The sequence below is a fragment of the Pezoporus occidentalis genome, unplaced genomic scaffold (assembly GCF_034315485.1).
Source record: "Pezoporus occidentalis ecotype Australia unplaced genomic scaffold, CSIRO_AGI_Poc_V1 ctg27, whole genome shotgun sequence".
Classification (NCBI taxonomy): Eukaryota; Metazoa; Chordata; class Aves; order Psittaciformes; family Psittacidae; genus Pezoporus; species Pezoporus occidentalis.
Genome location: NW_026914611.1, coordinates 182,521 through 254,371, shown reverse-complemented (window position 1 = coordinate 254,371; position 71,851 = coordinate 182,521). Strand labels below are relative to the sequence as shown.

The 71,851-nt window shown below is 38.7% G+C and overlaps 2 protein-coding genes across 19 annotated transcripts; both read left to right on the top strand.

Annotated features, from left to right (window-relative positions):
* The first annotated feature begins 16,035 nt into the window (after positions 1-16,035).
* On the top strand, positions 16,036-20,738 carry PRXL2C (peroxiredoxin like 2C). The gene is made up of 6 exons (XM_062624566.1): positions 16,036-16,354; positions 16,861-16,929; positions 18,434-18,487; positions 18,920-19,025; positions 19,270-19,401; positions 20,025-20,738. Exons 1-6 carry the CDS (start codon positions 16,172-16,174, stop codon positions 20,150-20,152), a joined length of 672 nt encoding a protein of 223 aa, XP_062480550.1. The 5' UTR covers positions 16,036-16,171; the 3' UTR covers positions 20,153-20,738.
* A 2,289-nt stretch (positions 20,739-23,027) lies between these two features.
* CDC14B (cell division cycle 14B) lies at positions 23,028-71,028 on the top strand. 18 transcript variants are annotated; one of them, XR_009965950.1, is made up of 14 exons: positions 23,028-23,316; positions 31,043-31,136; positions 32,062-32,137; positions 33,907-33,999; positions 44,152-44,228; positions 49,735-49,801; positions 51,185-51,247; positions 52,204-52,291; positions 52,629-52,859; positions 54,619-54,757; positions 54,889-55,042; positions 55,176-55,225; positions 55,758-55,858; positions 67,685-71,028. XR_009965950.1 is itself a non-coding variant. In XM_062624553.1 (14 exons), the coding sequence occupies exons 1-14, from the start codon at positions 23,160-23,162 to the stop codon at positions 67,719-67,721; spliced, it is 1,494 nt and encodes a 497-aa protein (XP_062480537.1). In that variant the 5' UTR covers positions 23,028-23,159; the 3' UTR covers positions 67,722-71,028. The 18 variants fall into 18 exon arrangements, 13 of the variants coding, with proteins under 13 accessions (XP_062480537.1, XP_062480536.1, XP_062480541.1 ...); XR_009965947.1 differs by having other exon boundaries at positions 67,682-71,028; XR_009965949.1 differs by lacking the exon at positions 67,685-71,028 and adding an exon at positions 64,221-64,337.
* The last annotated feature ends 823 nt before the right edge of the window (positions 71,029-71,851 follow it).

The window sequence follows — 71,851 nt, the reverse complement described above, 5'->3', positions numbered from 1 at the left end:
CACTCGGTGATGCTTTAGTAGGTATAGACACCCACTTCCAATCAGTGCAACACAGAGTGTACACATTGTTCAGCCTACAGTACTAAACAGATTAATTGGTGGCTGTTGCCCTTTTTGTAGATTACTGCCAGCAAAATGAATAAAAGCATTCATTCTTTGCTGCAGAGTGATGTCATCAGAGGTGGCAGGAAGGGATGTTGCATGTGTGTGCAGCAGAATGATGGTAAAACCAGCAACATGTGTACCACCATTTAGTAAGCAGAAGCAGGACCACAGCTTTGGGCTGACATAAAGTTGTACTTGAGCAACGGCTTTGAAGAAGAGCTTGTAGGTCACATTTAGTACCACAGGCAGTCAGTAAGTGCTTACTGAGAGTTTATTCAGATGCTTTCATATAAGAAGAATTGGAACCACAAATGGAAGTGCCTGGACCATGTGTTAACATTGACACACACTTGTGGAAAATATATCAAATGTATACAACTTTCATTAAACTTCTAGCCTAAACTACACCCACAGATCACAATTCTATGCAGATCAATTACATCTTGCATCATATACTTTTATAAATTTCATGTTTTCCATTCAAATCTCTATTAGAGTGTTTTTTTCTTAACCTTTACCCCAAGCGAGGAGTCATAGAAACTTTTTCTTCTCATATACCTTCACTGAGATTATTATTTCTACCAAGCAGATGGGGTGAATGAAGTTACGTAAAAATGTTCAGAATTCAGATCCCAGTGAGGGTTGGCAGCTAGAAAAAAACAAGCAAACAACATGCATTATGAACTGAGTAAACTTGTTACCAGTACCACTGAAATAATAAATATACCGTCACATAATGTCAGTGATTCAGAATGAAGTGTTACAAATGTTGATTCTTATAAGCTGTGGTGGCTAAGGTTAGAAAAATACTGTAGATTATTTTCCAGGCACTGCATAAAGATTATTCAATAAATTCTCCTAATTCCAAAAATTTTATCTAAAAATAATACATCTTTGCCATATTCACAAAGCACCTCTTATAACCATCATACATTATATTTATATAGTGAACTATTTGTCAACGATAGCTGGCATAAAAGTTTTCTCCATATTTACAGTCAGTTCAGAAATGTTCTGTTTCTAAATATGAAGGACCATGAAGTAAAGAATTTTAGCGCATTTAGCTCAATTAGCATAATTTCTGCTGACAATAGACATACAGGAACAAATAAAAATCATTTATCCCAGTAACATTCTTGAGCATCTCAGTTTTCTTTGAATAGAGCTCAGAGTTAACCCTGAAACTTCTATAACCATAGGAAGAATTGTATCAGTGAGATTTAACATAAACTAAGCAAATTAGGAAGCAACCAGAACCACATAACTCAGGAAAAAGAAAAAAAAAAGTGGAAAAAAAATAAAAAAGAGCAACAAAAAAAAAAAGAACAAAAAACCTAAAACCAAAATCAATTTATCAGACTGCCTACATACATCTGTGTGTAGTGACATGTTCTGCTGCGTGAGAACTGGGCTTGGTTCTAGCACTGAGCAAGGAAGCACAGCAGAAATACACACAGCAAGAGATGATCTTGTAGTTCTTAAGATGAAGTACTTTAAGTACGTTGATACACTACCATGCAAAACTTCCACCTAGGAACCCTGTATTACGGCCAAGAAAATCCAAGAGGGTCTAAGTCTTTGACCCTGGAGACAAGAGAAGTTCTTGGGGGAGTAGGTGCACACAGAAGAACATGAAAGATTAGGGATGAGGAGGCTTTGCCAAAAGGTGCTTTTGAAATCAGAAGAGGCTGGCCTTCATTCATTTTGCTTTTTTTTATTTCTTACCAACTAATAAGAGCCTCAGTTCAGCGTGTTTATTTAAAATCAGCAAAAGGAATTGAGACTGTTGTATAAGTACCCTTTTAGGCCTGTAATACTATTGAGCACAGACCATCAGCGCATCAACAGCAGCCAGAAACAAAGAGCAGGCCTGATCTGCCTTCTTCCACAGTGATGTAAATAGGGTAGCTCTGTTTTTAAAAGAATGGAATTTATTCAGATTTTTAACAGTGCAACTGAGGGCAGATTTGGCTCAGCTTGTTCAGTGGCCACCAGGGCCCACAATGCATGTGCAGCAATGCACAAATATGCACTGAAGTTTGAAAAACATGTTCGGTCTTTTTATTAAGTATGTACAATGAATATTAAACAACCCTCTAAAGTTAATGTTGCCACTTACCTAGAATTAGCACTGCAATCCCTATTATATGCCGCACTATGTGGAACATTCATGACTACTTAAAGTAATTCAGAGTGGATGTTTAGTCAGGGCAGTGACAGGGATATGGCATATTATAAGTGCAAGATTGTTCTGTAGCTTTGCATGCTCCTCTTCTTTCTTCTTTATTTCAAGGAGACAAGATTTTTTTTTCCAAACTGACTATTTTTTATAGCCTTGGAGGGCAGAAAATGAGATTTCTACATCCAAGTGGTTAAGCTACCCCCAGGCCAATTTTTATTTAGAAAAAAGGAAAAGTCGCCTTTGTCCTAAAAGTACCACTATCCTATGTTGAAAGCTGGGGTGATCAATTGAATCATAAAGGAAATCCATAGGAAGCTTCATTAAAAGTATGGTATATGGAAATTCCCTATAAGCCACAATGTTTTGTAACCTCATACTTGCATTCCAGACATATTTGCACTAGATTTCAAAGAATTATAGCACTGAAATATCAGGAATCCTTAGCTAGGAGGTAGCAAGCAGGTGACATGACAGCAATTATTTATGTAACTAGAAAGACAATATACAAAATGACATACAATCTTCATTAGCATATCTCACTTTCACCTTCCATTTTTTGAAAACCCCAACAGCTAATGCATCCGTCAGCAAAAGTTAGAGGACTCCACTTGCTGATATTCACTACAGCTTGCACTTACTAACTCAAAAGCGGGTTAGTGTCTTTTTAATTGTTTTTATAACAGGGTTGCTTGCGGCTTGAAAGAACCAGCATTCAGACATTATTCATTTTATGCTACAATAAACTACAGTTAACAGGATGTACTCTGTTCTGGTTTTGTGCCTCTACGCTCTCAGAGGGTGTCTTCCCCAAATCATTACTTCAGTAAATCCTAGTCTAACTCATTACTGGACCACTATATCTTCTGAGGAAAGCTTCCTTGAAGGGGCAGTCACAACCTGAATTGCATTTTTGTTGGAGAGGGAACTTGCCCAAACCTGAAGTAAATTGTGGATTCTCTGACAATTATACTGGCACAAAAACACAAGCACCTGAGCTACAATTAGCTAAGCGAGTAGACTACAACTGAGTACCCAGATGAACCTACTTGGTTTCAGAGTAAGTTCTGCTCTGTCTGATGGAGAAACAAGGAACTCTAAAAAGCTGAAGTACTTTCAAAGATGAACTCAAGCTGTTAAACCTGGGGACAGACCTAGGTTTTAGGTACTCTAAAATACCTTGATACCACAGTATTAGATGAGACATATGAAATGCAGCACACTGTATTTCTCCAAAGGAAGTTCTCGTATAGAAATGTGTATACTACTACGCATTTCTATATTGCATTCTCCACTTGGCTGATCATACCTGCTCCTTACTATGTTCTTCACCTTTCCATGCTCAAAGCAGCACAGTGGCAGGGAAACTCACTGCAACATGAACTGTACTTTTCCCATAGGTAGCAAAATTGTTGCTGCTATTTCTTTGCCAACTTCATAAGCTGGGAAGGATGGAGACAGCTGCTCTGAATCTTGCTGAATGCTTGCACAAGGGTTAGACACAATGGAATACTCTCCCCCCACCAAAACAAACAAATAAAAAAATAAAAGCAGTTCATTTAAATCCTTAAAAGGAACATTAGATTGTTAGCTAGCTCTCTTTGATATTCCTTACTCAGTTTATAGCATTCTTTTACCTAATTAAAACAGTGGGAAGTTTTCTTAATTTTTAAGTAGATGCACTTTTTTATTCCCCTGTACAAATCATTTTAAAGCCAGAGAGCTTTTTTTAGATACTCATTTCTTCAAGCTGCAATTCTGGGGACAAATTCTGAGGACAGAAAACATCCTAGGAAAGATTTTTTGTGTTTCCTGCATACAAGTCCTGCCAATCACATTCTGGAAGGTTTATTAGCATTTTAGCAAACAAAAATAAGTGGCTAAAGGGAAAGATAAAGATGAAGGGGGGGGGGGGGGGGGGGGAAAAAAAAAAGAATGAAAGCCGAAAGATTGGAAAAGAGAAAAGAAAATTAAGAATAAAGAAAGGGGAGAGCCAGCCTTTTCTAAAGCCACATCTTTAAAATAAGCCTACACAATGTCAGTCACAGTGAGCCGAGACATCGTAGCATCTGAGCAATGCTGGGCTATACTTTTCTGACACCAAGTGGTTCATATGTAAAGGTGCATTCTGCAGATCTGCTCCTCCAAATTAAAAAGACTGTTAAAAGAGAGTTGTTCTTAAAGGTGCTAATAAACACAATCCTCCACAGCCCACCCTCAGTTGGGTAACAGGTCTTAAGATGCTCTTGCATAAGAATGCCACTATAATGTCAATTAAACATTTTTATTATTTTTTCACACCAGCCCCTTTACCTTTCACATGAATTTTCATTTATTCATATTCAAAATACTGCTCAGTTCAGAAGTCTCATTAAGTATTCTAAAAGATTCCATCCAAGAGAAAGCATATTCACATTCTGTGGAGACTACTAAACACCTACACTATACATTTTGAAAAGAACTCATGAACAACAGAAGAGTCCTAACAGGATCTTAAGCCTGTCATGGAACAGACTTGTCCCCCTCCCCTACTGCTAGAAGCAAGGCAGAAAAGAAAACGTACCAGCAAAGAAGAATAGCAAAACAAATGCACCAGCATGACTGTCATTTTGTCGATACAAATTGTTTCAGAAAGGTAGTGATTATTTGGACTCAGATGTCTTCAGACTTTGTCAACAGTAAAAACTCTGTTCCTATTGACTGTGATCAGCATCCAGGGGAAAAAGATTAAAATCCCATTTTTCTTTTTAATTTCCACATCTAATTAACAATTAAAATGAGTACAACTGTGTTTATTTCTGCTTCTTGCATGGCTGTCATCACCATAATTCCTATACACTTTCAAGTCTTCAAAATATTCAACAAATGAATTCTTGTTCTCTGAATGTCCCTGGTGGACATTTAAGCCAAGTACATCAATATTTTCTTTTATTTTTGATTTCTTTCATTCCTGACCTTTCCATAGATGCAATTCTGTCTGCAGTAACACAGAAAATATTTTCCTAGCAGGTAAGCATTGCAAATTACGTTGTAGATTCGTATTTATTTCACCCATTACATCCATCTACAGCCAGATGAACTCCTCTACAGCCAGGTGACCTCCTCAAGGAACCTTCCCAATCTGTCCAGAGCTTTCTATCTATCTACATGGTTTCTGAGAGCACAGTTTTTGCATCAAGCTGTAAATGAAGAAGAATTGTTTAAAGGGCTCTCAAATAGATACTAGAACGAAAATAAGAGACTGGATGATCCTGGCAACCATAGCAACCTGCTGGTAATGCATTTTTTTATACAAAAAAAAATTAACTGCAGCATTTACACCAGGTAAAGCTATAGTGCCTTTCACAACCTTCAGATTAAATAATTTCAGCAGTCTTTGCTGAGGTGATGCTCACGAGCATGGATTGTTGTGAGTAGTTTCTTGTGATAAAGATCAACAATTTTTGTCTAGCAAGCTGAACATGAAAGAAAGCATCTCCTCAGTCTTCACACTGACTCAGAGCTTTCCAAGACTTACAACTGGTAATTGAAGGCAGATATCTTCAAAGAAAGACAGTTGTGACAAATCTTTAACATATTTAATCTCTGAATGGCCTCACTTTCAATTCCATCTGCTTTAATTTTGCTTCTCCGTTTTCACCTGTTATGTCAGATGAATACTCTGACATCCTTGAAGAGGAGCCATTTTCAAAAGAGACTTTGCTACTAATAAGCAAGAAGTGCAAATGATTTCTATTTGTCTTAAGTATTTCATAGATACACAGTAACAACACACAACCACAGGATAAACAAACCAACAGGCAGCAAAACAGGTATTTAGGTAGACCCTGAACTACCTTGGGACATTCTGGGAGCCTGCACAGTAAGAGTTTGTCTCTTACTGTGAGAAACAGTATGCTATACCAAGAGACTTCCCAGCTCTTACTGGGCATAAGCATCAGGTTTCTTGTAGCCAGGGGCTGCAAGGTTATCCTGCAGGGAGGAATCCATTAGCTGCCCTGTGCAGTAACAGCTGCTTCCAGCTGGCTCTGAAACCAGTGAGCACCGCAATATTACACACCAGAACCTCAACCAACCACATGGTGCCTCTGTTCAGGCATGTCTAAGAAAGAGTGGCAGCTGCTGGGAGAGGAGAAGCAGGGGGGGACATACGTACAGGGACATCCCTGAGGGCACAGATGGAGATGGATTCTTCAGAGATGCTCCATGTCAGAGGAGGTGCCCCTCTGAAGGGACTGCAGCCCACAGTGGGGATGTCCTGAAGGGACTGTGGCTCATGAGTGACATGCACTAGGATAGGAACACTCCTGAGAGTCTACAGCCCATAGATGATCACCACCACAACAGGGACATTCCCAAAGGGACTGTGGCTCATGGACTACACATGCCAAGGCACGAACTCCCTCAAAGAGACTGTGACCCATGCATAAACCACACTGGAGAAGAGGAAAACAAGTAAAAAGAAAAGACTGACAGAAAGAAAACATTATGTGTACAACCCCAACCCCAGTTACCCAGTTTGTGAAGTTTGTGACCATTTTGCTTGTGACACCAACTCAACTGGTCCCACTGGCTCAGTATTAGTTTACAAGGTTCAGTGAAGGAAGAGACTCATGGAGCCATGAGACATATTCATGAGAGAGGTATGTAAAAAGTGGATCCCTCATCAACTCTTCCTCACATTCACAGGTTACAGATTTGTCTCAGCACTGGCATTAGAGTTTCACAAATTCTTGTTTTCTCCAGGTGCTGCTGTATATGCTAATTCTCTGAAAGACAATTAAATCTAAAAGATTGCTAAGTGTAACTTACACAAAATGTATGCTGTGTAGCTTCTTCTTTTTAAGGTAACAACCAACTGCCAAATAGCACCTGTTTCTAGGTAGATAGCAGACATAGAATCATAGACTAATTAGGGTTGCAAAGGACCTTAAGGACCTTAAGAACATTAACACTTGTGGCTCCATAGGTAGTATCCTTACCACTGAGGTGTTATTTAAGACGTCAGCACAGTACCTGGCTGAACTCTTGGAAGCACGGCCTTTATGATGCAATACTAAACCTGTATCTGAAGTATTTACAGCCCTCAGAGATCTCCACTGCACTGTGAACAAGGTTATCCCTGGAGTTCTGACTAAATCACATTTTTGTAATTCCATTCTGTCAAGCTAAATTTCCACTACATTTTTGTTTAGATACTGTACATTCATTGCCTCTTGTCTTAAAGTGCTGTGCAGCATTTGTGTATAATTTTAGAAGCCCGTATGTTGATAAGTGCTTGGAGAGGAAAACACAAAGTCATGCCGCAGCTTCAATGGGAAAAGTGCTTTTATTTCACTCAGACTTGAGAAGATTGGTACAACCACGTTCTCCCTTTCAAGTACTATTATTTTGAAAGGGGACAGGCTAAACATTGAAGCATTTACAGGAAGCATTAGAAAAAGTGGCCAGTGGTAACCTCAAAATTGCCAGCTTCAAATAAAGGTAGCTGTTGAGCCAGGATCTTTTCAAGGGTGGCACATTTAGGGATCTTTTTCAGCTGAGTTTGAATTTTTTGGTACAAGAGTATTATTTTCAATCCTCTGCTTGTTACAGTAGCAGAATTAGTAGCTTCTTAGTGAAATCTTGTAATTTCAGGTTGACACTTGTCATTCAAATAGGGGAGCTAACAAGAGACTTCTGCACTTATGACACACTATCCCATTCACTACATCTTTTACAAGATTTTCGTGGAACTTCTAGTTCATCCTGCAAAAGTGTAGGATGAAATTTTGCAGCACACTACACTTAGAAGTAAACCGCTGTCTAGACCCCATGAATGCTTCAACTGCACAGAAGGAGATGGTGCTCCCAGGAAAATGGAATTTTTACAAGCACAGCAGACAGCTTTTCCCCTTTACATGGAAGAACTCTTTCTGGGACTGTAACTTTGTAGAACATAAGGAAGGTATGACTTCCCTATTTTAGATTATAAATACTTAAATTTGTGTGGAAAGCTGCAGACAGACAGTCCTGTGCAAAGACTTGTCTATCCATCACTGAGCACAGCAGGCCAGCTGTTGACTCCCTGTTGATCATGCTTTATCTTCTGGAACTGGAAACCAGTAAATAACTTATTCTAGAAGATTACCATAAATTTTCTTCTAAGTAATAGTCCTCTCAGTTGAATCGCAAATTAAATACCCTCTTATCTAAGAGACATCAGAGATAACAACAGCAAGACTGCAGAAATTTGTATCACTTGAGGTTCCTATAAGAAGATGAAATAGCACCACACAAAAAGACTTCTCACAGCTTGTCCACAATGGGGTACAGATAATATGAACAACTTCATGTTTTCACATGGCTTTTCCTGAAGAATTATTGCTTATTCAGATTTAGTGTCATTATTTGAAATTTATTCCAGATAAGCAGAGTTCAAATAAGCACAACCACAAGTGGAGTTACTCAGCAATAGCTACAGAAATTAAATTTACACCTACATTAAACAGAATTAACTTTCAAGTGTGAACAACTGCTTATTATACTGTTGGAAATGGAGGTTGAATTACAATGATCTGGTTAGAATACAGCAGCACAGATATACTAGGAAAAATAATTGAAAGTAAGATTTTTAAATGTATCTTGTTAAAGTTTTTATTCACAAGTCATCACCATAAGGACACAGAGGCACAGGCTGCAGAACAAGCATTCCAAAGCAGCTACACACACGCCCTGCCCATGTGAGAAATGTATTATGGGGAAAAAAGAATAATTACACATTCATCTCCCTAGTGGACAATACTTCCTTAAGAATTAATTTTTAAAGTAGAATAAATATGCCCACAGATGAAGCAGATCAAAAGCCATTTTATACATTTATTTAAATAAATGAATATATACATACATACATAGGTATATAATCCCTGCTTAGGCTCATCTGCCTTAGCTATCAGCAGCCTACTAAGCAGTAAGAGGGCGGCAGAATGGAATCCACAAAAATCACGCAAACATTTCTGATTTTTTACTGTCTTACGATCTTCCCATTTAAGAGAAGAAACAGCAGTTACAACCACTTAGAAAGGGACACACAAATTAGATTAGCAAGAAGTGATTCCTGCAGGCATGGCAATTCCAGATGCTGCACAGATCTCACTTGGACTGCCAGCTAGATTTCTTGACTCTTCTGATATTTTCAAACAGCAACTATTGCTTCTTTAAAGAATTTCACTTTGTAGAATTAATGGTAGCAGCAGCATAGAAACAAATACGTTTTACAGATCAACTTTTCTGATACCTAGCTAATTTATTTGTATGACCAAACTGATAATGAAGTCATTAGAGATTTATGTCAGGACCTCAGAAATAATAGCAGAGCCAAAGCTTGAATGTTAAAGTGCCTAATGAGAATTTCTAACCAGTGGCTGCTGATCACTCTTTCTGAAGAGAGCATAAGGGCAAACGAATTCAGTCTGAAAAAATAATCTGACTCATGTGCTATGCAGAAATGGCAGAAGCTGCTTTTAACAAATTGTTGATGCATAAAAATCAGTATCAAGGAAACTGCGTTAAAATTGTTGCAAATATTTTATAAAGAAACAACTAGAAAATGAAAGAAAATTAACAGAGTTTTGAGGAGAATGTAATCAGACTTTTTTTTTTTTTGTATTCTTGAGCTCTTTTGTGCAAAATCTTTGGTTATAGACAGAAGAATATTGCACATGCTAATTTATAACATGAAAGATGATGGTGTAATGGAACAATAGTACATAAATTGGTATTAATTAAAATGACATTTCACCAATCTGCAAAGAAAGATAACACCTTTTTTTACATTTACAGATGTTTCAGTTAGAGAACTTGGTATTTAGGGGATAATGTCAATACATTTTTATTTATGATTGTCTGCAACTAAAGTATATACAACTTATTTGTATTCCCCCTATTTTATTCCATTCTTCACTTTTTTTGCTAGCTTCATGCATAAACAAATGACTGCATTTGAAATTTATGTATAAAGAGAATTGAAAATAGCAATTGAAAAACATGGAGAGAATAAATAGCTTCATTAAGAAGTAAAAATCTTCTGAAACAGACTGACATCTTTATTGAAACAAATAACATAATTATGATGCAAACAGCAGGAAGGAAACAGCAAACAGATTTCTTGTTTCAGGACTGAAAGATACAGAAGGAGTCAGATTCTTTAGCTGTAAGCCAAGGATCAGCTCTTAAAGCACCAAGCACAGGATTCATGCTGACATCCACACAAACTCCAGAGCCAAAAGGCTTTCAGAGCTGGGTCATCTTCCTCAGCTCTGGCATGAATCTCACTAGCTGTGGTGGAAGTTTTCAACACTAACACACCAAACACATTATTTCCACTGGAGAGGATTTTAAAGACCCTATTAGGACAGCCAGCTGGAAAGTTCTAAAGTTCCTGTCAGAGGATTCACATGATGGCCATCAGACACTTCACCTTCAGACTCCTTTTTCTTATTTAAGTAATTTATTCAGTAAGGCCTTACTAAATGAAATCTGCAGTTTATTTCATCTAAGTCTGGCACATACATCATCTCTGTGAGACACACAGTAACAAGAAATAACTAGGACATTCATTTTAGCCGTTTTGAATGGGTGGAGGGTAGACATGAGCCATGGATTTGCTGTCCTCAGGATACGACCAGTCAGTCAAGTTTAAGTGTTTGCAAAAAAATCAAATCTACCTCTGTATGGGAATTGGCCTGGGTTCCTAATTGATCCCTCTAGCAAAAAGGCACAAGACGTATGTCTGATGTTAAACTGATGCTACTTTTAATTATATACCAGGAAAGAAATGAGATCTGTTTCAAGTGTGTGCTAAAATCAGCTCAAGTTATTAGCCTGCAGCAAATACATTATACTATTCACTGGCCTTCAGAAGGGAATTTCTAACTGCAGCTAAATGTCAATGTTGCCATATTTAAAAGACCCATTTGAACTGAATCCACTGCTAAGTACATACCCTGCTCTTTATGAACACAGATAATAGAAATAGCAGCTGGGAACTACAAATTTCTTACAGGATGCTTTTCCAAGCAAAAAAATAGTAGAGTAGTATGGGTGGGAGGAGGGAGAAAGAAAGAAAAAAATTTAGATTGTTCTGCTTAAAGCAAAAAAATAAACAGTATCTAAAGCTTTCAAGAAAGTTTTTGTTTACCTTGTAAGACATCAGTGCAAGAGTCTTAAATAACAATGCTTAATCTGACATGAATGCTTCCTGAGATTACGTCCTCTTTTCTTCACATTCTTCATCTCTTAATCCTCTGATCCAGTCTATACTGTAATTTAAACACTAGAGATAATTAGCTTACTTTTTAAGAGCCTTATTGCTAACAAGATATAAGACATGTCTGTTTGGCCAGTTTGGATTGCAGTATATCTTTTATTTGCTTTTTGACTGTGTCTCATCCATTTAAGTAGTGATTTCTTCAGGTGACAGACTTTCTTCCTCCTGGTCCTTTGAAAGAAGATTCAAACCAGTGACACTCAAAGCAGTTAAACAGCGTCTTCACATATAATTTACTATTTTTGACGCATCATCTCTGTTTTTCATTTGCAGCACACAGAGTAGGTAGCTGCAAAACAAAAATAGATCAAATACAGAGAGCTCTTACTAAATGCATTATAGGCTCTCTCTATGCTTTGAGGCTATATTAACCAAATTGTGGGCATTACACTTAATACTGTTATATTCTGGTGTGTGGTGAAGTCCGTAGATACTGGTCTTTCTGTAGGGTTTGCATTACAAAATTAAAAATGGAAAACAGGACAAAATTGAGAACAGGACAAAAATTTTCTCTCCATATGTCAGTATAATCACTAAACTATTTTTAATTACATTTACATTATTCGTATTGTGAAACAACAGTTAATCAGTATGCAACACATACTGACTGCAACCAGACTTACAAAGCCCTTAGTCTTGTAAGTAATCATAGAATTATAGAATCATAGAATGGTTTGGGTTGGAAAGGACCTTAAAGATCATACAGTTCCAACCCCCCTGCCATGGGCAGGGACATCCTCCACTAGACTAGGTTGATCAAAGCTCCGCCCAACCTGGCCTTGAATACTGTCAGGGATGGGGCAGCCACAGCTTCTCTGGGTAACCTGTGCCAGTATCTCAATACCCTCACAGTGAAGAATCTATCTTATATACAGGGCAGTACACATTTTACTGCTTTTTAATTACAGTAGCTTAAAAATTACTTATTCTTAGCTAGCACTTAACATGATGTTTTCACTCTAGAATTGCACACGCTAACTTATTTTTAGCTAATAATAACCATGTTATCTCTAGCTATATAATACTTAGATAAATGAGGACAACAAATATACTTGTGTTAAGTAAACAATGCATCTTGAAGTAAATTGATAATAATGTGTTGCTTACAAATACCACAGTCTAGAGAGTGTTTATTATGTTGATAGAAGTCACACCTCCTGTTAAGGTATTTTGTTCAGCTGTTGTAAATAAAGGAATTCAGGCTGCATAATTACAGATGGTATTTTGTTTCACTAGTCAATACAGAACAAGTAAATTATTCCACATCAGTCTGCAATTATTGTTCTTCTTCTTGAAAGAGTAGGAATTTGAATTCCTATCCAAATCACAAAGTAACCCAACCCTTGGCTAATTAAATATTAGCTAAGTGTCTCTTTACAACTGTAAACTGCACTGCAGTGAAGAAAGTGACTTGCATCTTGCATGGTCCATTGTGATTAATAATGTCAATGTACTAATTCTCCGTAAAACAGTGAAAAAGATATCACTCTGTTATAAGTTATCAACATTTCTATATTTAAGAGCTATAAAAAAAAAGAGAAGGGAAAAAAGGGGAAGTTTCCCTCATTATGGCCCCCTTCAGGAACCATATGCTCAGTAGACTAAACTCTTATATAGTCAGCGTTTTCCAGAATATCAGTAGATTGCTTCCCATGTAAGTCAGTGGAACTTGTATCTGTATTTTTGCTAAACATACATAAATAAAAGGCTTTACGCTTCAGCTTTCAAAAAGTGACTGCTAATTTTGAATGTTTCCTCTTTCAGAGGATATGTCACTGTTCGACTGCTTTTGCCTCTGTTCTTTCTCCATGAAACTGGGCATGACAGCAATTTATATTTTTATTCTAGCAACACTTAAGAATCAACACCAAAAATGAGAACCATGGTGTTTGAGGGGCGCTAGAGAATGCTCTGGCAAATAGCCTTAGAGGAAAGCTGCTATTCCTCAGTTGTATCCTACTGTAGCTGGGTGTTAAGGACATGCTTCTAGTTTAAGGAGGCCAAACAGCATAAAAGAGCATGGTCTGGTGGCAGTTTTGGCTGGCTTAGTAGAAATGTTTACCAGCTCTCCAGGCAGGCTAGGCTCCTCAGTAATTTCATTTCAAATCAAAGTGAGAACAAGCTCTCTGGACTGTAAGCACAAGGTCAGCCTTGCACAGACTGAGCTGGGGCAGTGTCCTTTGAATTTGTGGCACCACACTGCCCAACTCTTTTCATCAGGAGCCTCATCCGTGTCTGTGCTCCCAGCCAGAGGCTGTGACAGCAATGTCCTGTAGTGGTACGACTGCATCCCCTGCAGGCTCTGATTTCCAGCTGCAGCTGCAAGGCCTCTGGTTCAAGCTGTACTGATGACCAGGTGCTGAGCCGTGCCCTTCGGCCCTGCTCACCACTACCCAGAGGTTTTACTGCAGCTGTAATACAGCAAAGTTATGTACTTCAGCCTCAAGACAAAGAGCAAAACCTGTGAAAAGTGACCAGCCCTTCCTGGTTTTCTATGTCCTGTGGAAGTTAAGGAAAGAGAGGCCATTCCCACCAGTGCAGAGGAGTCACAGAGCAGTGCTGCACAGCCCACGTTGGGTTCACATTTGCTACTTGAATAAATCTGTCTGACAGCATCATATACAGGTAACTGTTAAGTGAACAAAGAAGCCTGATGACAACAATGGGGAATTAATGCTGCCCAAATTCTTATAGAATGACAGAATCATTTAGGTTGGAAAAGACCTTTGAGATCACCGAGTCCAACTGTGTCAAGCAGAATCCAAGTTTTATAATTTTTAGAAATACTTTTCCAATTTAAGCTCATTGCCTTTTAAATCAAAGCTATTGTAAGGGCATACTGGACTGCAAGATCAGTCCTTAAAGTACACAGGCATAGGCACAAGAAGTGCTTTGCTAACATTCAAACACTGATGTAAAGTACCATTATTACAATCACGTTACCCTGGCAAAGCCAGAAGCTGGATCTATATCATAAAATAAACTTTCATTCCTGAAACAACAAGGCTATACTTGTGGCCGAATAGTTACACCTGTGTGTATGTGCTGGTAATCAGTAAAGAGCTATCAGTCAGGGATTACTTTCTCTCACGTTGTATTTAAAAAGCAGAGCTGTTAACAGGGCACAAAGCATCTTACATGCCCTAAATGCCTTTTTGGCAAGAGTTTTAAAACAGAGCTGGGAGGTACCCCAACTGGAGGGCCAACTACATTGTATCATCCTGTGTAAATACCTTATATAGAGCTAATTTGACTTTTCAGACATTGTGACATTGGAGAGAACTTCTTTCACGAAGTATTGTAAGAGAAATGGTGGTAATGCACTCCCTTCTGGGGAAGGTCTGGAGCAGAGCGTCCGGGAGTGATAGCAGCTCTCAGGCTGAACAGCAGTCAATGTGATGTTGCAAAAACCACACCCACAATACCAGCATGTTTAAGTAGATGCGCAAAGCCAGGATGTGACGAAAACCTAACATGTGTCTAGGTTTCGGCAGTGAACTTTAAGAATGACTGAAATTTTCTAGAAAGTCCAGAGGAAATTACAAGATCAGTACTCTAGAAATTCTAGGAAATATGATATAGGAGAAGAAAGAATTGTTAATAAAACCAAACCAAACAAAAAAAACCACACACACACACACAAACAAACACAAAGCAACAAAAAAGAAGGGGAGGGGGTAAGGATTATTTAGCGTAGGAAACAGACGATCTGGACAATTTAGGCATAGTCTGTGTATAGTGTATTAAGGGGATTAACCTGTTCTGTGTGCTAACTCCTAGTAATACAAAAACAATGGGCTTAATCCAATAGTTTCAGTAACATTAACATTACAGACACTGGGACAGTTTGCCATAAGACATTCTAGAACCAACATTGTCAGAGAGCTTCATAAAGGAGAGTAACTTCTGGACATCCCCACAGTCCCATTCTCTATGATGTTTCTTTGCCCACTAAGGAAAGAAAAGTGCTCTCCTCCTCATAAGCTTTCAGCGAATACAACAATCCAGAAGGCTGGCTCATCTTAAGATTTGTTCACTTATTGCTGTGTGCACTGGATGCACTCACATGTGCACTACTCGACATCCCACGCTCGTCACCTGCCAAGGTCTCTTGGGGTTCTGCTTCCCCGTCAATAGGGAAACTGGGTCTGGTTTTTAATGATGCAGCAGCTCAACAGTTCCTCAGGAACAGAATATTCTAGCTCGCTCAATCCATGAAACGCCGTGGCACACTGCAAAGAGAGCCCTGACCTTCAGGCTACAGAACGCTGTCGGTGCTGCAGTTTGCGCACCGTTCCTGGGAGGCTCGGTGTGGTTTTGTTTCGTTTTCCAGGAATAAACCGCACCCTGGCCGCCAGCGGGTTTCGGCGTCGCTTTCCACCCTCTCGGTACGCGAAGGCCTCAACTTCCCGACTCCTCCTTAACCGGCAGGCGAGCCCTGCACTCCGAAGCTCCCGCAGCGGGAAGAAGGCGGCGCCCTGCCCCGCAGCCCCGGCACTTCCTCGGCGCCCCATAGCCCCCCCTCTCCCCGCCAGCCCCTTCCTTCTGTCTGCGCGGAGGGGCCGGGCCTGCAGTGGGCCATGGCGGTGCAACCGGCGCCCCCTGTCACGCAGCAGGTGGGCAGCGCGCGGGGCTGCGGGGAGCGGCCGGAGCACGGGTTGCTGCTGGAGGCCGCCCGCTGCCTGGTGCAGGACGGCGAAGGGAGGAGCATCCCCTTCAAGGCCCTGTACTGGGAGCAAAAAGCCATCGTGCTGTTCGTGCGGGTGAGGAGGGAGCGCCTGCCCGGGGGGTGGCTGGGCGGCTGGGAGCCCCCGCCTGCCTGAGGTGCTGTGCGGGGAGTTTGCACAGGCTAGGCTGGAGCAGAGAGAACAGAAAATACAAAGCAGATAAAGCAGATCGGCTCTGCTTCCAAGAACTCCCATTATCTGGTAAAATGATACAGTGTTTACCTGAAAGGAAATAATCCTTCGACCGCGTTTAGGGAAACAAGGGTCGTGTTCCCTCATTTCCCAGCTGGCAAGCCATCGTTCACGTTCCTGAAATATACAGAGATAAAAATACTAGCAAGGTCCCAAGCTCAGTGTCCTTGTTCAGGCTTTGATTAAACCAGGAACCTAAGCCAAATTCGGTGACTTCAGAGAACTTTTAGTCCTTCCAGTTCCCAGTTCCTGATCAGTTCCACAGTGGTTTGTGGCCACAGTCAGAATCTGATTTTACACTGATATGCAGTTGTGTCTGTTTCTCACATGTCCAACTGGTTATGTTGCAGAATTTTTTATGTTACACCTGTAAGGAGTATGTAGAGGACCTAGCAAAAGTCCCCCAGTCGTTTTTACAGGTAAGTACTCTGCTCTTGATATGTACATCAGGTTGCTGTAGTTGAGCAGATTTGTGATGTCCCGCTGCAGGCTTGTGTGAGGCTTAAACCTTTCAGGAATCAAAAAAAGCTTAAAAGAAAGTTAGCACTTTCATTGTTTGCTACAATACCCATAAGGTGCCTGCCTAGGAGACACAGGAAAGGATTTATTGCACTACATGCTCTCTTGCAGCAGCATTATTTCTCCGTGCCCTATTAGCTCACTGCTGGTTTTCTGTCTTGTATTGTGAGCAGTCGGACAACATCTGACAGGCATTTCTTTTAGTATTAGTATGCCCTGGGCAGCTGTCTTCTCATGACTACTACCTGACTACTGCCCTTTCCATTATGCTGGTACAGCTGACTGATGGTTGTGCTTGGAACAAGATCAGAAAATTGATCTGGATTAAAAATAGTCTCTTTTTCTAGTTACTTGTAAGCTGCATCAGTTGTGTGACCTGTTCTGCAGGCAGCTGCACAAACAGGGGAGACATAGTGACTGAAAGGACCCATGGCATGGGTAGGGGTTGCTATAGGCAGGTATTTGTTGGGTGGTAGGAGATATCAGAGAAAGACACTGATCTGCTAAAAATGGAAGGTCAATCTGACTCTTCTAGACTGCTGATTGAAACTTTTGTCATATTTTATTCCAACAGCAGCATAGCTGATGACAGGGACTCAGCTCCCTGGTGACAGCAAGCCTTAGATGGACTAGGAACCTGGGGATGGAAAGAGGCAATTTCCTTGGCAGCTTCCCTTCTCAGGACAGATTTTTCTAAACTGTTCAATCAGTGTTACTCAGAATGGCATTTTCTTAGTTTGGCTGCTCAAATAAATGTATACAGAGAATCAAAACCATCCATGCTTTTCTTAGTGTATTATGTTTTCAGGAGGGCTTCTTTTGTTAACAAGCAAAATGTTTCTATATGGGAAAGGCAAGTACTACACCCTAATATTAAAATAGCCTTACATTTTATTAACCATTTTACTGGCATCTGAATGAAGTTCTGGCCTCTATTTTAGACTCAAGCCTAATGCTGGACTTGCAAAAGAAGCCGTATGTGCGGATGCAAGTTGTATCTATTAATGGGCATCCATATATGTAAATCACAGAAGTGTGTGTATCAGTATTTGCATGCTGCTTCTTTAGATGCAGGTGCAACTGAGTGGAAATTTTGAATTTCCAAAATCATTGCAGGTTGCAATCAATTGAAAAGCTGGCCCTACTAATGCTACAGAAAACTTAAAAGTTCACACATCGGCAACTTAAAAGTTATCTTCAAAAATATATTTTTAATTAATTAATGTAGCTGCTGACTGTGGGTGACAGGCAAAAGTGCAAGCTCCAAACATGTAAGTGATGTTAGTTTCAAGCAATTTTAACTCAGTGCTCATTAACTGAGGACGCCAGATTCTGTAATGCTTTGTACCCGTGCAGAAACACAAAGTTCCTGTTTACAGTTTCAATGTCAATGTTTTGTTCTAGGAGGCAAATGTGAGGCTTATAGTTATTGGACAGTCATCTTACCATCATATCAAGGTAAACAGTCATTCAGTATATTTTATCCTCTATTGTGTCTTAATGGTTTGCATTTAAAGAATTTTGCTCTGAGTGAAAAGATTTGCAGCCACAGGAAAAAGAGAAGACAGTGTTCTTTTTCACGAAGCAATTCTAAAGGTAGTACATGAAGAAAGCAAAGAGCAAAAATTTTCTGTTTAAAAAAAGCTGGGGCTTGCAAAGGAAACATTTTCTTGATTTCACTGGAAGTTTTATTTTAGTAAAAGCTTCAGGGATAAAACTTTTTTTGCCTTTAACATGAGAAATTTACAGGTTTCCAGATCAGGGGTGGGGAGGGGAAGGGAGCTGGGAGAATGGCAGGGTGTCAGTATTTTTCCACTGTCTGTAGATCCTAACTAGTTACTATCTTAACCTTAAAAAAATTACTTTTTCTTGTATGCATGTATTTTGCAGCCCTTTTGCAATTTAACTGGGTATACACATGAAATGTATGTAGATCCACAAAGGGAAATTTATAAAACTCTTGGCATGAAAAGAGGTGAAGGTAATAACCTATCAGGTAAGAATAATTTTCTCCCCTTGTTTGGACTTACACAGAACAAGGCCAGAATGCTCTGATAAAATGATATAATCACAATGTAAATAGGAAGGGAGTTGCCCTCCATCTCGCCTCTTGTAGGCTGTATTTTTTCAAAGTGCTGTTGATCAGAAAACTCTGAACTATTTGTAGCAGCTTCAGTTTTTGTTGTCCTCCTTACATACTTCTGAATTTTAGATAAAAAATATTTTGCCTTTTTGTTCAGTGCGGAGCCCTCATGTTAAATCAAATACACTCCTGGGAAGCATTAGGAGTATGTGGAGAGCAATGACTGGCCCGGCTTTTGATTTTCAAGGAGACCCCGCTCAGCAGGGAGGAGCTTTGATTTTAGGCCCAGGTATGCTGCTTTGTTTTGTGTGAAAGTTACAGTATTCTCCTCCAGCTGTTCACTTTAATTCCAGCATCTCAGCTGCTGTCCCTGTGGATCCCAAGATCCCAAGGAGATCTGGACTGTGTGATTTGTTGGCTGAAGGAACCTGTGGAAGTGTTATGGTGTAGTCCCACCTCCCACAGAGATGGCACAAAGCTGATCACAGCCCTGCAGGAATTGATAGGAGTGCTGGTGGAACAACTGTCTTGAAGTTTTGAGGGTTTTTTTGACATTGTGGTGTTCACCTACATTATGCTTTCACATTTGATTCTAGCCATTTAATGTGTGTTTAACTAGAGGAATAATGCCTGAATGAGGTGGGGGGCTGCAACATGACAAAGTCATCACATCGTTAGGAAACATCGTGCTACAGAAGATTTAATTCAGTTAGATGCCTCAATGTTCCTTGCTTCTATAACCTCGTTAAGAAAACCCCTAACCTTTGTCATTACAGTATACTGTGCCATGTACAGAGCTAGCACACATTTGTATAAGAACTAGTAGGGAATCAGAATGCTTCTTTGAGTCACTTACACCTTTGAATAAATGTTTTATTCAACTATTTACATGTTATTCTCATTCCATTCCAGGCAATGAAGTTCATTTTGTGCACCTTGATAAAAACAGGCTGGATCATGTTCCCATTAACACAGTTTTGCAGCTGGCAGGAGTTAAAACAGTAAATTTCGCAAACCAACCCCAGATTATTGACATATGACACTGACATATTTATTTATTTGTACACTACAAGAACAATTTCCTGGTGATGTTCCACCAGCATCAGTATTATTGTGTCTTTATGGGTCATCTGTAACCTGATCTAGAAAATCAGAGCACAAAACAAACTACTTGGCAGTGAGGATGGACACAAAAGTGCTATTTCCATTGCATGTAAGATAAAACCAAAAAGATAATTGAGGCTTATTGAAAAAAAATAAAATCCCATACCTTATTATTTCCTTAATCTTGCTACTGTATTTTTAAAAATCTTTGTTCAAGATGCACTAAACTAAAAAATCTGGTTTTGCTCAGGAAGAACTTGGGATTCTCACTTTCAGCAGATCACACTGGCTTTCAACCCGGTACTTCTCACGAGTGTTTTAAAGCTTCCATCACTGAGTGACACTCGTGTATTAAAGTATACCTTGAAAAATCATGGTTTCAAACACTGGCACTTAAGCTTATGCCTACCTTTGCATCTGGCACTGGCATACATTATGAAATACATTTTATAGTTTTAAATAAATAGTTTAAATAAATCATCCATTGTCTGCAATTCATTTGTGTCATACAAAAGGGTGAGTCCGTAAAACCAGGGAGAGGTGTGTCTTAAATATATTTCTCATCAGATTGTTGTGTTTCGAGTAGGCCATAGGTAATTACTTCTTTTCCTACAAAGACTTGTAGCAGAGTATTCTCCCTTCTATGTATGTACTTTCTCTCAGAGAAAGAGGTCTCTGAAAAAATGTCCCTGGTTATTTCTGTCCTAGACAACTGAGCTAAGGACAGTTGGGCAGTGAGTATTTTGGCTTGCAGTACTGTCAGATTTCATTTTTCTAGAAATGTCTATGTTCAGAATCTAGTTTTCATTGAAGTAGATGTGCCCTCTTTTTTTGGCCAGATGAGCCACATCTTTTCAGTAATTTAACACAGACTGTCCAGAATTTATGGAGGAGCATATCCTCCTCTGCAGTTTCTGATCTTTGGCCTTCACTAAAATGCTACTAATCATATGTATCTTACCTGCAAATTCTCTCCCCTATTAAGCTTTAACAGGAACTAGAACTGCAAAATTGTGTTGTATGAGGAGGTTTGTCCCTGCATCATTAAGGTCACTGGCAGGCCCAGAATAAGCTCTGGAGAGCTCTACCATTAAGAGCATGTGCAATTAAATGCAGTGTTCCTTGACAAAAAATAAAAGGCTTGCTTAAGAAACACGATGGTACTGGGCAATGTAATGCCATTAAAGGTACTACACCTTAGGATCTTATTACATATACGTTTTGATACAGTGTGTTCAGAAGAAAAATACTGTTAATGTAAAGCTAATGTGCTCAGTTCTCTGCTGTGACTAATCAGCACTCAGCACAGGGCTAAACAGTCTTGTGCAGACTGAACCAGTTTGATGTCAGGGCTGGCTGGAGGCTTCTTCAAAACTCGGTGTAACGGACCAGCAGCTGAGGCTCACCACAGAGTAAATTCCACTTTCTGTGAACTGCTGCCTGCACATTCATAAATAAGAAGCTGCCCTCTCACTCCAGCGCTCCCTCCACCTACTGAGCATGTCTGAAAGTCTGGAACGCAGCTGCCTCTGCCGCAGCAGAAAGCAAGCTAGAAAAGTGGTGTTATGTTTGTAAAACGAAGACATGCAGAAAATGTAAATTCTTTTCACAGAGAAAGAATATGCTACTGAGTTTATTTGTAGTGTTTCCACCCTGCTTCACTCACCTGATCATCAGTGCCGAGCACAGACTGACTGGTTTGTTCTTCAATAATTTCACTTGCATATTCTCGGAGCTTTTGATTTTAAACAAAATGTTTGGCCACATGTTTTTCTGCTTGTTTTACTTCCAGTAGAATTAATATGCAGTGGTAAAAGTTCTATTGCCACTCATACATTAAATACAACTAACTACAGCTAAAACAACTGTGGACTTTTAAAATGGAGTGGAATTAATGGAATTGTAGTTTGACAGCTCTGTAGTCTGAAGTCATCTGCCCGCACTGCTTCAATATTGACAGGAACCATACCACAACCTCTGTGTTACCCGATCAAAATCACTTTTTCAGAAATATTCACAAAGTGCAGACAAACAAAACCAGGGAAGAAGGCACAGAGGAGGATCCTGCAAAAGAGCAATCCTAATTTTGGCCACAGCTCTACAAAGTTCACTGGTGCCCTGTGATAAAATGATTCCCACGTACACAGCAAACAGGAACCATGGCCCCATTCATCCATGGGAGAAATGCGTTTCAAAGCCTCAGCAGAATTTTAGGTCTCTGGTGTCATTTAAGAAAGTTAGCTATGAAGCGCAAAGTGGGAAACAGTGGGAGAATAACACTGACTTCATACTGATGGCAGGATACTTCAGCAGAGGCTTTTGTCGTGGCCAATTAGACACGGGTGGGAGGGAGCACTTTTCCGAAGTTTTTTTAACTAAAAGCTTGATTTACCCCAACATCTACTTAAAAGTTTTAAGGAATCGTTGCACCTGAGAAGCAGGCTCAAGCCCGGTTGGTTCAACTTGCCAGACAAATCCGTTCCATGACCAGACTAGAACACGGCTGCGCGGGGCCCGTTTCAGCTGGCCTCATTCGATGTCATGTCCCCGTGGGGCCCTTGTTTGTCACGTGTCGCGACAGGCACCTGGAAGGCCGCGACGCCTCAAGACGCGCAACCGAACACCCCCTGTTCCAAAGGCGGCGGCTGCACCCGGCGCAGAGGCGCTGCCGGCCGGTACCGGGGCGCGGCCCCCCCTCCTCCGGGTCCGACCCAATCAGAGGCGGGGGAATCGGGGGAATGGGGGGGCGGGGTGGGAGGCCGTGCCGCTGGCTCGGGGCGGGGTGGGCCGTAGGTGCATGGGGCGGTGTACGGGGAGGGGCATCAGCCGTCGCCTCCGTCGCGGGGTCCCTCCCCTCCGGCGGCCCGAACCCCGCGGGGAGCGGTGCAGCGGGGATGAGAAGGGCCGCCTCGCACCCACCATAGCGGCGCGGCCGCCTCCGCCATGAAGCGGAAGAGCTGGTCCGAGGCTCGGCGCCGGGCAACCCCGGCCCCGCCGGCTCTGAAGAGAACTCGGGGAGCGGTGTCGCGGGCGGCGGGGGGCGAGGTGGAGCTGCGGCAGCCACCCCCCGCCGCACCGGAGACCTGCCTCAGGATCGCCGGTGAGGGGGGCGTGGCGGGGGGAGAGTTGAGGCGCAAGTCGGGGACGGGGTAGGGGACTCTGGGGCGGGGGGCGAATGTAGCCGTCCTGTCCCGTCTCGTCTCGTCTAGACCCTCTCCGTTCCGCCCCTGGCGGTGGCCCCCAGTAGGCAGCGCGGCCGAGGGGTTGGAAAACTTGCCCCAGGCGCTGGTCCGGGGCTGTCCCCACGGGAGCCCCGGCGCCCTCGGCCGGCGCGTTTCTGTCTGTGCGATGGGTCAGTTCTTGCGTGTCTGGCGTTCCACGCAGCGAAGTGTTCTTGAAAAATGCATCGGTAGTGCAGCCAGCCTTCTAGAGGAAGGAATGCCGTGTTTTTTTAGTAACTCTAGCTGTACCGAGCAATTGCCTTGTGCGGTGTCCTTTTATGCTTGTGAAGGAGTAAAGGGAAAATACATTTGAACCAGTAAAACATATTTCAGGGTGCTTGGGGGGAAGTAACGTCTTTTTCTCTGAATTGGGAATATATATCTTTCTTCTAATGTTCGCTCGCTGGCTAACGGGTAAAATAATGGACAAGCATCGCGCCTCTTCTTGGCACTTCGAGTTCCCGGGGCTTCTTCAGGCAGGTCTGCTCAGTGTCGTCCATCCTTTTCGTGGCGTGCTGCTTTGAGCAGTGCTTTGTTTTGGCACAGAAACCTGACTCTGTGGAGAAGCTGAAATGATTCTGGATTTACGTTCTGAGTTCCCCAGCTAAAAGACATGCTCGAGTTTAGTTTGCCTGAAAGTAAATAAAAAAAAAAATAATAATAATTACTTGTCATGTCCTGTGTTGGAATCTGAGATATATTTAAGAAATAAGCCTCACAGTCTACTTCTCAGTGAAGGACGTAGAAGATTGTCTGTGGACAGGTAAAGCAAAAATGCAAAGAGCAAACATGGTCTAAAGGCACAAGTCTTACCTGTGCCAAGAAACAGCATTCCTTATATTAATGAGTGTGTCTCCTAGATAACAGAATGTTTAGAAAACCGTCAGATTTTGTTTTGAAAACTGGTTATAGCAATGCTATCAAGAGTGTAAACTCCCAAAGCATACCAGATTCCTCTTTTTAGAAAGCTCTCGGGCTGTCAGGGAGCAGAATCCTAAAAACTCCAGCTTAAAATACAGCATTTTAGGCCTGCGCTACACAGAAAAGCATAGTGGTGTGCTTAAATTCAGAACCCTAATGCTGCAGTAACTCCATGTGTGTATTTTTTCTGTAACTGCAACCATTTATATGGGAAATTATGGGGGTACAGTTTAAAGGTTGAAACCTGATTTGGCAGGTGATGACACTCTGATGTCAAAGTAGTTTCACTACCTAGAATACTGTGTAGCCCTGTCCAGCTAGGGTCTCCAGCAAACAGGTCTGTCTAACTATCTTTATGCAGCAGTTGCTTGGATCTGATGATGCACGTCTGGCATCAGCAGGCCCTTAAATTGCTGTATTTTCTCCTCCAAATAAATGTTCGCACAGTTAATACAGTACAGCACCTAGGCATTGACATTTTTTTAACTTCAGTGGGATTTCAACATGTGCAGCAGCAAATAGTATAACAGACTTGATTAAATGCAGTACATTGTTACATTTAATAATAATTTTGTCTTGACCTTACTGCACAGGGTGGCTGCTTTTTACAAGCTTCTAATAATGGAAATAGTCTAATTTTTTATTGCACTGTTATGTCACATGTATTTTTTAAATGAATAAGCTCACAGTCTTACTCAGCTGTTTTAGAAGTTACTTCAAGTTTTGAACTGTCAGTTCTGCCTTTTCATAATGCAGTTCTGAGAAATTAATTAATAGTTCTGGACTGGAGATAGATTAAAGCATAAGGTCTTATTCTTGCAAATGGACACACTGGTAAATATTTCAGCCTCTGCAAAGGCTGAGAGATCTGTGTTAGCTTATCTACTTACAGAAACAGTGCCAAATTCATTAAGAACATTGCAGGCTACCTTCATTTTCCTTCCTAAAAGAGTCAAAAAACAAAGCCAAATAGCTGTAGAGATGTATGGATCTTGTGTGATGTTACGTTCATAAACAGCAAAATTTTTAATCCATTATTTGCATGGATTTCATCCTCAAAACACCTACAGTAGTTATTGCATTTCTTTATTTCCTAATAAATTATATGAATTAGTCATATGTCAGGATAATTTTTAATCAGAATCATGTCAATATTTTTGCTCAGGAAAATTATTCTTGTAAGAAGTTGCTCATTTTTGTCTGTTAAGCTGTGGTAAGCTTTAACATTTTCCTTTGTCAACTAATGCGTGAGGCTTGCTGGTATGAATTCAATTTGCTGGAACTGAATGCATTTCTTCTGTTCATTAGAAGCATATTCCCATATCCTTCTGATCTCTGAAAGAAGTAATTTATATGATCTAAAGAAACTGTAACAATTCTCTGTGTGATGATTTAAAGCTGTTGGTTTCTTTCCCTTGACTGCTTTTTTTTTGACATTGCTCTGATTTTATAAATAGCATTTTAAAGAAAATGCAGAATTATGATGCATAAACCTCATGCAAAATGTGTGTGTTTCTCTCTTATCTCTTTTCAGTACTTAATTCTAAAATTAAGCAACTACAATAACTATACAGGGAATTAAATTTTAAGCGATAACACCATGGGGCATTTCTTGACATTTGTTTGTTCTCCTGATATGTATATATGTATATATGTATAGTTTGCTTACAGTGAGGAACTAGTACCTTAAAAGATGCTGTATACCTTTTTGTGCATTGTAATTGTTTTACTTAACAGTGCCACTTGGAGTTTTTATAAAATAGCTTTCAGTTTAATACATTCATTGATTGGTGTTTGGTTTTGTGTTTTTTTTTTTCTTTTGTGGTGGTGGTGTTCCAGGTTTTTTTTCCAAGCCATTGAGTTGTCTCTTGTTTTTCCAGCACTGCTGGCTTGTCATTAGAAACTTTGTGTATTATGTAGAAAACTATTTTCTGAATGCTAAGGACACTTCTACTGAGTATCATCAAGCTTTCCAACATTCTGACTATCAACACTTTCAATTAGTTTTCATGATACAACTCTCAGTACAAACACTGCATTTACTGTTTAATCAATGTGATCTCTCTTACTTGTATTTTTCAAAGTTAAGATTTTAAATACAAGTTTAAAGCTTTCAGCATATAATCCAGCACTGAAAGTGCATGAACATACATAAAGTGGTCCTTTGTATCAGATGGCAGCAGCAGAGTGCAAGGTCTCTACTTCAGTAAAGTGACAAGAGTGTTGCTGATCAGTCATGACATGACCCTGAAAATATTTTTTTTTCATGGTTTTCTGTTAAATAAGAAGTTTGTTTAGCTTTTTAGTGTGCTTTCATTTTCTTTTTCAGAGGCCAGGCTGTTGTTCTAATTGCCAACTCTATCATCACTTAAATTTGAAATACCATAGTGATGAGTGAAAGTGCCTTTTCAAGGATAGAATGTCGAAAAAGAAATTTTGCTTTTCATCTTGACATTGCAGCAGAATTTGTCTTTTATGTTTTCTCATGTGTCTTTGTGATATTTTGGAGTGTTTTAAATCAAACACAAAATAATACCATGTACCAACTCTGAATTTAGAAGTACACTCCTCTTACGATAGTAAATATCTCTCTGGCTACATTCTTGGTAATTCAAAACAGACTTACGTTGTTTTTTGTTGTACTCTCAGTCTCCTCTGAATTTCTCATCTAAGGAATCTCTTTAACAATAAAAGTGTAGAATTTATCTTTTTATAAAATCATCTTTGCTGATCACATGCAGACTTGTCCTCCAGCAAGTGCCTTTTGGTGTTTAATTGTCTCTTAGAATCATAGAATTATTTAGGTTGGAAAGGACCTTTAGGATCATGAAGTCCAGCCATAACTCTTGAATTACTGAAAGGCCTGTGCAGCAGATACCAAAGAGCATCAGGCTTATTCAGAGTAAAGGGAAGGAGATTGTTTTGTCATCTCTGTATTCATATTACATTATCTTGAAGTGGTAGCTCTCAGTTTTTCACAGAACACTGTAGATCTGAAAAGCAAGCAAAATGTTTCTCCTGCTGTATGCACACTGCAGTCGCATAAGTACATGATTATTATAGCTTGTGTAGACATGCTATAATGCAGGCTCATTTTGCTGTACATGGGATGCTTACTCAAATTAATTGCCTACAGTGTCATCCATGTTTCTGTATTGTAACTGTTTTGTTATATGAGGCTAACAAAATTAAGTGTAATTGAAGTATATCTAACATACTGCAGTCATATCTCGTAATTGCAGTGCAGATGCAGCCTGTAAGGCAGTGAGCCCTACTCTCAGAGTTGATTAGAAATGTCTGCTGTAGTTTGATAGTTTTAGGATGACTATTTATCAGAAATTTGCAGGAATCTGGAAGTGCTCAAGCACACTATGTGTCAGTGAAATACTAAAAAGCTAAAATTAGCAAAGGAAGCATAGAAATAATAAAATTTAAGCCCTGCGCCTGCAGTCCCAATCTTTGTGGAGACCTAGTGAAAACAATTCATCAGTGCTGTGGTGTATTTTATGTATAAACCCTCATCCTGCAATCATATCCTTAGCGAAGGAATTCTCCTTTCTCAGCATGTGTTACTCCTAAAAAAAAAAAAAAAAAAAAACAACATATTAATCCTTGGCTAAACAGAACTGGGAATGTGCTTGCAAAAAAACCCAGGTAAAGACAGACATGGTGAGTAATGCAGCATTTGTCTCATATCGAACTGGTAAGCCAGTGGAAGGGTAAATAACACTTACAGGAGAGGACTTCTCTGTGTAGCTCATTTCTAAAATGTTAAAAAGATGGAGCCTGCAGTTTACGTAATAGAGAGCAATTGTTAGTTGTGCACAGGAACAGACAGCTTGTCAGGATATTGGCGTTTGACACACACTTCTCTTATTGTGAGGTAGTTCTGTAAATTCATTAAATTCTAGTTTCTTTCAGGTGCTTCAAGAATAGCAACAACTAACATGATCCAGAGATACCAGTGCAAATTGAATGCCAACAGCAATGTGAAAGCCCATATACGCACTGTTCACTCAAGATAGGAATTCTTATTTTTGTTGGACATTTTGCAAAAGCTGCCGAGGATTTTCAGTAAAAGTGGGAGTGCCAAGGAAGCAAGTGATTCTATTGCTTCAAATCCTGTTTAGGAGCAAAATGTGAAATTATTTTAGGTCTCCAGCCTGGGCACATGTATTTATTTTCATTTTGATCCTGCTTTTGTATTTGAGGATTTTGGATTACTTTTTGTGCAGCACTTTTTTATACTTTAAGAAGTAATGTAAAGTTTGGGTGAATAAGCTGGTGTGCAAGGAGGTAGTGTGTCAGCTTGAGTACTGCAGCCATCCAATTGTATCCTTTCTGAGATTCTGCCCAGACTTTGATGCCCATGTTATTTGTACACAGGCAGAGCTCAGTGTAACTCTGTATCTAAAGGACAGATGCCATGGAGGGAAGAATTCTGGCAGTGTATTCCCACTGTTAACCCCTAGTAGGATGGTTCAGTGAGCGAACTCAGAGAAGACTTTAGTTGTGAGGAACCTGGTGGCAGCTAGCCATTAAATCAGTTTAGAAGTGGTTTGAAATTATAGCTTGGGGCTGTAGTGTGATGTGTTCAATCTAGCAATGCCAATTTAAACACAATCCCTAGATATGATATCCTCTCAGTTATCCTTTCTGCTTCCTCCTTTGCCCTCAGTCCTCTTCTCCCCTGCAATGTTAGCTGTGATTCTCAGGGCAGAGAGAAATAAGTTGGGTTTTTTTTGTGTGTTTTTTGTTTGGTTGGTGGTTTGGTTGGTTGGTTTGGTTTTTTTTTAGGGTTTTGGGGTTTTTTTTTGGTGTTTTTTTTTGGGGGGGGTGTTTTGTTTGTATATTTTTTTAATATTATGCTAGGATACCTGTTACAGTTTCCTGTTCACACAAATCCACCTTGACACAGCACAAGGAGTAACACAGTGGTGGGACAGGTGAAGGGGAGGTGTGGGAAACAGGAGCTCCCTCCACCTCCAAAGTATTGGCCTAAACACTTTCCCAGAAGTGCCTTGCTGTGAAGCATTTTCCCCGTAGATTATTTTGCATCCAGTTGTGGTATCAGTGCATTTTCTTCTCCACATATATTTCTCTTTGTGAACCAGTTTAGTAACTTCTTAAAAACGCACAGCGTTACTCTAAATTTCAACCTTTGGCTCTTTTTCAGGAGGTGGTTTGGTAAATGCTGGGAGGTACAGAAGTTCTTAAGCAGGTAAACCACTTCCCAGCTAGTACTGCAGCTGCTGTGCTTACAGGATGGGACTATTAGAAATCAGATAAGCAAGTTTGGTATCTTCTGCTGAGAGTAAGGAAGGAGGTTCCTGACTTCCTTAGGAATTACTGTACCATCCCACTGGTTGTACCTGGCCTGTAAATGTTTAAGCCAAACCATTCACTTCAGGCTTCTGTTCTACTGAAATGTGCATTTAGCAAATGTACACTTTTGATGGTGTTGCCAGCCTTTACCTCCCCAAGATACTGCCATCCATAGCAGAGCACTAGCCATGTGAGTGTTGAAATGCAGACATGGGGACCCCTGTTGTGGCATACTTTACTGTGTATTTTCAAGATACAAGTAATGATTTGCAAGTACTAGTGATGGCGGATTTTGTTTCGAAGCGTGAAGTGATTTTTTTTTTTTCTTCCCCTGCTTTCTGGAAAAGGAGGTACAGCTTATCACAAATTACTCTTTGTGTTTATGTTTATATGGAGGTGGCGTGGTTTGATATTTAAGTAATATATATGTGCCAGGCAACTTTTTTACAAAAACTGAAGTCTTCTAGGTTTGAATTCTAATCCAAGTATTTTGTAATGGTGTTTTTGCCGCAGGAGGAAGAAAAGTGTTGTTGTGGTGCTGCAAGGCCTCAATTTTTAGTGACCAACTCCTGCAAGCACAGCAATTTACAGCAGTGGCACAGTCAGTGTTTAAAGTTCATTCCCCTCTCCATAAAAATAATTTATACCTACGTTAATACCTACCCCTGGCATTTTTTTTCCCTCAGCTCAAAGAAAGCCAGGGCAAGCACAAGGTGTCTCCTGCCTGTGTGCAGGCAGGCTTTAAAGGGGTAGCTGGGGTGGGGATGCAGATGGGGATGTCTAGGTGGTGCTCTCATAGGCATCAGTGGGCTGGTGCTTTGCTCCCTCGCATCCCTCCAGCATCTGTCACCTGCAGCTTTAACTGCAGATCACTACCATCAAAATCAGTGCTTTACAGGAAGGTGGGAAATGCGTGTCTTGGCACAAGCACACTCTGCTGTTTAGTTTATCGTAGGTGCTCTGAAGTGCTGAGGGATTTGTAGCTTAGCTGGGGCTCTGTGTGTGTGTTGGTATTTGGAGTGCAACTGGTGGGGTCTCTCGTCAAAAGGAGGTGGGTCTCTGCTGTGTGCGTGGGTGCAAGTCAGGCTCCTGCTGCATTAAAAGTTGTCAAACAAGTAGCCTTCCTGGGAACACTTCGGGAAGGAACACTAAAGAGCTGTGGATTACGGGAACACTGCTGAGCAAAAAGCCTCAGTCCTGGTGTACCTTTTTCTTAATAATATCTAGTTCAGTAATACTTAAAAGAAGATTTGGCGCATTTTAAACCATTTTAAGCCATTCTCTTGACAGGCAGTACTTCAGACTTTCAGCAGAAAAGTGTGATGTTTGTAAAAGCGTTACATTTTTCTTGCATTTCAGATCGCCTTTATTTTGCAATTCTCTGCCAAAAACCAAAGAGTGGAGCTGCAAATACCCATTATTTCTGCATAGATGATGAATTTGTATATGAGAAGTAAGTACAGACTCCCCCCCCCCCCCCCCCCATTTTTTACAGAAATAAATGAGAACAACAGCAATGAGGAACCAGTCTAATTGACATTCTGTTTTTAAATGTAGCTGAGAGAAACATACCATTCCCATTACAGAACTAATTACGCGAGTTTGGTCCTCTCAGACTTACCTGCCATGATGATTTATATGCTTAGAATGGCTTCTTGGCTTCCCATCAGGATTTCTTCAGAATCCTTTCAAAGCAGAAGCTTTCATTGTACCCATTCTTATTAGAAGACAGAGGAGCATGATACAACAATATGTATTCAGAAGTGTACACTGGACAGCCCAGCTGAAGGGGTTGTCTTTGGTTGCTCAGGTATTAAGTGTAATGTCTAAACTTTCTGGAATAAGAGAAAAAACTGGCAAAATCAACTCAAGCCTTTATGAGCTGACAATGGATATATTATTTCCCCTGTAGTGAACAGTGTATGCCTCTGTATGTGATCTGGAATGCTGCTAATTCTTCAAATATTTTTGACCAAGGGCATGTTTACTGTTTTTGAAAGTGCTAATCAATCTTTATTCTCAGCATTCACGTTTCTTGAGCAATATAATTGCCTTCTTTTAAAGTAAAGTTTTTGGGTTGCTTTTAAGATACAGTTTCTAAACTGGTGTCACAGGGTGATACAGTATGAAGAATTTTTCAAACCTCAAGTATTCCAGTTTGGTTTTGAGTGGTGGTGTGTGGAAAACAAAGCTTTAGTCCCTATTTAGACATGACAAAACTGTTCCCTCCAACAAAATAGTATGCTTGCAAGAAGGTATTCTTGTTTTTACAGTGATGCACATGTCATATGTATTACTCCTTGCTTTCTTCATCTGATGTAAGAAAAAAAAAGGGCATTTACAGAGGTCATTGCAATTTTTCCTCTTTTTCCTACCAGCTTCTATGCAGACTTTGGACCACTCAATCTGGCAATGGTCTACAGATACTGCTGCAAGCTAAATAAGAAATTAAAGGTAATACTTGGGTGTTTTTATTTAATGTTCTCGACTTTTCTAAAGAACAGAACCAAATGGGTGAAAAGTTTGTGTTTTGGTTTGGTTTTGTTCAGGTGCATTCCTGGGTTCTTAATCCAGTAAAGTTTTGACTATAAGTGCCAAATTTTATCGAGGTGAATTTAGGGAGGATCAGGAATGAAAACCCACTTACTTTTAAGATCCAGAAGATGCACCACTGTGGCAGTAACTAATTTTAAGCTTCTAAATGATCAGTTGCTAAATGGGTACAGACTTCTTTAAATGAAAAGCTCCCCTCCTGGAATTCATTCTTCTTGGAAATCTGCCAGTGTTAAGTGAGCTTGAGGGTGAAGTGCAACACATTTTTATTTGAGATTGGTTTTGTTTGACTTGGGCTTCTCTTCTGCTGCTGATATCTCTTTGATAAGAAGCAACATTTGATCTTTGATAGCATTTATGGCATTGTGCTGATGGGGAGTGCGTTGCTGCTATTGCAGATTATCTACTCTGAGGGGTGCTCAGCAATCTTTGGAATTGAGCTCTTGATAGAAAATAATGTTTTTTAAAACAGAGAGTTCCTGTATTAATTAACATGAACAACTTCAAGTTAGTTGACCTCTCACAGATGTTTGAGTATAAAACCTGTCAGGTAGATAAAAAAGCTTATTAGCATTAATGTGGATCACAGTTTGCCTCTTCAGAAATTCTTAGAACTTGAAACTGCCACTGAACTGTGAAAATTGGGAAGTGTACAAAACATTATAGTTTAACAGACTTTTTTTTTTTCCTTTTTTTTTTTCATTCATTCCTTGATGTCTGTCAGTGGTATTAGTTTGCATAATTCAGACTTGCTTTATCCCTGTGGCACTGTGAACAGTTTTGTCGGTGACTAGATTCTCTGATCTTTGAGTACAGGATGCTCTGAAGTAACACATGTCTGTATCATAATACCTTTGAGTGTCTTGGGTGTGATACTGGAGGGGCATGTTAGGATTGCTGAGAACATACTACTACTGCTGATCTGGTGTTTGTCTTGAGTGTGTTGAGTAGTGTCTAAGCAAGTAACACTGCTTAGATGTGACATTTTATGATAGTGTAGCATTTGATCAAAGTATACAAACACATCAAAATTTGTTTCAAAGACCAGTTAGGGGATAGTTTTTTGCTGTCATCACAGATACAAGTGTCTTTTCTATTGGCAGTACCATTCCACCTCCTTCTAAGGTAATTGGAGAAAGCCAAGGTGAAATTTTAAAATATATGATAAAGTTTAAAAATACTTTTAAAATATTTTAATCTATTTTTCAGGGATTCTGATCCTTAGGAACAACTGCAAGTTGATTTCTCTAAAGTCAGGTTTTCTTTAAGAATAAAACAAGTCTAAATTCTGTCTTCAAGACTGTTGTGACTTTAACATGCCAGTGATGTTTATGAGAATGCCATGTCGTATTTACTTCTCATAAACATCTATCCGTTACATAGGGCTTGAAGTCAGAAAGATACATTTAAGAAGAAAAAGAAAGATTGCTGTAATGTGTACCAAAAATTATTTAGGTGGGATACTTGGAAAAATTCTGGAGCAATCTAGGTAGTGATGCAAACAAAAAAAGTCTTGTAAAGCTTTTGAGAGACTAGTTTATAGTATACTTGGTTCTCTGAATACAGATGGCTGGAAGTAGGTGAACAGGCACTTGTATTCCTTTAATTTTCTAAAAGAAGGCATGAAGAGTAAAACGCAAAATCATAACATTGTTCATTTTTTGATACAGTCATTTTCATTGCTAAGGAAGAGAATAATTCATTATACTGGCTTTGATCAGAAAAAACAAGCAAATGCTGCATTCCTCGTAGGCTCCTACGCAGTAAGTATTTGAATTTTTTTATTACATTGGCTTGCTAAATGTTTTAATTTTTCCATACTCAATTTGTAAAAAAGCAAGGAATTGTTTTTAACAATTCTTTTCTCTTGAATAATTGCCGTAAGAATGTATTTTATAGTAAGGTACCACACACTAAGAGAGTTTTTAAAGTCTAGCAGGTATGTTAGTGGAGTTGTACAGTTTTGGTTTTTTCCTCTTTACTGCAGTCTGTGCTCCTAAGAAATAAGAGCACCACTGGAAAAAAAAAATCTCTATGAATATTTTAATTTAGAAAAAAATTACTGCTTCTTGATGTTTTTGCTCTCCCCCACCCACACGTGGTTTCTTTTGTAAAGCAGAGAAGTATTATCTTGCACTAAGTACAGTGTATCATTTCCCATTGCATGGACGCTTAAATACATTTTCTTCCCCAGCTGCTTCTCTTCTAATGTAAGGTGATCGCTTCAGTTAGTGTAGAAGAAGGAGTCAGATCATGTGGTAGGCTTAGAGCCTGTATGAAGCTTGGGAATATGGTGGCTAGAAATTTACTGAGCCAGGTCTCTGACTGCAGAGGTCAAAATGACTGGTTTTACATCACAACTGCAAATGTTCAGTACACAAAAGTGTGGTCAAGGATTAAAATGCTTCAGAATGAAAGCTGTGGTGTACCATATTCATGTTCTGCTTTGACCTATAACACACCTTGATTGTAACCATCCTTCTTGTTTATGGAGTAATAAAATGAAGTGAACCTATGTGGTTTTTGATGTTGGAGATTTAAGGGGCCAAAGTTCATGTAGCCCTAGGTCATTCCTGTTTATTAGCTGCAAGACCATACAGTACTTACTGCGATGCTGGCAGTCTCCTTGCTTCCAGGTTTCTCTGTTGTGTATTTTCACACAGTACTTATTACAAATAAAGAACTAGATTTCAAAATGTGTCAGTATTTGAAACGTGGTCACTTAGAGCTGTTGCTGTAGACCTTTTCATTCTTAAACCAGGTGGCAACATGAATTACTAAACTTATTTGGGGTTAAGGCATTATGTTGACAAGACAATTGCAGCTTTTAGGAAAACTGCTTCTACCTAGCGACCTGAATCACAGTGGAGGCCCAGAAAGTGAATGGGAACTAGCTTCAGTTATCAGCCATTATTTGAAAGGAAGTGAGTTTTGGTTTTTGGTAAACTTTTGTTCTGAACATGTATGGTAGTACTGTCTCGTGCAGCATTTGTGTAACATTTTGAACACAATCCACAGAACGGAAAATCAACCAATGCCCATGCAATCTAAACTGAAAATGGTGTGTCTGACTATGTAAAAGTTTACAAAAACCTAATATACATTTTATTTCTGGTCATCCAGTAGCCCTGTCATGTTGCAATAACAACATGCAGTTGAAGGGTAATGCTTGGACAGATTTGAATAAAGCTCTAAAATTAATCTGTGAATTGTGACAGTCCAGAGCATGAAAACTGAAAATGGAGGCTCTTGTATAGAGGAGTAGGCAATTCATGCTTCAGAGAACCACAGTGAAGGACGTGGGAGTTGCAAAGTACAGAAGAGTTGCTACTACAGATCCAGCTGAAGTATGACATGAGATCATGACTGACTAGCCAGTGCGTGTGGGAGGGCTAGTTGCTGACAGCTGTCATATGGCAGGAAGAGGCTAGTCAAAACCACTGGTAATTTTCAGAGTTTAGAGACTTGTGCTTAGGCATTGTACAGGCTGTATATTTCAGCAGTGTCCCTTAAAAATACATGGCAAAGTGAAGGCACTCTGTGAGTATCAGTCCTTCCTTGAATGGGGGGGTGTGTCTTGCATAATTGCAAGTTCTAGGTGGTGAGATATCTCTAGCTAGATGCTAATTGTCTTTCCAGTGCAGCAGACTTTGGCTTTAGTACTGCTTTTTCTCTAATGTAGGGTACAGTTTCTTTGCAGATTGATGTGGGAGGGATTCGAGTAAAGGAAGATTACGGAAGAAAGACTATGCCCCTGAGGCTTATTTTTTTTCCTTGGGACCCTTTGATGATCTTTCATGAAGGGGCAGGCTTAATTACAGCACTGACTGCTGAACGTTTAAACATACATGTCACACATTTCTGCTTTCTACAAGAATTGTATTGTTCTCCATGGGACAAGCAATGGTATAGGATCTGTTCAGAATGCACGATAAATACGTCTACAAGCATCTTTCCTGATTGAACGGAAATATATTGAGACCTTCTTTATTTAAAACATATGTAGACTTAAGCATCCACCTGCTGCTTCAGAGTGCTTTGCTTTTTGATAAAAAGGATCCATCCAGCTATTGACCAAAACTGTTGGAAGCTTTTCTGTAATTCTAGTCAATCAGCCCATGTCTTGTTGGTAATACTTTTTTGTTGCTTGAGCTATCATAATTTAATTTCTGATGCTTTGTAGTGTATGCAGTGGGTTGCTACTGTGTTTTGTTTTCTGAGGATTGAATATTTTTTTTGTCTGATTTTGTTTTTTTAGCTTCATGATGAGTTCCCATTTCAACAGTTTACCTTAGGCTGAGGAACTGCATGGCAGTGCATCAGATTGGAAGAGTTCAGGTTGGAAGCGCAAGGAAGTAGAAAGGACAAGTAGCCTTTGCAGAGTTAGTCATGAAAATAGTGCTTGTCTGTGTGTATTGTAAGGGCTTTGATAACTTCAGCATAGTTTTGGGTGCAAGGTACTCTGTAGAGGCAGGTGCTTTATATTACTTGGTGGGAATAACACACTGCCAAGTTTCCAAGAATACCACAGACACAGTAAGTCTTCTTAGCCTGTCATATTAAGGGCTCGTTGGACTTAAATTTGTATTCTTAAACAGAATATTATTTAACTTTTATTTAAGGTATTGGAATATATTAGCATAATTTATTATTCAGAGACCTTTGTTTATATGTATGTGTGTGTATATCACATGATACATACATACACATATATAATGATATGCTCATTTTGATTACTAAGGCAATTACAAAAGTCTTCATTAACTATGGTGAAGTGTAAGGGCAGCTGTTAGTGTTCTGGTTTACAAGCAAAGTCTGTTCCCAGTCCTTCTTCACAGTTCGTGTGTTTTAATGTTTCCACCCTCTCCCCTTCATATAACTTGTCTTTCCTCCTCAGTGGAGATAGTTTCTGAACTCTCCAGGCTACACGCTTTCTTCCCCCTCCTGCATCTGCTGCTTCCTTCTAGGTGTACTTTGATGCAACAGCACAGCCTAACTTAAGCTACATGGCCTTAAAAATGAAGAACAAAGTTTTCAAATACATTGTTATATATGTAGGTTTAGAATAAAATACGATCTTTTAGAGAAAATCTTAACAATTTATATATTAATCCCTTTATTGTTCATCTTCCGCCCATTTTAATTCTGTATTTTTTTCATTTTTACAGATGAAACACTACATAATGGGAATAATATTCTTCTTTGTAGATTAGCATAAATTTGGCACATTCAGCCCCACAAAGGGTAGCCAGAATTCAAAGTGTGGGATTGAATGTTTACACGTTATTTGTGCACCTTTGTTCTTCACCTTTTAAAGAAAAATTGCTTTTCCTTGGAAGCTGTCTGCACTGTTCAGGCCTTACCACTCTACCAAAGCATCAGTGATCTTCTGAGTTGATCTCTGCAGTGGCTTCTCTTGATTTTCGTCAGGACTTGGCTGTGGGTGAGGAAAGTCTGCTTCTTCCATCATTGCTCCTTCTGTATTAAGAAAGAAAATGTATGCTCTGTGCCCTGTCCACCAATTCCCAAACTCCCCCTTCTCCCCTTGGCTGCATTAACTTAGTGTTTTTTTTCTCAGGCCTGGCTCTAATTATGTACTTGGAGGGTGACCCTCCGAGGGTACTGCCCCATGAACTGCTGTAATTTGGGTCATCTCCTTCAGGACTCATCTCTGTACTTTGTCTATTTTCTCATCTTCTTTCGTCAGGGTAAGCAGCGTTTTTTCCTTCATCTGTTCTCATCCGTAGTAGTGATTTTTTTGCCTTTTCAATTTGTTAGTGTCCTTCCTAGCTGTGGGCCTAATACTGGGTAGAAGCTGGAGTCTGCAGAAGCAGTTAGCACCCATCTGTGTGATGATGAAATGGTGAACTGCTCTGTTCTTACTGTGGCACTTGCAGAATTATCTCTCGCTACGAAAGGAGGAAAACCTGTTTGTTTAGTGGTCCAGTTTGAGTGGTGGTAAAAGGGTAGCTCCAGCAGCACTCACATTATGGGTGGATAAATTATGTGTACCCTCAGTTACATTTTGGTGAAAGGTGCTTGTGCTTGTGAAGCGAATGGCAGAGATGACATGGACAAAGTACTGGCCTTTAATTTAAGCAAACGTTGCCTCGAGTCTTGGCTTTCTCTATGTTCGTGTCCCCTAAAAAGCTACTTTTTCTGAACCGTATTTGGGAAAAATTTTGAATTGGTCTTCACGGTGGCACCTTTTCTTGCTGTTTGGACTAGCTGCTTCTTCACAATGTTCTTACCAGGTCTCCATAGGGGAAGAAGGGTTGCTCTTTGGGAGTCCCTCACTGTAGTACTAGCTTGTTTTCTTAGCTGTTGTGAAGTACTGATATGTCCAGCCTGATCAGTTCCCAGCTAATAGAGATTTCTATCTTCCCCTCAGCTGTTGAAAAAGTAATTGAAGGTTTCTTGCTTTTGTTTATAATGAACAAGAGAGTTGCCCCAGACAGGCAGTTATTCCCTCTCTGCCACTTTGTCCACTTAATGACTGTTTCTGCTAATGAAGGGACTGTTGGCCACATGTGCCAACATGTGTACATTCAGTACACCACAAATCCATACAGGAAGCTTTTTATTCTAATACATTTCTATTCTAATTTTGCTGAATTTAACCTTTTCTTTTAAGGAATATTCCTAGAAAATTTATTAACTGACTAGTATATCCTATGGAGGTTTTAGTGAAATAAGATATTTAATACTTTTAAATTAGAGTAAAATGAGGCATGTGTGTGAGCTTGTGTTTGAATCTGATCACGCACAGAAGTTACCTGCATTTGTTCTGAATGGGTGGGTTCTGATTATTTGCAGTTTACAATATTTCAGGCTATTCTGGGTGAGCGTCATTTTTGGCATATAGTTACATCACATGAAATTTGCTTGTAAGCAGTTTAAAATTAATGATCAATTTTTTTCTTGTTTCTAAGTCAGTATGGTTGGTAAAATGGGTGATTTAGAAAGCAACCTTAAGCAGATTTTGGAGTTAAGGTAGATAAAGTTTATTAGACTAAGTACATCATAGGCGTGAATTTAAAGTGCTGTTTACAGTCTTGAGTTGGCACAGTTTCTAACAGTACCACATATTTAAATATCCTATTTAATTTTCCTGAAAGAGCAACATGTCATAGATGGATATCAAACATGTTTTGTCTTGCATGCAGCGTTTCTATTTCACGTGGCAGTCCCATGTATTGAAGATTAAGATGCTTTTTTCAACCAGAACCTCCTTTCCTTGTGTACCAGAAATACTTTTCATCCTATTGTGAATACTGTTTTCATGATTGTAATGCTAATTTAGGAAACTTTTGTTTAAAAATAGGGCTGGTTTGAAAACACTGATATGAGTAAGATAATAACATGGCTTGCTAAAAAAAGCTCTCATTCTCAGGTCGATTTTAAATGCTTCCAAATAAAGACTGGGTTTCCATGACCTGCAGTCCCTTCTACTTCATTCAGTGAACATTATAGCGGCTGTTGTCAGGAGCAGTGCTTGAGTGCACCTTTCCCAGCACTCAATGCTTGGATGGTTCTTGACCATTCGTAGAGCTGCCTGCAGTTCCTTAATTAGAAACAGATGTCCTAAAGGAAAAGGTTGATTACGCCAATGTTAATGGTTCAACTGCTACTTGCAATCTGGCTGTATATTGAAGCTCAGTAGGATATTTTTTTATATGCATAACGCAAATTTCTAAATTGTTGGTAGACAAGTGCTTACATAGTGTGATAAAACAGTATGTTATTTTAGTTTGAAAGGCATCAGTTCCTTATAATAACAATTTTTCTGGACAGTATTCTAAGTAAAAGATCCATAAAGGATTTTAAGAGTGTGTATTTGTCTGTGTATATAGATGTGTATGTATACCCTTCTGCACTTGCATTGAGTGTAGGAAAATTCTAAAACTGATGCAGCTGTACTTACGGATGATTTCTTTCAGGTCTGCTGAACTACTTCTTAGGGTTTTTTTTTTTAAAGCTGTTTTTTTTTTCTTTTTTTTTTTTTTCATATTTTCCTGACCTGCAGGGAAGGAGCCCCTTGGGAAATCAACATAAAATTCTAAAAGACTTCTCTTGATTTGTATGTACAATATTGGATAAAAACTACCCCAGAAAATGCCTGCTAAATAACAGTTAATATAATAGGTTGAATTTTATTTTAAGATTTTTAATCTTTTTAATAGTACTTCTTGTTTTTTGCTTTGTTGGGATTAAGATAACAACTTCATTCGTTTAAGTTTCTGTCACCTTAGAAAGCACAGCAGAAACATAATCAGCATCTGGACAAACCGGTTTCAGCTGTTTATTATATTTTAATTTCTGGAGATTATGTCTTTTCCCATTTCATCTCTTTCCACCAGGACATACCTCATGAATTTAAAAATACATCTTTGTTTTGCTATTCATGAGATCAACATTTCCACTCTCTTCTGAAACTTCAGTTCTGCTTACTGCCTTAGAAAGTTGTTCTGTGTTTCAGCACTTCTGTCTACTACAGGTCTCTCTGATCACCTTTATTTTCTCATTTGCTGGCTTTCTTAAGTACTTTGTTCATGCACATCATTCCAGTGAAATTGTTCACCTTTAAGGCTTTAGTGTCCTCCTTCTGGTCAGAAACTGTTTCATATATAGCTACATATGTAGTGTTTTATATATATATATATATATATATATATATATATAAAAAACAGTTTCAGTTTGTGTCAGGAGTATGTTTTTGAGGTGAATCTTTCCTTAAACCCTGCTCACTGCATCACTGCAGATGTCAGATATTCAGCGCTCTCATTTCTGCTGATATTGCAGATGCATTTCTGCATATACATGCATATACAGATGCATTTCCACTGCCTTGGCTTCTCTTCCTTCCCTGGGCTTTGCTGCTCCTTCCTGCACTCCTTCAGTCTCTCTCATCTGTTTCCATGTCTGAAATTCGGGTCACCCACAGCCTGAACCCAGGTTCACTCATGTTCAGCCTCCAGCCTCGCTTGCATCCAAGATTTTCAGCTGGGTACTCTCTTGCGGTCTTAAGCTGTGACAGAAACTGATCCTGTCTCCACTTTGACTGTCACAGCTCCTTGTGTTGTGTTACTGCCAAGATGGTTTCCTGGTGAAGTAAGTATCTGTTTGTGATCTTTCCTGTTCTGTGTAGAGACTGAATGCCATTTTTTCCTTTTGAATCACTGAACACCAGTACACCAGATACTCTCGTACTACACAGCACTGCACAGAACATCCAGATATTCTCATACTAATTTAACTCTTTATAGTAAGCCACTTTTCATGGAGAAAAACCAATGGATCTGACTATTTTATGAACTTCTGGCTCTGCAACTGTTCATGCATAGTATCTTGTATGTGTAGTAATGTCACAGCTAAAGTGTACTAGGATATCTCTTTGTTTCAGAAAATTCTGAGAAATTCAACTCAAAGAGCTTCCTTCTTCAGTGAATATACTGTATATTGCTTCAGTTATATAGGAAGAACTACATACTTTGCTTAGTAGCTTGTTCACATTGAAAAATGCCATCTTCTTGCAGTGTCCTTTTTGTACATACTGAACGATGGTAAACATTGGATTTTTGTGTCAAAATAAGGCTGGGGTTTTTTGTGTCCTTATATGTACCAAGTGTTAATAGAACTATGTTAAGGAAAGTATATACACACATGCGTGAATGTTAAAATGGTGTTTCTAGCAACTTCACAGGTAAAGTATTTTCAGAAGTTGGATCTGTGCGTAAGAACTGACATGTTTCAGTATACTGTTAACACTATTTAGACTTATTTTAATACAACACTTCATTTAACGTGGAAAAAAACTTGCCTCTTGCAGCTTCTGCTTTGAAGCTTGTTTTCTATGAGAAAGCTCATCTGAGATACAGGAGAAATCCCTGGCCTTTCTGAGCTACATACACTTGAAGGATTAGCTGGTATTAGCTGCACTTCTGTTTACCTGTTGTACAAATAGTACTGTCTGTATATTACCCAGCCTTATAGTACTGAGTCCCATGTTTTTTTCCAGGTGACTCATTTCTGGCTACGAATTCTGTTCCTGTTGTTTAATTACTTTCTGTTAGCTAATGCCATTTCATGTGTCTGATTTGTAACTCTTTCTGGGCAGGGCTCTTCTTCTGATAAGCAAGCAGTGCCTGATTAATATGGATGCTAGCAATATGTGTTCACTGCACTGCAAGATGGAAAGTATGACTGTATCGAAGCACACAACTTGAAATTTCTTGGAACATAACCGTTCTATCTGATTCAGGCAATGAATATGCCTGCAGAATAGAAAGTGAACTCTGGTGTCTGAGGAGCAGCCATTCAGTGATATTCTTGGGGCTTTTAAAGTCTCTCTTCTGTTCCTGTTGTATAAATCCAAAAGCCACTTACCCCTTCCCAGTGAAAGCACACTCACAAACAAAACATGCAGTTTTCATTACTTAACTAAACTACTTAAGCAAGACAGTTTTTTTTTCCCTCTGGTTTTGCTAATTGCACAGGAAGAATGCTCAGAAAATAACACAGCAGCTGAATCAGAGGCAAAATGAAAGGAGTCACCTGTTGCCATCTATGTTTTAGTTGTCTGTTAGGATGTATTTCAAGCTGGGTTTGTGTTTTACTTTTTTGGCAACATCTGTTCCACCTCCCATTCTCACCTCACACGGATGCAGGTATGCGTGTTTGTGGTGAGAGGATATTGAAGGTAAGTTAAGCCATTTGTTCAAACTGGCTTTTTTGCAGCAGCAGCAAAAAAATTTGAAAGGCAATGCCAACTTTTAAAAGAAAAGTCAAAAGCACCAGAAAGCAAAAATGCGGCACTTAGATTTTTAGGGGATGTTCAATTAATACTCATTAGGATTCTTGCTTTCAAAAAGCCTCTAAGGAAAAAGGTCATTAACATGAGATGTAAATAATTTTACTGAACAGCAATCTGTATTGAAAACTACCCAACTTTTTATACAGTGTTAAAGCTTAGATAATACTGTTTTAAAGAAAAAGTGTTAACTTGAAATTACTGAATACTCACCTGTTAATGACAGCTTATTATTAACAGTTGTTATGTCCTGCCATGCTGGGTGTGGTATTTGGTGGTATTGGAAGACATGATTTGCATAAAATAAGAGTTTCTTATTATAAAGAAATTTTCATATTATAAACAGTATTCTGTAAGGATTAGTGTTAGAGGCTATCCAAGAGACATCAGACAAGACCATATGGATATTTGTTTTGAGTTGGTCCTTTGTGGATTATTTTCCAAGTGTTTTTGACAGTAGAAGGTTTGATCTGTAGTGCTTCAAGTATGTTACTTCATTCTGTTGTTAGGGTTTTGCCTCTGAAGGTACAGATTTCTTTTTTAACTTTATGGCATCTGGATTTAGTTACTGGATACTCTTGTCACCAGTGGAAATTTGGAATAATGAAAACGTAGTGTTGTAGGAAAATCAAAGCATACATGAATTACTGTTTTAATCTTGTCTGCTGAGTGTACACAGTCTTTTGTAGACCAGATGACTCATAGCTTTGCTGATACCTTTGCTGGGTTTTTGTGTTCAGATTTATATCTTTAAAGTTTAATTAAAAAAAAAGTAAATGTATAGACTGGTCCAGCAGCGTTGTACTAGCAAAATGGAAGAATCCAGATAGAAGCTTTTTCACTCTAGCCTATAGTTAGACAACTCCTGCATAGATCTGTAGGTTTTTTTTTTTAATGCATATTCCTCTGGGTTGACCAGTATTTATACCATTTCCATTAGGTTTATTGTTGTACATTTGCATACATGTGTTCTTGATGCCACTTTTTCCCAGCTCTTTTGAGTTTTGTGATAATTAATTATGTCTTCCTTTAATAAACAAGTGACTTGAAGTTGCTAATACCAATCTTAAAATAATCTTTTTATTTTCTTTTTCCACAAAAATAGATAATATACCTGAGAGAATCCCCAGAAGATGTGTACAGGCTTATATTGTCTGGAAGCGTTTCATATCTTCCTTTCAGGTAAATAACAAGTTGTTAGAACTTTCTGTAGCTTGGTACTTTGAATAAGAATGTAGCATTCGTCAGTAGTAATTTAATATTTTTTTTTTTCCTGAAGTTTTAACACATGCCATATTCACTGCCTGAGCTTTAAGTGCAGACTTCTGAACAGGGGTTTTAGCAGCTGGTACTGGAAGGTGAAGGAGCCACGCTGCTTTGTACACCCTCTGGTTGAGATTTTTGATCTACATTGCTTTCTTACTTGGCAGTCTGGTTTTGTGCCAGTAGTTGATAGTTAAATGTATCAAAATATCTGTCATTCATCACAAGTGGCTTGTAATACTCTTAGCACTCCATTTTTCCTACTAGTGGAATGCATACAGCAACCCACAAATATTGTTATGTGCATAAAGACTGCTAACTACCCTCATATGAGGATGACCATGAGCCAACACTGTGCCCTTGTGGCTAAGAAGGCCAATGGCATCCTGGGATGTATTAGAAGGGCGGTGGTTAGTAGGTCGAGAGAGGTCCTCCTTCCCCTCTACTCTGCCCTGGTGAGACCCCATCTGGAATATTGTGTCCAGTTCTGGGCCCCTCAGTTCAAGAAGGACAGGGAGCTGCTGGAGAGAGTCCAGCGCAGGGCAACCAAGATGATTAAGGGAGTGGAGCATCTCCCTTATGAGGAAAGACTGAGGGAGCTGGGTCTTTATAGTTTAGAGAAGAGGAGACTGAGGGGTGACCTTATAAGTGTCTATAAATATATAAAGGGGGAGTGTCACGAGGATGGAGCCAGGCTCTACTCAGTGGCAAACAATGATAGGACAAGGGGTAATGGGTGCAAACTGGAACACAAGAGGTTCCACTTAAACTTGAGAAGGAACTTCTTCTCAGTGAGGGTGACGGAACACTGGAACAGGCTGCCCAGGGAGGTTGTGGAGTCTCCTTCCCTGGAGACATTCAAAGCCCGCCTGGACACATTCCTGTGTAACGTTATCTAGGTGTTCCTGCTCTGGCAGGGGGATTGGACTAGATGATCTTTTGAGGTCCCTTCCAATCTCCAGCATACTGTGATACTGTGATACTGTGATATGATTTAGTAGCTTTAAAGTATTTCTTTTTGCCATTGAGGAAATGTGTGAAACCATTGGTTTGTGGTTGTTTGACCTTGGGGGAGTATAATCCCAGCTGTTTCAGACCACAGACTTCTCTCTGTGGTACATGCTGTGCTGCTCAGTGTAGCAAATAGAGTCCACAAGTTGTGCAGAGGAACAGCTTCTTCCCAACAAGAGTTTCTGAATGTCAGACTAATTTTCCATTGACTGACACAATATGCAGAAAAGAATGGCCAGAAAATTTTAGGGGGCAGTTTTACTGTCTATATTGTTATGGGTTGATTAATTCAGTCCTTGCTTGTTTGTTTTCTAGTTCTCTTGCCAAGAGATTAGCTTTTGATGGTTTGAATTTCTATTACTTCCCCCTGCCACCACCACAGTATAATGGTGTAGTAGCATCTCTCTTTATTTGCATACTTCCATCATCCCATTTCTCACTTTTAAATTCCATTTTTATATTCCCAGAAGAACAAAGGTGATGCTTAGGAATACAGTAAGTTTTGTTTCTAAATATCATAAAGGTGTATGTGGGTGATGGAGGTAGGTTTTCACTCAGGTCATATACCCTACCCAGATTTCTAGACTGTCACTTCGACAGCACTACTGAAAGAAACACAGAGATGTGTTATCTAATAAGACTGAGAGCTGACTTCTGAAGACATGTCCAGCCTCTGGGATAAATAATACAGTCTGCTGAAGCATCTTCAAACTGTACCATTTTCTTGAGTTTACCAGTGCAACTAAACCTGGTGTAAATAGAGGAATTCTGATTCTGTTAATGATCTTGGGTCTGGGCTCTGCTCCTTTAAGATCTTCATCTCTGCGAAAACCAGTACCTTCCCACAGAACAATAAAAAGTCAGTCAGGTAGTTGACACTTAGGGTCATTATCAACAGGAAATCTTATGTTAGTAGGATGCAAAGAATTTTTTTTCACTTACAGAATCACAGTGAGGTTGGAAGGAACCTCTGGAGATCATCTGGTCCAACATCCCTGCCCAGGCAGGGCCCTCTAGATGCAATTGTCTAGGACCACATGCAGATGATTCGTGAATGTCTCCAAGGATGGAGACTCCACAGACTCTCAGGGTAACCCATTCCAGTGCTCAGTCACACTCGAGTGAAAAAGGAATCCTGATGTTCAGAGAGAACCTTCTGTGTTTCAGTTTATGCCTGTTGTCTTTGGTCCACTGAAAAGAGCTTGTCTCTGTCTTCTTTGCACCTTCCCTTCAGGCATTTATTATTAACTGAAAAGGTCCCCCCTAAGCCATCTCTTTTCCAGGCTGAATAGTTTCAGCTCTCTCAGCCTTTCCTTCTATATTATAACATAGCTCAGTCCCTTACTTATTTTGTGGCTGGTCCTTTGCTGGACCCTCTCCAGTATGCCCATGGCTCTTTTGCACTTAATAGCCCAGAACTGGGCACAGTACTCAAGGTGTGACCTGAGTAGTACTGAAGAGAGGGGAGGGATCACTGGCCTTGACCTGCTGGCAATGCTTTGCCTAATGCAGTCCAGGATACTGTTAGCCTTGTCATAGGTGACAGTGCTGACTCGTGTGGAAGTTGGTGTCCCCCATAACCGTCAGGCCCTTTCTTCAAAGCTGTTTTCAGCTAGGTTGCCCCCATCCTGTACTGGTGCCTGGGGTTGTTTCTTCCCAGGTTCAGGACTTTATACTTTCTCCTTGTTGGACTTCATGAGGCTTCTATCAGCCCATTTCTCCAACCTGTCAAGGTTCCTCTGGATGGCAGCACAACCCTTCGGTGTATCAGCCATTTCTCCCAGTTTGGTGTCATCGCCAGACTTGCAGAGGGAACTCTCTGCCCATTCATTCAGATCATTAATGAAGCTGTTGAACAGGATCAAACACAGTATTAACCTCTGCTGTACACTGCTGGTTCCTGGCCTCAGATTAGAGTGTGTCACTGTATATCACTGACCACCACACTCTGGGCACAGCCATTCAGTTTTCAGTCCACCTGTCTGCTCAATCAGGTCACATACCACTAGCTTGTCTGTGAATATTTTACATAGACAATGTCAAAGGCCTCACTGAAGTTCATGTACACAATATTCACTGCTTCTTCTTTCATCTACCAGGCCAGTTATTTCATTGTAGAAGTTTATCAAATAGGTCAAGCATGACTTTGCCTTGGTGAATCCATGCTGACTACTCCTTGTGATTTTCTTGTCCTATATGTATCTGGAAATGGTTTCTAGGATTAGCAATTCAATCGCCTCTCTGGGGATTGCGATGATGCTGACTGACCTCTGGTTCCCTGGGGATGCCTTCTTGACCTTCTGGAAATTGAGAGTGACATTTGTTTTCCTCCAGTCTTCAGACATTTTCTCCAGTTGCTATGATTGATCAGAGATTATTGAGAGTGACCTTGCAATGACATCAGCCATTGCTGATGCACTCATGGGTGCATCCCATCGGGACCCATGGGCCTAGATATTTCCTGTTTATCAAACTATTGTCCAGCCCGATCCTCTTCCACCAAAAGTACGCCTTTGTTACTCGAGCCTTTCCCCCTTGTTTGTGAGATCTTGGATTCCCGAAGGCTGATCTTGCCTGTAAAGTCTGAGGCAAAGAAGGCATTCAGTACCTCAGCCTTTTCCATGTCCTGTGTATCCAGGTCTCCCATTTCATTGAGCAATGGGCCTACATCTTCCCTAGTCTTCCTTTTGTCACTTACGTATGTATAGAAGCTCTTCATATTTTCTTTGACATCCCTGGACAGATAAAATTTCATTTAGGCAATAACCTCATCTCTGGATGTCAGACAGGGTCTCTGTATTCCTCCCAGGTTGCTTCCACCCTCTGTGTGCTTCCTTTTTGTGTTTTGAGTTTGCCCATGAGGTGCTTGTTCATCCATGCAGGTATGCTGACATTTTTGCCTGTTTTATATTCATTGGAATGAGCTGCTCTTAAGCTTGAGAGTGATCCTTGAATATTAACCAGCTTTCTTGGGCCCCTCTTCCTTCCAGGGTTTTATCCCATGAGACTTTTCCAAGCAGATCCCCACAGGTCAGAATCTGCTCTCCTAAAGTCCAGGATTGTCAGCTTGCTTTTTACCCTCCTCCCTGCCTTCTGGATCCTGAACTCCATCATCTGTCTCATAGCAAGGCTGCCTTTGACTTTCACATCCCCACGGAGCAACACATTGTTGGTGAGTGTGAGGTCCAGCAGAGCACTGTTCCTCATTGGGTTCCGTATCACTTGGAGGAGGAAATTGTTCATTGTTCATTGCAGGAGCCTCCTGGATTGCTTATGTCCTGCTGTATTGTCCCTCCAACAGATACTGGAGTGGTTGAAGTTCCCCATGAGGACTGCGGCTTGTGAATGTGAGGCTGTGCCTATCTGTCTGTAGAGGGCCTCATCCACTTGTTCTTTCTGGTTGTTTGGCCTAATGACCTTTACTTGTCTTCTCTTTTACCTGAATGGGTTCTCTAATTTCCTTCTCTTGATGATTTCCCCACCACCACCTCTCACACCGATTCATTAAAGAGGAAAATAAACAAATTGTAGAGGCAGCCATACAGATTCTTCAGACATTTTTCCTCCTGTCAGTTGACATTTGAACACAATATATTAGAAACATTAATGATTCTCTGCTGATGAGGGTTGCCTGGTCTCAAAAGAAGATGTTCTGCCAAGACATCATATTCTTTGATGTAGATTGAGTTTAAATAAATTTTGGCTTGACTGTAGCATTCCTTTGGAATGCTAACTCTTCAGTGTTTATGGAATCTAGTAACGGCCACATATTAAGAACATGTCATTGTAGGATCAACAGAATTTAAAAAATTGTAGGTGAGAAGAGAGTTTAATGAAAGCCAGTTTCTGTTCGTGTTTGAGCATTGACTATTTTATGCATGTTAAGGAAAGTCTTTTATATATCTTACTAAATAAATATTTATTATATTCTACTAAAACTGTCAAGATACAACTGTGTATCTTGACAGTTTCAGTTAAAAGGTGCTTGCTGTTATCATATTAATATTTACTTTTTTGAAAGTGTCCTTCATAAGAAAATGTTCTAAGAGTGTATGTTAGACTATGATGCAAATTTAGGCATTAGCTTTTGTATTGTCTGTTCTTTGTTGACATGAACACTGAAACATGCTGGTTTCAATGTTCATGTCAGAAATTGAACATGTCAGCTTTACCAAAACTATAACTGGAGTAATCTTACTCTTGGATCATCTGTTAACATAACTTGCTTTATGTTTTGTTGCTATTGTAAGATGCAAGGTGAGGAAAATTAAGTAATCATTTGACATAATTATTTCACTATAATTGTAGTTATTTTGAAACAATTTTTAAAAGATGTTTTAGAGAAGTATCTTCAGTTGCTTTCACTTTGATTAAAATATAATAATTTAACTCTTTTGGTCATCATATCTTACAGGGATGCTTCGTTTGGTACTTGCAGTTTTCATCTGACACTGCTAGACTGTTTTCATGCAATAAACAAGGTCAGTAAACCAATTTTTTTTGTATTGCAAAAGGTCAGCTAAGTATTGCCCAGTAGAAGAAGACTTAGGAAACTACCATCCAATTAAAGCTGTTCAGTAGCAGCAGATTTCTGATTGTTGCGTAGTTTATTATGCATTGTAACAAAACTTCTAGATACAGCATCCACAGAAACTGACCAATACCTTATGTAGCCAACTAGTGATTTTAAAGAGGGAATCTTAAGTTTTATTTATGTAATATTCCAGAACAGTAAATCACGCCTCTAATCCCTAAGAGTCTTGTGATAAGTTTATTTTTATTCCAGTCGTATCTCCCCCCCCGCCCCCACCCGCAGTCTTGCAGTTTAGGATGAATATAGCCTTTGAAAGTAGTTTTGAACTGGTTAGTGATACGTGCTAATGATTTCAAGTTTTTCTTTAGTAATACAAGTAGAACAACTGTTAGGAGTCAGGTGCTTATTTTACCACCAGTACAGTGGCAAATTAACATATTGAAAGCCAGTGGAATTTAGATGTGTTCTTTTAAGTCTGTATAAGTAGTGAAATGGGGAGTTCTGCAGCTCTCCACCCTACTACTGTCTTTTGTATTATGGGTATCTCTGCCAAATATATGCTGAGATTAAGCCATCTTCTTGCAGATTTGTGATTTTCATCTTTTTTGCATGTTTTGACACTGGCTGCTTGTATGCCAAGAGTGGTGAATTGCTGTTCTTCTTCGTACCAGTGAACAGCCAGGAAAAATAAGAAGATGATGTAGTGAAAGAGGAGATTAGAATGTAGTATTTTAAATACCTGGAGATGTGGGATTATATGTGTTTGTGCTTCCTGACCTCACAAGTGGGTAAACTGCCTGTTACCTGAATGTTTACATTTTTTATACAGTATTAAATATAATTAAATATGACGGTGTGGATAATTATAGGACATTGGGGACCACTCTAGTGCTATGTGCCTGCAAATAATTTAAAATCCATGAAGATATTAGCATTGTAGTGAGAGTGAATAGCATTCATGCACAAAAATACTTGTAATCCTTGAATGCAGACTTCAGAATCTATTCATAATTTCAGTAGATAATTTTTGCCAATTATTTTTATCTTTTTTAATTTGTACAGCTTGCAGTAATAAAAAGATATTGCTTCTGTAGTCTGGGATTTTGTAGTGGTTAGGTAAAACCAGAAAAGAGTGGATTTGCTTCTCAAGCAATACTTAAAATTTTCAAGTCTGTTTTGTACCAAGGCTGTATTTTTTTCAAACATATGAAGAAATCTCTTTGAGAGAGTAGAACAGGTATTAAGGGGCTTTTCAGTAACCTGAAAGAGTGATAAACTGTCTTCATGGAGAAGGTTTTGTCTTTTTTAAAAGCTGTATTCTGAATTTTAGGCTTTGCAATATGGTTTCCTGGATTTCAGTACTTTTGATGTAAATGAATATGAGCATTATGAAGTAAGTGTTCAGTATCAATCTTCTGATTTGTTTGCCGTTACTAATATTAAGATCATTGTTCCTAATATGAGTGAGGTTTTTTTGGTTTTGTTTTTGTTTTGTAGTAGTAGTATTATGTTCCATTTCTGTTTTGTCTCGTTAAACTTTGTTCAATAAAGATGTGTTGTCAGAGAACATTAAAATTCAGATCTAAGCATAGTTGGCCTCAAACATGGCAGGGAAAACAGAAACCAAAATGGAAATAAATACTTTTTTTTTTTCACAATTATTAAAGCCCTGGATGATGGGGAGTGATAATTTGGCCACTTTTTAGAGGTCATGCATATTCTTGAGCCATCTTGATGAAACATTCGAGGGCATAGTGGTCCAAGCCTAACCAAATTCTGGAGAACAATTAAAGTATGTATCTGTGAACATATGGCAACGGTATAATAACAACACCCTCTTTGAGGTAAAGAAGGAAACAGGGCTGGGAAACTCTAGGCTTACAAAATTCACTTTGGGGCATGGGGAATGAATGTGACAATGAAGGGCTGCAATTCTTGACAGAATATGTGCAGTCTCAGAACAGCAAAGCTGCCAGTTACCTGGAAAGAGAAAATTAATTGTTCTTAGAAGCTTAAAAAAAAAGGTAAAAAATATTTAAATTGTGGACAAAGATAAGTCCAAGGTTATACTTTAGAAACCTATAAAGATTAAAAATTAGGAGTTTACCTTCATCAGAAGGCCATCTGTTGTGGTGTTCTAAAACTCTAATTTAGAAAGAGGAGAACACAAGCAAGAAGAGTGAGATTGAGAGCATCTGGCATCCTCCCAGTGGAAAAGAAAGCAGGCAACTAACATAACTTCCTTTGGCAAAAACTGTACATCAGTTCTATCTAGCATGTATTTTGAAACAATAAGGAAAAGCCTGAAAATACAGGGATAATGATAAACCAAGCATTTTCTCTTGACAGAGAGCAGAAAATGGAGATTTTAACTGGATAATACCAAACAAATTCATTGCCTTCAGTGGACCTCATTCAAGAAGTAAAATTGAAAATGGTATGCTTAAAAAAGGAGGTGGGGGACAGAAGCCCACTGCTTTCTTAGTTGATTGTTATCAGTAAGACCAAGCTTTTAAAATTGTTCCTCAAACAGTTGTTTTTTTCCTTGGCTCTTTTTCTTTTATAAGAACCCTGGCAGTAAAATTTTAATGCTTGGTTTAATTGTATCTGACTTGGGTCATTATGTTAAAATTCCATTTTCAAATAGCCTCTTTCTTTATACTGAACATGAATTCTATTTCGAAAGTGTTTTCATCTCTTGTTGCTGAGTCTTTATTTCTGCAGTTTGAGCCTTACTCTCTTCTTTTTTTTTTTCCCTTTCTTTTTTCAAATAGGCTATCCCCACCATGCTCCAGAGGCTTATTTCCCATACTTCAGGAAGCATAAGGTCACCACTATAGTACGCCTCAACAAAAAAATGTATGATGCCAAACGATTTACAGATGCTGGATTTGAGCATTTTGACCTCTTCTTTGCTGATGGAAGCACGCCTAGTGATACTATAGTTAAAACCTTTCTAAATATTTGTGAAAATGCTGATGGTGTTATAGCTGTTCATTGCAAAGGTATAGTGTAAAAACTATTTATATTACAAGCGATGCTTCTAGTTACAGTTCCTGAGGTATTTTGCATTGTAATTCCTTTAACTTATTAGCAGGTCTGCCAGTCTGCAGCTTTTCCATGCAAATTCTGTCCGTGCTTATATGCTGCACTTCATCTTCTAATGTCTTTAAGTTCCTGAAAAAATTTCACAGATGTGTCCAAAAATGAGGCTGGGGAAAGTGAGCTTGCCAATATCAACAGCTCTTTCTACTAGAAACCATTTGCACTTTCAAAGGATGCTTTCGAGCCGGAATTTGAAGTCCTGGCAGGGTTTATAAATCTCTCTGAAAATACACGTTTTAAATATACAAGTCATAAACTTTTGAAAATATCAGTCCAGTTTTTTGAGATTCCTTATCAAGTATGAGAGTTCTTCCAGATCACAGAAGTCTTTATCCCTCTGAAACCCTTTATACATTGAGCATGCTCCGAGTACCTGTTCTTCCAGAGTTAGACTGCCAAGGGAAAGATATTCAAAGCATGCCCATTACAGCTACAGCAAAGATACAGTTTTCTGTGGTTCTAGAGGAACTATGTTTCCCTTCCCACACCATCTTTGATTGTCAGACATTCTTGCTCCACAAACTTTGCCTCACTAGCATAGCCGCTAGTACTGTGGCTGAAGTAGCAAGGCCTTTTCTTAACCCATTTGCCTGGGACCTGCAAAGACTGCATTTTTGTACTTGGATCTGCCATCCATTTGCTGTATGTTTAACATAATTACACAGTGAAGTGAAAGAACTGGTAAAAACAGCATCCTGACTGCTGGGAAACAATTGCGCATTCTTATTCTCCACAGAGGTAATAAATTTGGGCATACTGCTTAGTTGATTACACCTGAATATTGAGTATCAGTGATACAAGTGCTTTGTTTTCATTCAAATTAAGATATTCCTTGATATTTACAATACTAATGGTGTCTGAACTACCTTATGTCCCTCAACTTGTGCTTAACTCTTGAGGAAGACTAGAATACTGTAGCCAGTTCTTAAAGCTGGGCAAGGCATGGAAAGTGCTGTGAGGTTGTCTTGGCTGTTGGGCTATACTTTTACACTGGCTGCAAGATTTTATGCTGGTGTTGAGCAGTTTATTGTCAAATGAGAGAAGGTGATGTGTGGCTTGACATTTACAGCAAGTGGTCAAGAAGTGACACTTCTTGGAGCTGTCCTTTCCCTCTCATGTTTCCCAAGATAGAACTGTTTTGAGGGCCATTACAAAGAAGTTCCTCATTCTGGAGTACTTTTTGCCTGTGTCTGTTATTACCCAATTCTCCTTATTGCAAAATTGGTGGGCTGTGGGAACTACAGTAAGACATTAGTTAGAAATGGGTGGGAAGATCAGCTGGTTTCAGTTTCAATTTGCAATTAGGTGCTTTGAGAATTTTGGGGAAAAAAAGCCAGCTGTTTTATCCCATGCATAAAAGCTTTCTCATACCTATATAAATATCAGTAGATAAATGCATAAATAAGGGCGGGCCTACAGATTTTGTAAAGTCACTGGCTTTGGAAGATTACCTCACTCAAAAAAACATGTGAACGATGTGTTAGTAACCTTGTAAATGGAAAAAAAAAATATCAAAAGGTAAGTTGCACTTTTGATCAGTAACAGTTTAATATAATTGTGTAAATACACCAGGCAAGGCCAAGTAACAATGTACGTAGCTACAGCAGATTCCATATGAAGATGGGTGTATGAAAGAAGCGATTCTTTTGTCTTACACAGCTGGTCTTGGGCGAACTGGTACACTTATTGCCTGTTATATTATGAAGCATTATCGGATGACAGCTGCTGAAACTATTGCCTGGATTAGAATAAATAGACCTGGTTCAGTGATTGGACCACAACAACACTTCCTTATGGAGTAAGTAGATTAACTATAAATGATTTTAAAAATTAATGTAGATGTCTTTTTCTTCTTACTTTATTGAACACTTAATAATCTTTGGTGTTAATTTCTTGTGTTTTGGGCTTTTTTTTTCTATGTTATGATAGCAAACAGGCAGAACTTTGGACAGAAGGAGATATTTTCCGTGCAAAGTTGAAAGGAAACCGTAAAATTGCTGTAACAAGAATTCTGTCAGGAGTAGATGATATCTCTATTAATGACATGAGAAACAGGCAAACCATCCGAAAGGACATTGAACTGGTAACCATCGAATATTGTGCTGTTGTGAAAGTTGTAACTGCTGTTGAGAATCTCTCAGGTTCTGAACAAACCTTTGGGTACACTAAAACTAGGTTAATTAGATTCTTTTTCTGTTTGCCCTTTTTTTATCAAGGGCACTACACAGGTGAAGTGGGAGCATCCTTATTGTACTTCAGTAATTAGGTAAATATCAGAACGAAAAAAGTGCTCACAATTTGCAACCAAGCAACTGCTTTTTTTTTTTTTTAATTTCTTTTATTGTCTCATTAGATGTGTTTAAAGGAAAGGGATGAAAGGTTTTCTGCTCTTTTAAGTTTCTAAGTTATTTCAACTCCTATAATACCTTTTGATGCTGTGTTTAAAAAGAATGGTATTGCTCTTTTAAAAAGGCACTGAAGGAGGTAAATGCTGTACTTGAGTGAAGATTGTTCGGCACCTAAGCAAAGGTTTGATAATACATTTCCACTGTTTTAAAGGTACACAACATTCTGATGCATGTAATTCATAATGCCATTTAATGGTTTACAGCTTTAAAAGCAGGAAACAGAACGAACAGGAGTGTATTTATGCCAGTAAATTTCCTTTGATTTTATGCTGGCAAACTTTCCTTTTGTGATAATTCTAACTTTAAGATTTAAGATAAGGTTTATTGTTAAATGTCTAAGTGTCTATATTTTAATCTTGTTTTATCCCTTCCTCCCCTCCACTGATCTAGTACAGTGATGAAGATGAAACAAACTGTGTAACACAAGGTGATAAGCTGCGTGCTCTGAAAAGCAGAAGGCAGTCAAAAGCTCCAACTTCATCTCCGCTAACGTAAGTCAGTTTCTGAATGTATAAATCCAGAAATGCTTTTATACTTTCGTTTATGAGTATTCCCCTTTGCCCCCAAAAGTTTGCTGCCAAGGCCACTTTTACAAATCTAAAACAAGCATGGATTCACCGTTTATCTGAAGGCTTAATGAGCACTAAGGATGCAGGAGAACTTGGTTGAAGAACTGCGTTACTCAATTTCTAGTTTTCTATGTTTTTTTTTATTCCAGTAGTCTGTGCTTTACAAGCTTCCACTGTGTATCTGAATGCTTTACTCTTAGTTTAGCCACAAGCATTTTCTTCTTTCCTGTGGGAGTGTAAAAATGGAAGAATGTGACTTTGTGGTGGTTTGACTGGCTGAAGTTAAGGTGCACGTTGTTTTTTGAAGTAAAATCAGCTACATGAGAAGAGTTGGAAGACTAATCTTCAGCTTTCTTTCATTTCCTCTTCCTTGGAGAGCAGCTTTCCCTGAATCCTGTGGACTTTGGGGTAATAGCTGCTGTAGCTGGGAGGAAGAGACAAGCACTATTTCAGTAAACACATTCAAAAGGAGTGCATTTTGGTCAGGGAACCTGAGATACTAGTGTCTTTATTTTAGACGAGTACTGAAACACCACCTGTAAAAGAAAGTTCATAGTCACCTTTGCATCTGCTTGTAGCATTTGTAGCTTTTAGCAGCTGTAGGTAGAAAAACTGTCTACCTACCCTTAAGTAAACTATAGGAGAGTGCAAGACTTGGAAGACTTATTTGGATCTCATTTGGGTGCTAGGAATGGCATGATGACTCCTGGCTGTCAGACTTTTGCAAGCAACCAGATTCACCGACCAAAGGCAACTTGGCTTTTGTTGTTCTGTCTTTCAATAGCTGCTGCTAGCTGCTGGCCTTTTTTTGTTTTTGTTTTGTCTTCTTTTTTTATGAAGACCAGCCAGTGTCATCCGACTTTTAGAAAAAATGTGAGAGGTATGTAGTAAGAGTGAGGTGAAAGTAAAGGAATGTATCTTTGGAAACTCTCAGACATTGCTGTGTATGACTACTGCTTTTGTTTTAAAAAGATTCTCTTTTGTTCATGCTCATCATTTACAAGAAGCAATCATTCAAGAACCAACAGATTCAGAACAAAGCTTGTACCCAGCTGACATTACAAAAAGTCAAAACACATCACTTCAGCTACCTCGAGTAGCTCAGTGAAAAACAGCTACCTTGCACATTAGTTTCTAAGGCACTTAGTGTTTTAGTTTCCACTTCATAATATTTTTTTCGTAAAAGCCACTTTTAAGTCATGCAGTAAAGATTGTGAAAGATCTCATTTATCTATGTTCCATAGAATGGACATACATTGTATGGTAATCTGTTCAGAGCCATTGTCCTAATATGCAGAAAGCCTATCAACTATTAAAAAATTATTCCATTCATAAAGCATTGTGCAGCATGATTGCTGTAATTAAAACTAGTTAATTTTTACTTCTGTACAATTAAAATAATCAATCTAGGGCTTATAGTTGTTTTTTATAGTGTGCATTGTGGCATGGGGAGTTAGAATTTGCCTCCTCCTGTTCCTTCACGTTATTTATACGATGTGCAGCTTACAGTGAAACAATGCGGTGAAAAATGAATGTATAACTTCATTTTTATACATGAAATATGTATATTAGATTCTTTGTGTTACAATTATTAAACCGAAATATCCCTAGGAATTATTTAGCTGCCCTACAGGAGTCTTCCGTATTAGAAGAGGTGTCAGTCTTCTTCCATTTTAGGTGACTGTTAAAAATAATTAGTCTTGCAGTGAAATTGATTAATTTTATCTAAGCAAACAAAAAGGAGCTTCTGAATTCTCTATGTAGTTTTATTTCGCAGAAGAGGAAAAGGAAGGAAAGAAAAGAACAGCAGAAGCTGGGACAATGACAGCCTTTTGAGAGTTAGAGGTGTTACTTATGTACAAGTAACAAGGGATGTGTATAATGCTTGTTAATGTATCTTGAACTTGGTTGTTCTCAGTCTGTGTGCTTTAATGAATGGATACTTTCTAATTAGCAGTATTCTGCACCTTCTGCACCTGGCAAAGGATTCTGAATTAGCTTTTGCTACTTTGAACACAGGAAGGTAATATAGCCCTTCATCTGGGAGTTTACATAAGTTGCTTGCTCCTGCAAACTCATCTGGCTCTGATCTAATATTTTAGTATTACAACATATGATGGTGAAGTAGGTTGTGTGAATATAGGCTGATCAAGCTGTGTAAGAGGTGGCAGCAAAAGATCAGAGATGTACTGCTCCAGCATACGCTTACTTTAAAAAGAGCAATGCAGATTTTCTTTGGAATAGATGACTTCAGTGAGGATTTCAGAAAATTTGCTTTGATTCTAGCAACACATTGATACTACATTTGGCAGTTTATGATCACATGGATTGTTACAGTCATAGGAAGTAAGAAAATGCTTGGCAAAGGTTATAGAGCAGTATGCTTTTCAAGAGCTTGAAACAAGCCTAAATGCAGCAATAGCTTTTGCTTTTGAATTTTTGTTCATCTTTTCCTCCCCCTCCAACCCCTTTTTTAGATGGCTCCTAGCTATGCTGGTGTCTACACTGTGTAGCATTGTCATCTGGTGGATTATATGTGGCTCCCTCCTGCCCAGCCTACTATTCTGTCTAGATGGTTTAAGAAAATAGTAACCATCACCTGAGAGAGAGCCACTGTGTAAGTGTCCCATTCCATTTCTCTACAATAGCTCACGCTTTGTGTCTAGTGTGTCTCATAAATGCATGTTTTCATATCATGTTTCTTACTGGCTTTGTTGCAAGAGTAATTTCACTGCGCTGGCTTTGTGGTATTTTTGTATGTATTATTTCTAATAATTGAGTGGTTTTTATGGCTGGCTTGCAATACAGAAAGCTGAAGAGTTTTTACAATTAGGATAACTTATAATTCTGAAGCCTTTCTTCTGTGCATGCTCCTGCAAATAAGCAAAACTATATAAGCAAAATTATATTTGTAGAAAGGAAAAAGTACTGCTTTAAAATATGATCCTGCCCTTTGCGTATTGCAGATGAAGATGTTAGCTCCAGTTTTACTTTGAAATTCATGAACTTGCAAAGTGGGCTAGGTTCTCAAAGGATGGTTTTACTCATGTGAAATGACAGGAGTCAGAATTTGTTAGAAATGTCAGTAGGTCTTTGTTTTTACTAAGAGACTATAGTAGTATATGCCATAAGGGGCAGTAACATGGGACTTCTTTTTTCCTTTTTTGCGTAACAGAAGATGAGGCAGGTTGCCGTATTAGGTCAAGGCTGACTTGTTTACCCAGCCAATCTGGTTTCATTTTCTTATGTTCACAAATAGCTTTTTATAGAAGATCTTTATGAAACTACTTAAACCCTTTCTTTCTGTTACTTGGATTCAGGAGCTGAGTAAGGCATTAAAAACACATTCGTTCCTTGACTTCAGGTTTTCACTCTTTCTCCAGTCCACTGTTGTCAGAGTGGCTGCATTGATTGCTGTGCCTGCCTTCCACTTATAAAGTGCCATGTTTTCATCAAGCAACAGCTTCCATCTTTTGGCTAAACAAAACTTCAGCAGCACACAGAACTGCCAGGAAACCCAAACAGGAACTTTTTTGCTTGCTGCGGTGTCTCTCTGGAGCTGCTCCATCACCACCACTCTGAAGGCGAAATGGTTACTTTGGGTGAATGCTTAAGACTTTAGTGCTCTCAGATTAAAAATAGGTCAGAAAAGTATTTTACATCAGAGTCCTAAGTAAAAAAAGTCTCTTGGCAGAGCATTAAGGTTAAGAGTTTCTGCCCTTCTTACCTTTAGCTTGCAACTTGTTGTCTGCATTTTTAAAAAGCATGGGACTCCTTCTAAAGTAAGTGGGAGTTGTGGACAAGTTAGGTACACCATCAACTAAAGATTGCTTTAGGTTTGTTGGGTCTTTTTCATTGATACCTATCTTTGTCAAAGAACAGACTTAAATAAGAGACTTGCTCTCAAAATTTTGCGCCGAATGTATCACTTTTTCTTGTCTCAGTGTTTTCCAGAGTCAGACCCCAGATTTCTAAACTCGAATTAAAAAGCTAAACTTAAAACATGGGTTAAAAAAATGAAACCATCTGCCCTGTATTTTTCTGTACCATAAGATCAATTCCACTCAACTGTCAACCTTTCTCTTTCTGTATTCTGTCTAAAAACTTCCTTGCTACAGGGAAAGAGAAAAGATTGTTTGATGTTGGTAAATATGTCATGAGACAACCAATTGGGTGCTGCTGCCTCATATCCTGGATTGACAATCATGCAATGTTGGTTACTCCCCAGGCAGAGAAAATGCTTGAGCTTTTCTTAAAAGCTAGGCTAGCATTCTCTCCTTCATGCAGGTAGTGTCCCTTGTGTTTTAGGAGGATTTATCAAACAGGATCATGAATCGACTTTGGCTGGCCTGGCAGTCCTCGTAGCTGGAGCCCTGTAGAACAAAGAGTATCAATCACTTGTTGCCTGTTGATGACTTACTTAGAAGAGTGGTAGAGGCTATTTTCATATTTTACTAAATTCAGGCCTATTTTCCTAAAAATCATGAGGTGATGAAAGAGAAAGCAATATTGCATTTGACAGACCTCATAAAACAGGTAGTCTTGACAAGAAAAGGTGCCTATTGCAGGACAGAGAACACATGCTCCTTTGTAACCTTTCTTTCCCTCATCCTTCTGCAGAATACTGTAATCAGTTTTCTTTTAAAAAAGCTTGCTGTGTGGACTGCTTTCCTCCAAGATGTATTATCTTGATGACATTTCAAGTTTTGTGGATTTTTTCTTGGGTTGTGGGTTTTTTTGGGGGGCTTTTGTGTCCTGGTGGTGTACCTGTCTCCACACCCTGCTCTGAGTTAGATGCTGAAAAAAGGTAGTGAAGTATTTAAAAGATGGTGCTACTGATCCAAACTCTGTTCCATTTAAGTGGGCTTTGATTTGTTTAAAGGCCAGTGTGTTAGCTTGAATAAATAAATAGTGTATAAACTAGTCTGGTGTTTGGTGAGTATATTAGGTTCAGAACTACCAAGTAGTGCTTCCATTACAAGTTAATTGGATATGAAAAATTCTTACATGTATTTAGTGTGGCTATTACAGCATCCTGTAGTCTGTGTTCAGTAAATTTTCTGCCTTTTTTAAAAGTAAAAAGAAAAATTCAGTTAGAAAACCTTTGTGTACTTTAGATGCACCTTCTGCTGGTGTTTTTGGAAGTTCATCATTATGATGTACAACATGACATGATCTTTAACATGAACAGTTACAAAGCAGCAAGGCAAGTGTCCTGAGGATTTTACCTTTCTCTAATGTGGATTGGGATTTTTTCTGGTGTTGAGATTTTGGGAGGATCCTCTACTGTGGATCCACAGTAGTATCCTCTACTGTGACCTCATCTCTTGTTCATTTAAAAATCTATTAATCAAACCTGCTGTCAAGTGAGGCTTCTAGTCTCACTCTGTTCAGTCAAAAGTCCATACATTAAAGATAGTTTCTTCTCTTACCTTAAACATATATGCAGTAACATTCTAACAAAAGCTCTGATAGCAGTTAACTTCTCCCACGCTGATAGTTATCGGGCCCAGAGACAGCTCTGGGTATTTATTTGTAACACCATGACAGACAATGATGTAAATGAGACTTCATCTGTTTTCCTTGAGGTGCTATCAGCCTTGGAAGGCTACTGTTCTGGTCTGATTTAAAATGTATATTTGATCATTCAGGAATGTTTTGCTCACAAGAATTTCAATTAATCCTTATTCTTGGGTAACCATGTGAAGTTATGTATTGGTGAGGTATAAAAATGACATATTGACTGAAGAGCAGATGATGTTAAAGGTTCTATCATTCTCACAGCTGGCTCTGAGCTAATCCCATAAACCAGCTCCTTCTCTCCCCGCCAGTTGGTAAATACAGCAATTTAAGATGATGTTGTGGTTGGTTTGGTCTTATGGTGCAATTATATATGTGACTATTTTTGTAAGTCACGTTCCCATTTAGAGTATCCTTTCTTTGTTTTGAACAGATAAAATGAAATTCTGTGGGAAGTAAAGACATCCCTATGATATGTTGAATAAATAAATATTAAGTGTTTGTGTAAGATGCTATCTTAACACTTCATAATGTTTCTTTTCATATTCATGAAGTGTATGGGTTTAAGCCATGTATACTTACCAGTTTTCTAAACTTCTGGTGCCTGGAAAGAGAGAACTATTAGAACCATTAGATCCCATTCCAATAACTTTTGTTTTCTTTATATGTACATTACATGCATTTTATGCAGCAAGACACTGTATGTATATCTTAAGGAGAAAACACGATTTTTCCATATTTCTGTCTGTATGAGCACTTATAAACCAGCATGTACCAATATTTGGTCACGCTTATATTTCAGTGACTAAAAGTTACAGAGTTAAGCCAGCTTTGTACCTTTCTGTTCCATCCTGGAAGTAGCTAGTAACACAAATAAAACTTGTGTCATTTTTAAAGCTCAGTTGAAAATGTAGTAGCCCAAATTTGTTCATGTTTTATGGCAGCTGTGGCACTGAAAAGAGAATTTTAAGTCTTGATATTAGAACTTGCTGGAGGTGGTTTACACGCACAGTAGAAATTATAAGTGAACTTTCAGGTTTTGAGCCTTTTCACCTTGGGAATGCAAGGAAAACAGATATTGTTAGAAGAATTTGTGTTGTCTACAGAAGAATGATACAGTGTTGAAGGTATCTGGGTTTCGTTTCCAGCTTCTCAAATAAGTGATCCCTCCAACTTCGAATGCGTTGTGTTTACAGTAGAATTTGCTTTGCAACTTGCCGTTACAATCTCGTGTTTTATCTTGGAGGGAGACTCTTTGGCATGGAGTTTTGCAAATCAATTGACAAGATTTTCCATGCCTGAAATACTAAGAGAGGCTTGTTGAAGTAGAAATTTAAAATACTTGAACTTTGTGGCTCTGTAGTCATATGTTTGCTAAAGAATCTGGAAGTACATGGTAAATAAGGTTGCTGATCAGTTTTGCTGCTGTAAAAAAATCTATTTTGGATGAAATTGCGTTATCTGTAATGCATATTGTACTTCTGTTATCAAACCCATATAAAAAATGAAACCAGAGGGTTTGGGTTTTTTTTCCATTTCTGTTTTTGATGAATATGTTATACAAGTATGGAAATACTCATATTTGCTCCCATGTATGCCTGTCCACCTTTGCTCCAGAGGTTAAGTTTTATGTTCATATTTGGGACTCTCTGAGAACAGTTTCTTCAGAGTAACAAGCAACCAGGGTGCAGTTTATACAACTTAATGAAGGTTTTTATTTCCAATCTAATATAATCTGGTGACACAGGTGGACTCAGTGAAGCCACTGAAAATTAGAGTCTAATAACGTCACAGGAAAAACCGTAATAGCCAAGTTACTCTTGGGTCTGAATCTCTAAAATTATACATAGTTTTATAGTTGGAATCTTGCACAGATGGAATGGCTAGGAAGCAGACATACAAAATGATCCACTAAATAGATATCTGTGGGCTGCATTGGGCAGTTGTTGCTTTTTGTCTCCATAGTATCATAATTGCAGTACAGCTGCTCAGAAGTACAGAAGACAAGATTTCCCTAACCAGTTGGCTAGTGACTAAAAATAGTTGCTTGCATTTCACAATCTGTAATTCTTTGCTTACTGATGTAAGCAACACTAGGATTTATCTGCCTGTTTAAGCAATAGTAAGTATATTGCTGTGAATTTTTCCAGAGAAGTGGCTGAGCACAACCACCATGTAAAGCTGAATTTTAAGCATGGCATAGTAATACCCAGCAAGAGCAGAACGCCAGTATATGCAATGATTTTCCTACCCTACTGTATTTCAAGGGAATAGCTCATGGTTAATTGCAGGAGATTTAGACTTTGATCTTCACAAATTGATTTACTTGTTTTTTTTTCTTAATTTCTCTGTCAGTCTCAAAAATAATGTTTGTTGCATACTTAAGATTTTATCTTGTTTTGTTGTTGTTTTGTTGCAGTAATTTAAAGTACAATTTCTTTGCTTTCTTTTTTTTGTCTCTGAAAACCAGGAAATTCAAAACCATTAATTTAATGCATTATTTGAAAGGAAAAGCAACAACAACCAGCAAACTGCTATGCTCCTATTAAACCAACTTGCATTACCATAATTACAAGAAGGATGTTAGAAGGATGTTATAAAGAGAAGGATGTGTTTCAGGCAGAACAGTTCATTTTTTCGTATGAATTGTGAAAAGCCATCTGGTATTTGTTAGCTCCACTGCAACTGTAATGTCCTCTTTTCAAGTGTTTTCCTAGAAACGTGGGGTTTATGTAAATCTTTCTTTTTTTCCTACTCTTTACAGAGTAATTCTGCAGTCCAGTGTTCAGAAAAGTAAAACCTCTGAACCTAGCATTTCTGACAGTACAGACATTACTAAAAGAACTACCAGGTCTGCTGCAAGAAAAAACAGTTTAAGAAGGTGAGAGTTACCATCTTTATAGATCCAGTAACTGTTGTCTAGGCAAACACTTTGAGCTGGCGTATCCATTGCTGACAGGAGCTTTTGCCACAGTCCAACTCCTTCATCTAGCAATGAGAAATGAGGAATTCTGTGGTTTATGTCATGTACTGAGAATATTGGTAATGTTAAATCATAGTTGTGTATGTTGCTTAGTCTTTCAACTTCGAGAATATTATGTTGTAATTCCTAATATGAGTCCTAACAAAACTTTCTTTACCAAACCTCTGCCTAGAGTAAGAAGAGGTGGAAAGGTTGTTCACAGCATTAAGTCAATTAGTCAGTACATAAGTCAAAATTAAGAGGAGTTTGATGGGCAACTGAAATGCAGTGCTACTGGAGAGGTGAAATGTGTAAAATGCATGTGTATAGTGCATGAGATTTTGTACTGAGAGTATGGGCTGATAATCTGAACTGAACCTGTTTAATGAAATTGTAAATTTAGATGGATTTACGCAAGACTGAAAGTGTCTTTTGTCCCAGAAGCATATGGCCTAAGTACTACTGTGTTTCTTTGTGTGTTCATGTGTTCATGTCCCTCTATGGCAGCTCTCCAGGCTCAAAGATGAGGCTCAAAGATGAACAGAGAACATAGCTTAAAAAAATTTCCATGCAGTTTCCAGTGGTTACAATTGACAGAATTTGTCCTATACTTTTAGTGGAAACCTTTTGAATGTGTCTGTCAGGTGCTGAGGAGACTTAATGTGTTGAGAAAATATGGCAAATAACATTAAAAAAAGTAGTTATGTAGCTTGATTTGTAAATATTGCTGAAAGTTCCAAGTTCTTTTGCTGCTTTTTCCTCACAGAGCTTTTCTTTTTCCTTCCTCATCCTGTTATCTTGAATGTAACCAGCATTACGAAAAATTCACTCTATCAGACAATGGAAATAGTCATTAATAGTAGACTGCAGTAAATTCTAGTCAGAGAGTTTTTACAGTGGCTATATTAATTACTTTTAGAGTCTTATAACAATGTGTTAAAAATAATCCCTTTTTCCTGAAATGCGTGTTTTACTAAAAATCCAAAGTATTTCTCAAGTTTTCCTGTTTGGTCACTTGTTTTTTCCCTCCATTTTGCATCATTTTCACCACATTAGTTTTGGTCCAGACAGAATTGATGGGATTCTGCCTGCTGGTTTTTTCTTCATGACTCTCCCCATTTTAAGTTCCTTATAACACGTAGTAGCTGTACGCATGCACATGTGTAACTGAACAGAGATTTTCAGTTCCTGGAAAACACACCTCCAAGTTGGTCTTTGGGTTGTGCGAGACGAGAATACCTGTGCTGAGGAGGAAACAACATCCCTGAAATAGAGCTCATGGAAGATTTCAGTTATTTTGAAAGAAATCCTTTAGGTATATCGCCAGATTTATGACTTTTGAGGACCAAGGATCAGGTTGATCTCAAACTTCATGAACTACTTCATATTTTAATGGATTTTCTAAAACTTCTACCCCAAATACTTCGTTCCATATACTGTTTCTTTTCTTCTAACATCTGAGGTCAAAGAATTTCAGTCACTTTATGCTTGGATCCAAGAATCAATTTTGTCCTAAATAGTTATGTTACAGTTCTGGAGTTCTTAATTGTCTTGTCATCTGAGAGGGCTAATAGGTCCCTGCATACTGGTCCCTTTAAGGGTGTTTCAGTATGGTTGTGCAATTTTATGGACTTTGAAAGCAGTACCCTGTTGTTAATCTTTCAAGTGTCTCTTTATTTTTCCAGTAGTATTTGGCAAAACCTCACTTTTTATTTTTATTTTTTCTTTAAGCATCCCTTTGTTTTTTCATCTAAGTTTATTTTAACTTCTTGAAGTCTGCAATTTGCATTACCTCACAGTGCTCGAATTGATTGACCTGTTACGGATCAAGTGGATTGCAGGGTAGAGGAGGAGAACTATTATTATGAAATTGAGATCATGCCCTTGACAAAGACACTGACAAAGACATCTGTCACGACCTTGTTGCCTTCTCTGAACTTCCAAGATTACTATGTACCCTTATTCTTTCAGTATCTTGTCTGATTAAGTTCCAGTGGAAACATCTTGTGGTATTTTTACATTTTCATTTGTTGATGCTTTAGGTCATTTTAGTCAATTCTTACTGTAGATTAATCACATCTGCAACCCATCCTAATGGAGAATAATTCACAGAGCTGGGTAATTCATTTGCTGTTTCATCCTTCAGACTCTTGGAGACAGTATCATAGAATTCCTCCAGAATGACTTGTTAGCTGAAAGAGCAATTTACATCTAAAACACTCTATTCTGTCTTTGCAAAGAGAGTTTAGGGAATTTCAATTCATTGCATTTCTTTGCGGAACTTCTCTAGATGTTGCATGTCACTTATGAAAGACCAGTGGACATAATACTTTATATCTTGTGACTGAAATAAGACTGTTGTTGAACTGCAAGAAATTGCATTACTAGAGCATTATCCACAGCCTTATTCTGTGGATGCCCTTATTTCTCCAGTTAAGATGTTTTCCATGTAAATTTGCCAGTTACTGAGGAGTTCAAGTCTATATTTTAGCAAGGTGCATACATCAGATCCAAACCAACTGAATCTTAGTAAGACGCAAATGAAGCAGTCTTTTCTGTGTTACCACACATAATAGAATTAGGATTATGTATATAGTAACTTGTTGATTAGAAGTGAAATCTTAAGCAGTGAAAGAATTTTGGTAGGTAGAAGTGCTTAAGGGAATGCAGGTAAAAAAATAATTGAGAATATGGAGGAAACTGTATGAAAAGTGTATTGTATAGATTCCTTTACTTCAGTTAACCAGAGAGATATATCACAAAAGTTAACAAAGATGAGTATGCTTTAAAAATCTCATATGCTTTTGCTTTGCTGGGAGTTGTAAAGCAGCCTTCTGCACCCTTGTTCAAACACTGAAAACTATCTGCTGCTTTTCAGAGCTTGTCTATATATAATCTAAATCTAGCTTTAAAAAAAATGATGTTTCTTTATTATTCTTTCTACCTTCCCTGCAGTGTGATATCTCAGAGAGGGAGAATGAAAAGGAATGCTTTATAGCAAATGCGCTTAATGAAGTTACGGTACTTTGAACCCTCTGTTGCTTTTCTGTATGGAATGGAACCTTTATTCATACTGTCTGTAATTAGAGCAGTCCTTGCTTTCTTTACAACCAAGACTGCTGTGTTCTTAAATGCGGTGACTTTTGTCTTCCATTTCTTTTCTTTGAAGTATTGTTTGCTCATTTTACCTTGCCAGAAGTGTTCACCTGAAATACATATCAAGTGCATTTTTAACTTTTTTCCTTAAATATGTTTTATTTCAGCAGCCAGTCCATCCCAAGGGCTAGAACAGTATTGCGTTAAATTTCAAATAAGGCACCGGTATTGAAGACGATATTCAAGAATGATGGGGACATGACTAAAGGGGATGTAACTCAATTCAAGGAAGATTACTTTGGCTCCATCTTTCAGCGAAAGTGAAACAGAAGAATTTCTTCCATACTCGTAGAATAAAATGAACTGTCAACATGCTTGGTAGACATGTTTCTAATGTGCTAACGCTTTCTCAGACAAAACCAACAAAATCAATGTACATTCAAACTCAGGTGTAAATACTTAAGCTCTCTATTATAAAGAGGGCTTGCTAGTATGTATGATGCATGTGTATAAATTGTGATGGCAATCACTTAGCTGCTGACCACCAGAAATTAAAGATGGTGGGAGCTTTTAAGTATATAAATCTGTGTTGTCTGTTCAGACTGGGCTCAAGTCTTCACTTGGGTCTGAAAATCAACCACAGTAGGCTTTTTCTTATAGTCTTGGTACTCTTCTGTGTTAATTGGCTATTCTTTCTTATTTTGTATGAAGTTTTTTATGAAGCCGCAGTAGTGAGTACACCAAGTGACTATTGCCCACCAAAGAGTGCTTTATTTTCAAGGGTTGTGTGGTTTGTTTACTTTGAAATACACTAACTGTGATTAACTTGTTTTTAATAGTAACAGATTTTTAGTTGTTCACAACCAATGGCACCTTTAACTAGTTGCAGTTGCTTTAAATCTGGTACGATTTCAAGGGGGAGGAAAAACACATTTAAAGCAGTGTCATCATACTGAAATGTCATTGTTGTTTCCTTCCCTATCTTCAAGTCTGTTAGGTGACACTTCACATTAGCATACCTAATAGGTAAGATTTTTTCCCAGGTTTTATTGGTACACTTGACATGTGTATGTCATGTACACAGTGACATGCGGATGTCACTGTTTTTTAGCTTTGAGACACTTAATGAGTGCAGCACACTAAAAAGGGAAAATAAGCTTGCTGTACAACTGAGATTGGTAGTGGAACTCAGGGGTGAGTGGAGATTTTTAACATCTAATTAACACTTACAGCTCCTCTCTGTTAAAAAAGCAGTGCGATTTTTAGATAAAGCTGAGGCTGACATTTTCATCCACTACAACACTGCCTTCAAACACTGGCAGCATTTTTTCCCTACCACTTTCCTCATTATGAAATCTCAAAGCTGAAGTTTGTAGCTGCATATCCCTCAGACGAGGACTGTTACCACGTAGCCTTAAATATGATAGAGTTATGTGTCACTTTAGTGACTCTAACAGTAGAAAAAACAGAAGAAACTGAGAGATCTGAAATGTTAGCAGTGGAGTAACTGAAGATTTTAAATATACAGATTACCTCTGCACAGGGAAGAATTTTCTTTTTATGAATGTAAGTAGGCAAGTTTGGTGGCTAGTTTCAATCTACATCCTTCTAAATTAAAATTAAACTGTTAGGCTGGTGATTTTTGAATTCCGATATGAATAACCACACACTGGCTTGAAAACATTCTGTGGCAAAAGCATCATGAATTGGAGAGGAGGCAAGATGTAAGCTTACAGGTAGCATCCATAAGTTTGGGTAGTCAAAATTTGCAAATACAAATAAAACAGAAAAGGCTTATATGGTGCAAAATAAAGGACCATTGAGACGCAGATATTTTTTGTTTTCCTCTTATTCTGAACCGTCACCACCATTTTCTTATAGGTGAAAGCACCTAAAAGAGAGGGACTGAATTCACCCTGACACAGTGATTAAAATTTGTATTTTCTTTTTCTTTTTTTTTTTTTTTTTAATCATTTGCCCAAATGCTGAAGTACAGGTAACCACAATAGTAGATATATTACGCAAACATGAATCTGTGTTTATTTTTGACAAAAATTCTTACCTTGGAAGGTGGAAGGGATGAAACTAGTGATGTGAGAGGGTGGGAGTCAATACAAGAAGTAATATTTATTATGTTTGGCCTTACCCTTCTCTCAGCTGAGCTTCCTGTTTTACCATCTTTGTTCTAACCTAAAAATAACCAGTCTATTTCACACCCTATATGAATTCCAAATTGGAATTTGCCCTTTTTAAAGTAACCAGCATAGCCATTAGCACTTTCAGGCTCATAAGAAGAAATTTGCATAAAAGAAGCACACAGACACAACAGGAACTCTAGCTAAACCAAAACTGCATGTTTGGCACTAGTGCGTTTCAAAATACCCCTTCCACCTCCCAGTATCTTAGTGACATATAAATGTCAAAGGCATTCTACATTTGAACTCTCCGAACAGCCTTAAATGGAAAATTAACTCATTACCTCATTGTGTCCCATCTAATTGTATTGCTTAGTTTGTTCTTCTGAATTTTTAGTGCTTTGTCTAGCATTTTTATTGTACCATACCAAAGCTGTCTTAAGTGCAAGAACGAAGAGGGGGCATGGCTGAGCGTTGGTGGGCAAGGTTTCTCAATTTTTCTTGAACTGAGGGGTAGTATGTGCCAAAATGGAATGTGTGGCAGCAGCTGCATCACCATTACACCATGGAGCAGCTGAAGGAAGTTATTTCCGCTGTCATCAATTAGAAGTTTTCCCTTAGAAATTCTTTCCCTCCTTTCAGATATATGACAGGTGGAATCTTCTTTGATCTCTTAACTCAAAAGTATGCAATATACTCAAAAGCTGTAGTATCTTGTGTCAAATTGCTAGCTCCCATTACAGCATCAATATCTTAACTCAAATGTTAACCTGTATGTTGTCTTTTTGCCCCAGTATGACAATAGAAGAAGTGCTGCTGATTTAAAGCAAAATATGATTTGGAGAGACTCGTGCATTAAAATGAAAAAAAAGAAAAAAGAAAAATGTAATGTTCACCAGTTTGTTGCACTGCAGTTTTTATATTAATGGTTTGCAGACTGTTTGTCTTGCGTAAACTCATGTACAGACTATCAAGATCTAAAATTCCTAATCTGCTCATCCTGATTATTTTTAAATTGTATATTTCTAATCATATTTTTTTAACTTAGATTGACAGAACAGGAGTTTATTTTGCTGACGGTATTTTTAAGATAAAGCTTCATATTATCTTGTAATATTAAGTAGTTCAATATGCATTTGTGTCTCATTGGAAAATACCGCATATTGATTTTATACAAAGTATTGAATAGTGAGAATTGTAAACATGAACTGTGTAAAATTAAAAATAATAAAAAATTGTTTTCTCACTTTTATTTCCAGTATCTAAAAAATTCAGCACAAAAACATCATCTGTACTACACTGACTCAAATGTGTTCTGAAAAATAATGCAGGAATCTCTGCTGCCTGAAAACCTTCAGTTAAAGCACAAATCCTTAAAACATACACTTGTTTCATTTCAAAAACAAAGACCTTTGGCCTCTTTATTTCAGGGGACTCACTTTGGAAAACAATAGTAATTGCATTTGAATTGTTGGGATACTGCTACATAGTAAAAAACATGGGTAAGACAGAAAAATGGTGTTCTGGTTAATCTGTTTCATTCCTCTGTGATCAGAGTGCTCATTTTTGGAAACAGGCATTGTACTTTGATACTATGAAAGGAAAGGCTTCACAAAAGTAAAAAATAAACTTTGAGGAACACTTGTTCTTGCATAAGAGTTGACGGTGGTCTAGTGTAGTCTGTAAAAAGAAAATGTAAAACACAACAGCCAAAAATACGGACTGACTCAAATGCTTCTGATCACCTCACCTACATTAGAAAATACAGAACTTGTGGATGGCAGGCAGAGCCTGTTTGACAAGCAAGTAAACTTTTACTTGTTCCAAAGGTGTGTTTTTATGGTTGGAAAACCTGCGTTCACCTGTTGCAAGGTCAGCTTTTCTAAACTTACATGAATGCTTAAACCACCTTTCCCTGAAAAACGAGTTGCCTGCTGAGGAGTGAATGGTGGGTTTTGCCTGGGAAAACATTGGTTTATGCATATGTCAGTTAAGCCCTATGGTATAAGTAGCCATTTAAGGGGTACTTCCCTGGGCGGGGGGGGGGGCAGAGGACTAAAAGATCCTACAAAGAGCAACAGACCAGTGGCCCATGTCAGACAAATCCGTCAACAAGTCAGTAAGTGCACTGCAAGAGTAAGCTCTTTACAGTATCTCTGAATAACTTTGTTTTGGCTGTCTTTATCCTCCTTTGTATTACAG

Coding starts and splice junctions, on each gene's coding strand:
- PRXL2C (XM_062624566.1), top strand. CDS start 16,172: ATGGCGGTGCAACCGGCGCCCCCTGTCACGCAGCAGGTGGGCAGCGCG. Junction 16,355..16,860: donor CCATCGTGCTGTTCGTGCGG/GTGAGGAGGGAG, acceptor GTTATGTTGCAG/AATTTTTTATGTTACACCTG. Junction 19,402..20,024: donor AGCTTTGATTTTAGGCCCAG/GTATGCTGCTTT, acceptor ATTCCATTCCAG/GCAATGAAGTTCATTTTGTG.
- CDC14B (XM_062624552.1), top strand. CDS start 23,160: ATGAAGCGGAAGAGCTGGTCCGAGGCTCGGCGCCGGGCAACCCCGGCC. Junction 54,758..54,888: donor CAACAACACTTCCTTATGGA/GTAAGTAGATTA, acceptor ATGTTATGATAG/CAAACAGGCAGAACTTTGGA. Junction 64,338..67,681: donor AGAAAAAACAGTTTAAGAAG/GTGAGAGTTACC, acceptor GTTTTATTTCAG/CAGCCAGTCCATCCCAAGGG.